Source organism: Pantherophis guttatus, chromosome 9, assembly GCF_059756535.1.
Source record: "Pantherophis guttatus breed Tessera chromosome 9, ASM5975653v1, whole genome shotgun sequence".
NCBI classification, from domain to species: Eukaryota; Metazoa; Chordata; class Lepidosauria; order Squamata; family Colubridae; genus Pantherophis; species Pantherophis guttatus.
Window position 1 is genome coordinate 26,755,638 of NC_142071.1, and position 71,867 is coordinate 26,827,504.

Genomic DNA, 71,867 nt, shown 5'->3' on the forward strand with positions numbered 1-71,867 from the left:
AAACTACTCAAAATTTCTGCTACCGGTTCTCCAGAACCTGTCAGAACCTGCTGGATTTCACCTCTGCTTATTATCAGGGGATGTCTTATTTTCGGGGAAACATGGGACTTGATCCTTGGTCCCCTTTCTGAACCTTGTGAAGTGGGGGTGGGGAGGGATTCTTATCACACTGGAGTGACTGGATGGCCTACATTGAAATGTTCCATGGAGTCAGCATGTTCATAAATAGCAAGTGTGAGACTCCACAGATCTGGAAGCACGTGGCCCATTAATGCACAGCACACTGTTCTTCTCCACTGAATTGTGTCGGAGATATAGATAGATACAGATTAACAGCGTTGGAAGGGACTTTGTAGGTCAGTCTTGGCGAACCTTTTCGGCACCGAGTGCTGAAGTGGGAGCGCATGTGCGTGCAGGGGAGCACTGGAGATCAGAAGAGCAGCTCCCCGGCATGCATGTGTGCACTAGGAAGTTGAGCTTTTGGTTTCCGGCATGCACATGGACGCCGGTCATCTGGTCTTCCGGTTTCTGGCATGCATGCATGTGCAAAAACCAGCTGGCCGGTGAGCATGTGTGTGCCAGAAACTGGAAGCTCAGCTTCCCAGTGCGTGCATGAGCACCAGGGAGCTGTTCTTCTGGTTTCCAGCACTCCCACGTGTGCGAAGACAAGCTAGCCGGCGTGCATGTGCACACCGGAACCCGGAAGAGCAGGGCTGCCATGCCTGGCAGAATGGCTCTGTGCGCCACTTCCAGCACGCATGTCATATGTTTGCCATCACTGTTGTAGGTCATCTAGTCCAACCCCCCACCCAAGCAGGAGACCCTACACCATTTCTGACCGATGGCAGTCCAGTCTCTTCTTGAAAGCCTCCAGTGATGAAGCTCCCACACCTTCCAAAGGCAACTTCTGTTCCATGGGTTGATTGTTCTCACTGTCAGGAAATTTCTTCTTATTTCCAGGTTGAATCTCTCCTTGATCAGTTTCCATCCATTATTCCTTGTCTGATCTTCAGGTACCTTGGAAAATAGTTTGACCCCTTCTTGGTGAGAATTAAGCCTAGTGGAATACTTGATGCAGCCTGACCTGCTCTAACCCATCTCGTCCTTTCAAAACATGTTACTCAAAGTTTCTGCTACTGTTTATGCACTCTTGTATGCCAGCTCCTCTGCACGGGAGTCAGAAACAGGTTGCGTGAAAGAACTCAGTGAAGTTTTATATGATCAGTGCCCGCAATTTGATCTCTTGCCTATGGATTTGTCTATGGAGATTCTCATTCGTCCAGGTCATTGTTGCCCGGGAATTAGCCAGAGTTGATTTTGCTTTCGTTCCGTGCCGAAATGATGTACTCAATAAAGTTTTGCATTAAGAGATCGGATCATCTCAACAATCCTAGCTTGGTCGGGACCTTGACAGTAACTCAGTCAAGGGCGTTTCCTGTCACAAAGGCACCCTGGAACCAGGCCAGGGAACAATGAAAAAGTGTCTTCAGCTGCCAAAGTGTCCAACAAAAATTAACAAACTTCTCTAGAAGTCTGTGGTTAGGGTTGGAAATCGATTGATCTCCCACACCAGCCAAGGGAGGGATCAGACTTGGTCAATGAACTGGAATCCCAAAGGTGCTTTTTCAAAAGGCAACTGGACTTCATTTTTCCTTGAAGACATTTTGCTTCTCATCCAAGAGAGAACGTTTCTTGGATGAGGAGCAAAATGCCTTCAAAGGAAAAATGAAGTCCAGTTGCCTTTTGAAAAAGCACCTTTGGAGCTTTGTGTACAATTAGAAAAGGAGATACTAATGGTGGTGTCAATAGTAAAAGGCCTTTGTAGGCCAACGAATTAGGGTTCCACCAAAAACTCTACCGTGCAGTCTAAGGAAAGCAACCTTTACAAGACCATTTGATCAGCATTCAATATGATATAACTGTTCTACTGTCAACTTGCCTATTTCAGTTTAGGATAATCATGAGTATATGGGTAGTCCTTGACTTACAGACACAATTCTGTTGCTAAGTGAGTTGATTGTTAAGTAAGTGGCAAGCAGTTTAACGACCTTTTTTGCCACGCTTGTTAAGCCAAGCACTAATTGCTAAGTCAACCATGCAATCATTAAGCCAAATTCAGCTTCTCCCATTGACCTTGCTTATCGGAAGCCTGCTCAGAAGATCACAAATGGCGATCACAAATGGGGATCAGAATGCTGCAATCATCATAAATACATGCCACTTGCCCGGCACCCAAATTTTGATCATGGGACCATGAAGATGCTGTAACCTTCATCAGTGTGAGATCCAGTTGTAAATCAGGCTTTTCAGTGTCCTTGTAAGTTCAAACAGTCACTAAACAAACAGTTGTAAGTCAAAGACGATTTGTAATCTAATACAAGGGAAGGTGACCTGGGGCACTGCAAATGTTCATCCTTTGCCTGACAACTTGGCTTCACCTCATTACCGTGCTTCACGCCCTTTAGATAATGCAATTCTCCTTGTTAAGTTGATGCCATCGATAACTGTAGTTCATCTTGAAAAAGGCATGCAGAGATGGTGCAGAAACTTCAACCAAAGAAAGAAAGAAAGAAAGAAAGAAAGAAAGAAAGAAAGAAAGAAAGAGGAAGGAAGGAAGGAAAAGAAAAAATAAAGGAAGGAAGGAAGAAGAAAGAAAGGAGGGAGGGAGAAAGAGAAAGAAAGAAAGAAAGAAAGAAAGAAAGAAAGAAAGAAAGAAAGAAAGAAAGAAAGAAAGAAAAAGAAAAAGAAAAAGAAAAAGAAAAAGAAAAAGAAAAAGGAAGGAAGGAGGAAGGAATGGAAGAAGGAAAGGAAAGGAAAAGAAGGAAGGAAGGAAGGAAGGAAGGAAGGAAGGAAGGAAGGAAGGAAGGAAGAAGAAAGAAAGAAAAAAAGAAAGAAAGAAAGAGGAAGGAAGGAAGGAAAAGAAAAAATAAAGGAAGGAAGGAAGAAGAAAGAAAGAATGGAGGGAGGGGAAAAGAGAGAGAGAGAGAAAGAAAGAAAGAAAGAAAGAAAGAAAGAAAGAAAGAAAGAAAGAAAGAAAGAAAGAGGGAGGAAAAGAAAGAAAGAGAAAAAGAAAGGAAGGAAGGAAGGAAGAAGGAATGGAAGAAGGAAAGGAAAGGAGAAAGGAAAGGAAGGGAAGGGAAGGGAAGGAAGGAAAGGAAGAAAGAAAGGAAGAAAGAAAGAAAGGAAGGAAGGAAGGAAGGAAGGAAGGAAGGAAGGAAGGAAGGAAGGAAGGAAGGAAGAAAAAGATTCCCCTGTATATATTCCCCAGGAAGGGGAAATCTCTATCAAACTTTCAAGAGATGTTAATGTATCTTGAGATAACAGATTTCCAGTACTGTAGTCTTTGTGGCCTTGATCTGACCAATCAAATCAAGCTAAGAGTTGAAGAGGAAACACACATGTCTTTGTAGAGATGCTTCATAGCACCTCAAATCTTCTTTTAGCATTTCCAGTGGATATCATGGAAAGAACCTTCTGCATATATATGCACAGAAGCTTCTTCAGGTCTTCAGGTGACTAGAAGTGAGGAACAAGTTTTCAGAGTAAAGCAATGCAGCTATCATTCATTCATTCATTCATTCAATCAATCAATCAATCAATTAATCAATGATTCAATCATTCAATCAATCAATCAATCAATCAATCAATCAATCAATCAATCATTCAATCATTCAATCATTCATTCATTCATTCATTCTGTGGGGTCCTTGATGCTCTCTGAGGTTGGTTGTTTTCTTGTAGACGTTTCATTACCAAACTAGTGCTAGAATCACAGGATGTAAGCTGTTCTGAATAAAACTGCCTTTTGCAATTAACTGATAGGGATTTTGTCATTGCCAATGGTGTTCACATGGTGTTCCAGATGTTTTGGGATTGCCCCCAAGGCACTTATTATTATTGGTACTACCACTGCTTTCTTTTGCCAAAGTCGTTCTATTATTATTATTTACTTTATTCATTAAATATGAAACTCAGTCAACTGAACATTCAAAAATGCATCACAAATACCATTGACTGGTGCTGATGGTTGATACGGGTTGCTGCCAGCGTCCTAGGGATCAACCAAGTACCTTCTTAAGATGTATGAAGTTCCAAGTAACGCAGTTTTTTGCAGTTCTGCTGGTGTCATTGCAGGAAGCTGCAATTTGTTGATGTATCTTTTAAAATTCTTGGACATGGTACCAAGTGCCCCGATGTAATACACTTACTGTATTTTTCAGAGTATAAGACGTACCTTTCCCCCCCCCTAAAAGAGGGTGAAAATTTGGGTGCGTCTTATACATCGAATGTAGCCCTGCCCAGCGCCTGAAACAGAGGTTTCAGAAGCTGAAAAAAGCCTCTTAAAGGGAGCTTTCAGAGGCTGAAAAAAGCCTCTGAAATGGAAGTTTCCGAAGCTGAAAAAAGCCTCTTAAAGGGAAATTTCAGGGCTGAAAAAAAAGCAAGGCACAGAGCTCACAACTAACAAACCCGTTGCTAAAGTTCACCTCTGGAAAACAGCTGATTGGGGGTATTCCAGGAGACCATCCACCCGTCAATCAGCTTTTTTCTTATTTTCCTCTCCAAAAACTAAGGTGCGTCTTATACTCTGGTGCATCTTATAGTCCGAAAAATCCGGTAATTGTTTTATGGCTGTTTTATAGGGACTAGTTTTATGGCTGTGAACCACCCAGGCTCATTTAAAGTGGCCGAACCCTCTCCAATCTCTTAAATCAAGAATTAAAACACAATTTTCTGCTCTGAGTACCATGCCCAGAGATCTTTCAACTAGATCCCGGGAATGTCACACACTCCTTTCTCCACCCCTCCCTCCAATTTCCCCCCCCCTTCTTTGGAAGAAAAGAGGCTGCATGGAACGTGAGCCAAGAACTTGCTGTCTCCAGGTGCAAAGCGGGAAATGTTGCCCTTATTGCTGCAATCGGAAATACCAATTGAGAGACCAGCCCAGGCTGGCCTCATTTCAGAGAGAAAACTATGCCGGCACGTTTTTTTCAAGGCATCTCTGATTTATTGCTAAGCATGGGGGGGAGGGAGGGGTCTGTTGTGCGTGGGGCGTTCCAAAGTGAGGAGCTGGCCCAGATCTGTGGGTATTCCACCACATTCATTGTCCATCCTTTCATTTGTTCATTAAATTTATATTTTCATTTTCATTTTTTTTTTCATTTTATTAGATTTATATACCGCCCTACTCCTGAAGGACTCAGGGTGGTGAACAGCTAGAAAGATAGAACACACAAACTACAAAATTTAAAAGACAATATAAAAACCCATTAAATAATTTGGCCCAAAACAATTTAAAATGCCACTCATATCACCGTTGAGCGACTCCGGGAAGCAAGCTCATCAAAACAAACAATGTGTAAAATATTAAAATGTGAAAACGTAAGAGCACTAAAGGTTAACAAAAACTTGATAAAACTGGCTTTATTTTTAATCCTGGGGCCTGTTGCAAACTCAGAGGGCTGGCCCAGACCACAATATTTTTTTAATTTTTTTTATTATATATTTTATTTTATTTTTTATTTTACTTTTTTATTTTATTTTATTCTATTCTATTCTATTCTATTCTATTTTTTATTCTATTCTATTCTATTCTATTCTATTCTACCTTACTTTACTTTACTTTACTTTACTTTACTAATGTTATGTTATGTTATGTTATGTTATGCTATTATTTTATTTTATTATTTTATTTTATTTTATTTATTTTATTTATTTATTTTATTATTTTATTATTTTATTATTTTATTTTATTTTATTATTTTATTTTATTATTTTATTTTATTTTATTTATTTATTTTATTATTTCATTTTATTATTGTTTTATTTCAATTGATGTGCCACCCATCTCACCATTCTGCAGCTTCTGAATACTCTTCAAGGGTAGCCCCGTGTAAAGTGGATTGCAGTAGTCCAGATACGGGATGACCAAGGCATGTGTAACCAAGCTCAGGGTCAGTCACATTCCCATCTTTTCTCTCTGCCCAGAGAAAACTTCAGCTCAGAATCAGGAAAGTTGCAGTGGGAACTCTACTTAGAAAACTGGTCCAATGGACCTTCAATGGCGTGCCGCTTTTTTCCCAACGACAAAGTCAACAAGTTTTCCCACCATCATTCGCGGTTCCCCCATGGGGCAAAGCTTTCGACTTTCTTCTTTTGAGAAACAGTTCTCTTTGAAATTGCTTAGCGCAATGAGGGATTAGATCTGGATGAGCTGTCCAAGGTTGTCACTTACTCTGAAAGAAGAGTGCTGTTGACTTCTTTTGAGTACTTGAAGGCCGACCCTTTCTTGGTGTGGCCTGTTGAGGTGGCCTTCCAAAACTGGGCACCTTGGCACCAAATGCTTGGAGTCATCTTAAGCTTCTTAAAGATGAGATGGGCACCTTAGGTGTCTGTGAGGCTTAAAATCCTCATCTAGGAAAATCTCAGCCAAGGAGGACAAAAATGGTGACTGCATCTATACTTCGGTGTGTCTGTGTATGCTAGAAGGATGCGCACAGTCACTCACGCCCTTGTCACCTCCTGACTGGACTACTGCAATGCTCTCTACATGGGGCTCCCCTTGAAAAGCACCCAGAGGCTCCAACTGGTCCAGAATGCAGTCGCACGGGTGGTTATGGGCGCAACTCGTTGTGCCCACATGACACCCCTCCTGCGTGAGCTGCACTGGCTCCCAGGGGTCTTCCGGGTACGATTCAAGGTGTTGGTTACCACCTTTAAAGCGCTCCATGGCATTGAACCTGGATATCTTCGAGACCATCTTCTGCCACCAGTAGCCTCCCACCGGCCAGTCTGCTCCCACAGAGAGGGTCTCCTCAGGGTGCCATCGGCCAAATTATGTCAGCTGACGACACCCAGGGAAGGGCCTTCTCTGTGGGAGCCCCTGCCCTTTGGAATGAACTGCCCCCAGAAGTTCATAAAATCATTGCTCTCCATGTATTTCGCTGTGCCCTCAAAACCTTGTTGTTCCACCAGACTGGGCTATCAAGATAAAGATTTTAATTGGTTTTTAAAAATGGGATTTTAAATTTGGGGTTTTAAATTGAGCCTATTATTTAATAATTTTAATTATTTTTAAATTTTGTATGTCTTTGTGCTTTTAATCAGGCGGTACACCGCCCTGAGTCCTTCAGGAGAAGGGCAGTATAGAAATAAAATTAATAAATAAATAAATAAGGAGCAACCCAGATTGGACAGCCATTTGTTCAGGATGAGGTCTTTTCCCATGGGCAAGGGGTTGGACTAGAAGACCTCTAAAGTCCCTTCCAGCCCTGTGATTGGGTGATTCAGTCTTGTTGTCAACTGTTTCTAGTATCTTTATGACTTTCGTGTCATTGGAAACCATTGGAGTTCTGGTCCTTTGATCAAAAAACGATTCCAATTTTTGGAAAGTCCTCGTCATTTTTGTCACTGCTACGTTCTCCATCTTATTTGCCTGAAACAGAAGGTCTATTTGGTGATCCCTCACCTCTGGTGAATTCAACTCCTATATCCTCTGTCCCCATTTTCAAAAAAAGAATTGCCTTGACCCACTTCTGGTGTATAATAATTTGTTGGCTCAAGTCATTGTTGCTTCTTCTTTCCTTGAATTAAAAAAAATATCCCAATGATTTCCTTTCTCAATTATGTGTTTAGCAAGAGGAAAAGGATCCAGATGTAAATATCATTTGAACATCCTCCAATGGATGATGGGAACTCAGTAACTCTTGAACTAGCAGATGCTGAGACTGAGGGCCACACCTTAAATTTATCCCAACTGGTAGCTTCAAACAAGGTCATGGAGGCATTAACCAATTAGGCTGTTTATATCAATATTGTCCCAGACTGATCTGTGTTCTTTCAATGTTTTTTTTCCCCCTATCTCTTTATCAGCGATGATGGACACATCTGGAATTTGGGCAGCATCTCATGGAAACTATGACAAAAAAAGAGGCAGAAGCAGGGATGGGCTGTTGGGAGTTCGCAGGATTCGGGAGAACCTCTAGCTAAGATTCTGTGCAGTTCGGAGAACCCCCAAATCCCACTCCTGACTGGCCCTGCCTATCCCACCCCGCCCCTCCCAGGAGTCCCCACGCGGCCCATTATGGATGCAGGTAAGTGCAGGGTGAGCGTGGAGGCTCGGGGAGGGTGAAAAATGGCCTACAAAAAGTCCGAGAAGGCTGGAAACAGACTCTTTTCCAGCCCCCAGTGGGCCTCCAGAGCCTGGGGAGGCCGTTTTCACCCTACCAGAGGCTTGAGGAAAGCCTCTAGAGCCTGGGGAGGGCAAAAGCACCCCCCCTCCACCATGGTGCAGGAGGCCGACTAGGCCACGCCCACCATGGCCACGCTACTCAGCAACCGGGCAGATGACCCCTTGCTAAAATTTTTGAAGCCCACCTCTGGGCAGAAGAGCTTCTTGAAAATGGCATCCATGATTGACATGAATGTTCAACCATGGCGATTTTAAGCCTTATGGGCTTCAATACCCAGAATTCCCTATCTAGCCATCCTGACTGGAGAATTCTGGAAGTTGAAGTCCACAGGTCTTCAACTTTCCAAGGTTTGGACAATTCCTGAGTGAGGCAAATTTACGCTCTCTACATGGGGCTCCCCTTGAGGAGCACTCGGAGGCTCCAACTGGCGCAGAGTGTGGCCGCGCGGGTGGTGACGGGAGCGACGTGGCGCTGCCATGTAACGCCTCTCCTGCACGAGCTGCACTGGCTCCCAGTGGTCTTCCGAGTGCGCTTCAAGGTTTTGGTTACCACCTTTAGAGCGCTCCATGGCTTAGGACCTGGTTATCTATGGGACCGCCTGCTACCACAAGCAGCCTCCCACCGACCAGTACTCTCCCATAAAGAGGGGCTCCTCCGGGTGCCATCGGCCAAACAATGTTGACTGGCGGCCCCCAGGGGGAGAGCCTTCTCTGTGGGGGCACCTACGATCTGGAACAAGCTCCCCCCCCGAGATACAGAGGATCCCGGATCTGCGTACCTTCTGTCGCGTGCTCAATACTTTCTTATTTCATCAAGCTGGCCTGATCTAAGTCTTTCCCCTTTTTAAATGGAAATTTTAAATTTGGTTTTAAATTATTGGGGTTTTAAATTTGTTCAGCCAAATTATTTAATTCGTTTTTATTCTATTTTAAATTTTGTATTTATATGTTTTATTCTATGGCTGTTCACCGCCCTGAGTCCTTCGGGAGTAGGGCGGTATACAAATTCAATAAAATAAATAAATAAATAAATAAAAGGTGCTCTTTTAAAATGGAGGAGCTAATTTTGGCCATCCCGAATATGGAGGATTCCCCCAAGAACTTTTGATTGTATGGGTTATCCATGTAGTCCTCAATTTACAACAGTTTATTTAATGGCCATTCAAAGTTACCAAGGCATTGAGGGGAAAAGTGGCTTTATGACCATTTTTCACATTCTTTGTCGCATCCCCATAATCACGTGATCAAAATTCAGAGGCGTGGCAATTGGTTCACACTTATGACCATTACTGTGTTCCAAGGTCCTTTTGCGACAAGTGAAGTCCATGAGGAAGCCAGATTCACTTAACAACCGAGTTAGTAACTTATCAACTGCAGTGATTCACTTAACAAATGGGGCAAGGAAGGTCATAAAATGGGGCAAAACTCACTAAACTAAATGTCTCACTTAACAACAGAAATGTTGGGCTCACTTGTGTCATAAGCCACGGGTTACCTCTATTCTCTGCATTAAAAGTTAAAATCGATGCACAGAATATTTACTGAATCATGCAGAAATAATAATATGTTAATAGGATAGATATTAATGTAAATAAACTATTCTTCGTGAAAAATTGTATTTTTAGCAATGATAAGGAGTGTTCTGGCCTAGGCTTCCTGAGTCAGTAAAACACACGAGTAGTCCCAAAAACCTGTTTTATTCACAGCAACAGCTGTGAATTCTGTTCATTCACAGATGAGTCCCAAATAGTTGCAAAGAGTCCTCCAGGATAAGGTTGATAATCACCCACCTTTATCTCCCTTGACACGCTGCCAAAGACCTAATTGGCAAAGCCACACGGAGTCCAGAATCAAACAGAGCTTCAGACTTTAAACTGCACAGAATTAACAACGTTGCTTCCTGCAAAGACCCACGTGCCTTTGCTCCTCTTTTAAGTCTTATGGGAGGGGCCAATCATCTCCAAGCCTTACTCCTGAGTCGTCCCTCTTGTTTTAGCTGTTCTTGCTGTCTGCTCTGCGCATGCACGCACTGGGAACAGGCTCCCCCTGTTCCTCTGCCTCGCTGAGGTCCGACTCTGGAGGCTCCAGAGGCAGCACATATCTCCCAGATGGCCCTTTCTCTGCCTCCGATGCAAAGCCCCCATCCGAACCTTCCCCAGACTCCAGGACTGGCCCATGTTCCTCTCCAGCCTCCTCACTGTCCGACTCTGCTGCCAGCTCCGCAGGCTGCTGGTGGACCACAACAAGGAGAAGTGGGACATTGTTTGACATTTTTGCAAATATCTTCAATATCTGGCAAATCATTTTAATTCCACAGGTTCCTGAGAAGGCATTGGGAGACACCCCCCCCCCAAAGGTCCTTGGAAGATACATTAGATATGCTAGGTTCCTCCTTACCTGGACTTTCCCTAAAGGAAGTAGAAAATATTGGATATCTTGCTACAAATCTTTAAGAGGTCATGAGGCAGGTAAAACATTGATAAGATCTGCCACCAAATTATCTAAAAATAGATGGTGGAACCTTAGTGTATCTCAGCTTGAAAGAAATTCTATGGGGATTTTGAGGGAAGCTAAGCAAGCTTTGAGGGACACGGTGCCTCAGTGGCTAAGATGTTGAGCTTGTCGATCGAAAGGTCAGCAGTTCAGCGGTTCGAATCCCTAGTGCCGCGTAATGGGGTGAGCTCCTGTTACTTGTCCCAGCTTCTGCCAATCTAGCAGTTCAAAAGCACGTAAAAAATGCAAGTAGAAAAATAGGGACCACCTTTGGTGGGAAGGGAACAGCGTTCTGTGCACCTTTGGCATTGAGTCATGCCGGCCACATGACCACGGAGATGTCTTCGGACAGCGCTGGCTCTTCGGCTTAGAAACGGAGATGAGCAGTGCCCCTTAGAGCCGGGAACGACTAGCACATATGTGCAAGGAGAACATTTACCTTTACCCTAAGCAAGTTTTCTTCTGAACGAGTCAAAAAAATTCAACGTAAAAATGGATGACTCTTCAGCTTTCGTAGGCCAGTGTGAGTTGAACAAAGGACACATTCATTTGTCTGAATAGTTGCTCGACATAAAATTCACCAAACCAGGACACCAGGACTCAAGTGGTTGCTAATTTGCTAGCTCTATTTTAGGGATGGAATCATCAACAAACAACAGACCAACAAACAAACAAACCTTGTCAAAGTCACGGAGGTCAGGTTTTCTACCGTAGCCTCCTCCTACCATCTACTCATTCATAGATGGTGAGAGGTGAAAACTAGGTCCCAAGACCACAGAATCCTTCTCATGCCAACAGCAGAGAATTCTTGCCCTCATCAAAGCCTTCGTTCTGAACTACTGACCTAAATACCGATTGTCAGGCTCTGTTCTTTCCAGAATCTGCAGCCACCAATCATGAGTCACTCAGAATCTCCATCCTGTTTATACTTTGCTTGGTGTCAATTCTAAATTCCATTGGCCTGCTATAAGTCAATCTGGCCCGTTCTCATATCTAAAAGCAAATGAGAATCAACAACCTGGGTGATTTCGGTCAAGGAAACAACTCTTGCGATATCAGCAGCGAGTGATTCACTCCTCAGAGTTCATCAAGTTGCTCAACTGTAGCCAAAGACAATGTTTGAGATGTTTTAGATGGCCAACCGCATTGTTTGAAGATGTGTCTCCCTCGGTCTATTTGGATTGCATTTATGGAGCCCTCACCTTCTTTTTAAGGCAACGGGACCATACTTTCCCCAAAATGGAACATTTTGGGAAAGCAGAACCAAGACCAGGAAAAGAGCTAATGGACAGACTGGCTAACATTCCATAAATTTAAAAGGTAAAGGTAAAGGTTCTCCTCGCACATATGTGCTAGTCGTTCCCGACTCTAGGGGGCGGTGCTCATCTCTGTTTCAAAGCCAAAGAGCCAGCGCTGTCTGAAGACGTCTCCGTGGTCATGTGGCCGGCATGACTCAACGCCAAAGGCGCACGGAACGCTGTTCCCTTCCCACCAAAGGTGGTCCCTATTTTTCTACTTGCATTTTTTACGTGCTTCCGAACTGCTAGGTTGGCAGAAACTGGGACAAGTAACGGGAGCTCACCCCATCACGCGGCACTAGGGATTCGAACCGCTGAACTGCCGACCTTTCGATTGACAAGCTCAGGTATATATAATTAGCTAGGTTAAGAAGGTTGCTTTCTATTTATCAACCTTTAGTATCTAAAGGGTTAGGGTTTTTATTTGAAATAATTTAAATTTTATGTCACTTAAAATGCCTTATTTCGATTGTGATGCTTCTGACACAAATAAACAAACAAACAATTTTGTAGTAAGTTTACCTTACTTACTATAATAATAACTATAGTTTTAGATGCTAGCATCGAAGTAAAAACATAGTACCAAGGCCATTAAGGTCATAGAAAGAATTTCAAAGTCGACAATAATTGCAAATTTTTAAAAAAACTATGTAAGTTATATACTATTTTATGAAACTATGTATTTACTGCTAAAATGATTAAATGTCTGTGTATTTACTGCTAAAATGATTAAATGCCATGGCTAAGAGTATATAATCTCACTAAAACTACTAAAATCTATAGGTATTTCAAGATAAATGTTAATGGGGTGATTGTAGCACTGTGGTGGAGAAAATTAGGTAGAGTATAAAACAGATTTTAAGATTAAATGGTCATTACTTTAATCTTCAAGCCGAGAGCCAATTTCATCTAGTGGTTAAGTCATCAGGACAGAAAGCAGGAAATTGTGAGTTCACCAGGAGACTGTGAATTCTAGTTTTTTTTCTTAGGCGTGAAAGCCAGCTGGGTGACTTTGAGCCAATTGCCAGGGAGATGGCGAGTTCTAGTCCTGCCTTATGCATGAAAACTATCTGAGTGACTTTGGGCCAATAACCAGGAGACAATGAATTCTAGTCCCACTTTAGGCATGAAAACTGGCTGGGTGGTTTGAGGGTGACTTTAGATCATTCTCTTTCAGCCCAGCCAACCTCACAGGTTTATTGTTGGGGGGAGAAAATAGGAGGAGGAAGGTACATCGGATATGTTTGTTGCCTTGACTTATTTGTAAAAATAATAAAGATAAGATGCGAACGAATGAACAAATAGCATTCGTGGTTTGGTTTCCTAGCCTGGCCTATTGAAAGATTAATTTTTGCCAAAGGATGACTTCGTCAAAAAGAGAGTCCTTTCTTTTCCCTTGTTCCTTTCAACTTGTTGTTGTTGTTGTTAGTTGCGAAGTTGTGTCTGACCCCATGGACAATGTTCCTCCAGGCCTTCCTGTCCTCTGCCATCCCCCAGAGACCATTTAAGCTCACACCAACTGCTTCAGTGACTCCATCCAGCCACTTCGTTCTCTGCCATCCCCTTCTTCTTTTGCCCTCCATCGTTCCCATCATTAGGCTCTTCTCCAGGGAGTCCTTCCTTCTCGTTAGGTGGCCAAAGTATTTTGAGTTTCATCTTCAGGATCTGGCCTTCTAAAGAGCAGTCAGGGTTGATCTCCTCTAGGACTGGCCGGTTTGATGGCCTTGCAGTCCAAGGGACTCGCAGGAGTCTTCTCCAGCACCAGAGTTCAAAGGCCTCAATTCTTTGGCCTTCTCAGCCTTCCTTATGGTCCAACTTTCACAGCCATCCATTGCAACTGGGAAAACCATAGCCTTGACTATACGCACTTTTGTTGGCAGGGTGATGTTTGAGGAAGTTGCATAACATTCTCAGAGACTCTTCCCATCCTGCTTACAATCTTTTTGGACTGTTGCCTTCTGGCAGAAGATACAGAACAAATAAAAGCACGTTTTCTGAATAGTTTTTATCCCAGAGCTATAATTGCACTCAACAATGAACTAAAGGGCCACCATCGGTGACCTGTTGGACAGCATTACTTGGTCTGCTGTGTGGATGTTTGGGTGGTTTAGGGGTGGAGAATTGTGGTGGGTGGAAGTGTGTTTGGGGATTGTTATGTGTGTTGGACCTGGTCTTTGGGTGTTAAGTGAATTTTGTTGTATGGGTACACTGTGTATACACGTACAATGACAATAAAGTTGTTATTATTATTACTACTACTACTACTACTACTACTACTACTACTACTACTACTACAAAACACATCCTCAAAATTTAGCTCATGGTCCTTGTTTGCTCTTTAAACCCTGCCCAGCTGTCAAAGCCACAAAACCTGGTTCAAAATTATTCAGACCCCAATCCTAAGCACCTTTCTGCACCACGAGACCTCACTGTTTTGGCCTGGAAGACTGGATTTATATATCCATTGGGTGGAAATTGCCAAGCCCTGGTTTAGTTAATGATACTGAAATCTTTGCTATGCAAAACAGGTACTTTCCCACTGAGTATTTTCCCAGAACAAGGAGGTGGTTTAAGTTAAGTACGGACATAATTGAAGATAAAAAAAGGAGAAGGATGGAACTATGGATGAAGATCTTCTTCGTCTTCCTAGCGGATTCCCGCAGATCAGAGGTGGTATTCAGCAGGTTCTGACCAGTTCTGGAGAACCGGTAGCAGAAATTTTCAGTAGTTTGGAGAACCGGTAAATACCAACTCTGACTGGCCCCGCCCCCATCTATTCTCTGCCTCCCGAGTCCCAGCCAATCGGGAGGAAATGGGAATTTTGCAGTAACCTTCCCCTGGGGTGGGGTGGGAATTGAGATTTTACAGTATCCTTCCCCTGCCACACCCACCAAGTCACGCCCACCAAGCCATGCCCACAGAACTGGTGGTAAAAAAATTTGAATCCCACCACTGCCACATATGCAGGGTCCACTTTTCAGATCATTGAAGGCCACTTTGCATAGTCAGCTGCATTTCCAGGGTGCAGGCATATGGCTTTCATATCTTTGTTGATGGTATCTTGCCACTTCTGTTTTGGATGCCCGCGAGATCGCCGGCCACTGACTTCTCGTTGGTAGGCAGTCTTGGCCACGGTGGAAGGTGCTGCTCTCAGGACATGTCCATACTAGCGGAGCCGGCCTTCCCTCATCTTCTCTATAATTGGTGCCACACCAAAATATTCTCGAATGGTGTCATTTGTGATGTAGTCAAGAAGGAAGATGCCCGATATCCAATGGAGCATTCGCATTTCCATGGCATGGAGATAGCTTTCGGTCCCTGTGGTTGCTGCCCAGCATTCAGTGCCATCCATAGGAACTACGGATGAAGATGAAGAATGGAAAAGCTGCTTTCTGATAGAAAGTCAAGAAATATCATGGGAGGACCATAAAAGAACAGATGAGAAGCAGGTTGTGTACGCAGAAAGTGAAGGACGGGGAGCTAGATACATCTCAAAGGAACATGACTGATGTCCATAAGAAGTAGAAGTAGAAGTAGAAGTAGAAGTAGAATAGAATAGAATAGAATAGAATAGAATAGAATAGAATAGAATAGAATAGAATAGAATAGAATAGAATAGAATAGAATAGAATAGAATAGAATAGAATAGAATTCTTTATTGGCCAAGTGTGATTGGACACACAAGGAATTCGTCTTTAGTGCATATGCTCTCAATGTACATAAAAAGACAAGATACATTCGTCAAGAATCATAAGGTACAACACTTAATGATAGTCATAGGGTACAAATAAGCAATCGAATCATACTGGGAAACAACCAATATCAATATAAATCATAAGGATACAAACAACAAAGTTACAGTCATGCAGTCATAAGTGGGAGGAGATGGGTGGTGGGAACGATGAGAAGATTAGTAGTAATGCAGATTTAGTGAATAATTTGACAGTGTTGAGGGAATTATTTGTTTAGCAGAGTGATGGCGTTCGGGAAAAAAACTGTTCTTGTGTCTAGTTGTTTTGGTGTGCAGTGCTCCATAGCGTCGTAGAAAAGAGAATTCAAGGTTAGGGTCCTCAACAGTTAATTTACAAATGTCCTGTGTGAATTCCTCGTGAAAAGAGGAGAGTGGAAGTATCTGAGATAGGAAGGACAAAGTTATATATTTAAGAGTTTTTAAAAAAGGCTAAGGAGTCCCTGCAGATTTGACTCCACTAGTAGTTGCTGACTAAAAGGGAGCGTTACTCATCTCTGTTTCAAGGCTGTTGAACCGGCATGATGTCACAGAGCACTGTTACCTTCCCACCAAAGTGGTACCTATTTATCTACTCGCATTTGCATGGCTTTCGAACTGCTAGGTTGACAGGAGCTGAGGCAAGAGCTCACTGCATCTTGTGGTGCTCAGGTTTCAAACCTGGGCTGCTAGCATTCCAGCCAGTTGAATTAATAATAAATAAATAAATAAACAAGCCCAGTGTTTTAACCACTGAGCACTTGTATTTAAGAGTGATAATTCCCAACTTTTGGAGTTTCTCCCAAAGGTGCTTTTTCAAGAGGAAACTAGACTTTGTGGGTGTTTGTTTGTTTGTTTCTTTGTTTCTTTGTTTGTTTTTGAAGACGTTTCACTTCTCGTCCAAGAAACTTCTTCAGAAGCATCTTGGATGAGAAGCAAAATGTCTTCAAAGAAAAACCAGAAAGTCCAGTTGCCTCTTGAAAAAGCACCTTTGGGGCAACCTTGAGCTGGATGACTGAGAATCTCCATAAACATTTTGGAATTTCTGATTCCTCTAAATATCTTAAGAACAGCGTAAAAGTGTAGTTCATACAAACTTGCTAAATGTATCTGGAAGAGAGAGGGGCCGGATGCCTCAGCGCTGGCATAGAGAGGCGACATAAGCTCTGAACTTTTGCCTGCTAAATCCCTTTGAAGCCCGGTCGTCGTGGAAATGAGGAGGGGGGAGACATTCCTGTGAAATGACGAGACAAGAAGTTTGGAAAGTGACTTGGAAGATAGCCAATGAGAAGCAGAGAATTGGGGATCGGAAAGGGAGGGATTGGGGGGCAAAAGGTCAGTCTTGTCCGCATCGAGTCATGATCCGGTTGCTGTGCTCGAATAAAGAAAAGATTTCTTTAAAGATTAGCAGTTTGGAAATTCATTTATTTTGAGATAGCATCGAAGTCTGACAGTATCATTATTTTAAATGTTGAATAATTCCATTTTCACGCCCTCTACCTTCAATCTGAGATTCCGCCCTCCCCCCCCAATATTCCTTTCAAAGGAGGCAATTTGGGTGGAATTCTCATTCATGGAGGATGAGATCCTTTCATTACAGAGTCATCAGAAGCAGGGGTGGGCTTCAAAAGGGGTTCTATGCCTGGTTGCTGGGTGGGTGTAGCCTTCTAGTCGGCCTCCTTCACCACAGTGTGTGGGGGGGATTTTTGCCCTCCCTGGGCTCCGGAGGCTTTCCTCGAGCCTCCGAGAGGGCGAAAATGGTGTCCCCAGGCTCTGGAGGCCCTCTGCAGGCCGGAAACAGGCCTACTGGAAGTTCGGGCCTGTTTCTAGCCTTTCTGAACTTCCGGTAGGCCCGTTTTTCGCCCTCCCCGAGCTCCGGGCATGTCCTTTTTTTTTTTAATTTGATTTATATGCTGCCCTTCTCTGGTGTTCTGTCCCCAACCCCACGCACACACACCAACAGACATTCAAGAGTTAAAGACCAAACCAGCCGGCAAAATCCTTTTCCTTATGATAACGGAACTTGGCAACAACCTAGTGGCTGCCTGCCAAGAGTTTATTATTTACAAAGAGGAGAGATAACTTCTCCCCACTTCTGATACATCAAAGGAAAGCAGCTCAATAATTACGGAATTAAATCAAGTCCAGAGATACTCCAGCAAAGTCTTAAAGCAAAAGTCCGGCAATGCAGAATGGCGTGGAAGCTTTCAGCTTTGTTCATCACAAGGTTTGACTGGCCACCACGCTCCCTTTTATACCCTGTGGGGTGTGGTCCAGTGACTCAGCCTAATCTCGGGCATGCCCTTTCTTCTGTTGTGCGCACTTATCTCTGCGACGCTGGCGTGGGTCCAGCCAAGACTCATTACCCTCATCACTGTCCATCTGTGGCTGTGTGGACGTGCTTGGCCCCGGCCCTATCTCTTGCCCTTCAGCGGACACCGAAGGCATTGCCAGAGAGGAGGGTCCTAGAGAGGGAGGCCTTGCCAACTCCTCCCCTTAACTCTCGGAGTCCTCTCCTGACGATGACACAGGCTCCGGTAACGGAGCCACAACATCTGGAGACTCAGGGCAGCTTACAGTGCGTTAAGCAATACCTGCACTTACCTGCATCCAAAACTGGCAGTGTGGGAACTCCTGGGAGGGGCGGAGCTGGGTGGGCAGGGCCAGCCAGGAGTGGGATTTGAGGGTTCTCCGAACTGCAAAGAATCTTAGCTATCAGCTGGGCTAAAAAAGAAGAAATAAAAGGTAGGAATAACACGGGGGCGAGCAGGAGGACCCAGCTCCCGGACAAAGAGAACCGGTTCGGTGACATCATATCGTCACCGCTACTGGGTCAGCCGAACTGGGTCGAACCCGGAGGAACCCACCACCGGTGTGGGGTGGTGCACTGAGGGAGCTCAACCAATCTCATTGTACATATGTTGTGCACTGACAATAAAAATTTGAGAATTGAGATGGCGGGACACTGACAATTGGATAGAAAAACAGGTGCCCTTTTTCAAACAAGCAAAAAATATCTTTTTAAAAAAATCACAAGTCCTTGCAATATTGTTTTTAAACCTTCATTTAAGCTCCCATGAGATTAACCTTCGTTTTGTTTTGTTTTTTTAATTTGATTTATATGCCGCCCTTCTCCTGAGACTCAGGGCGGCTTACAATGCACTAAGCAATAAGCAATAGCCTTCATCCTTTTGTACATTTATACAAAGTCAGCTTATTGCCCCCACAACTGGGTCCTCAATTTATCTACCTTAGAAAGGATGGAAGGCTGAGTCAATCTTGAGCCTGGCGAGATTCGAACCTGCAGTAATTGCAGGCAGCTGGTCTTAATAACAGGGTGCTTTAGACCACTGTACTACCAAGGCTTTTTTGCCAAGAAATGCTTGATTTGGTCATCAGTGGTCATAAAACCCTGGTCAGAGTGGGGAGACTGGGAGGGCAGGGGGAAGGGGGCATCATAATTTTTTGAGATTTTTTGCTGCAAGACCAGAAAGTGTTTATCCCAACGTTGCATATTTCATGACGTTCTCTTTATTTATGTTGACGCAAAATCCCTGAATATTGTTGTTTTTTTAAACTCCGGGTGTGAAAACTTCTGCACTATTCTCTGGGTTGCTCTGTGCTGCCCCCATGTGGCCCCACCATGAATTTCAGGTTACACTTAAAACCTTTTGAGGTTGTCTTAGAGCAGACAAGGAATCAATCCTTAGGGATTCAAAAGCTTCACCTGTTATTTCGTTTCCTTCCTGTCTCTGCAAAAGGAGGGATTTTGCTTCAGTTTAGAAATGGAGTATTTGCAGTTAGGGAGAGTTCGTGAGAAGTTTGCTTGGAAGATCATCTTTTTATCTTCTTTTTAATCTTCTTTTTGCTTTTTATCCTATCAGTTTATTATCTTCCCTTTTGTTCCATTGGTCTCTTGCTGTTTCTATTATCATCCCTTGACCTTTATTTATTGTTTTATTCTGTTTTGGATTTTTCCTGTATCTGCAATTGCAATTCTATTCAAAAACTTACTAAAAAAATATAGACGTCATGACCCTGGAGAACTCAAACTATCTATCTATCTATCTATCTATCTATCTATCTATCTATCTATCTATCATCCATCATCCATCCATATCTATCTATCTAGCTAGCTAGCTAGCTAGCTAGCTATCATCTGTCTACCCTCTATCTATCTATCTATCTATCATCCATCTAGCTATCTTTCTATCTATCTATCTATCTATCTATCTATCTATCTATCTATCTATCGGTTCAATTTATATACCACCCTTTTCTGGAGACTCAGGGCAGCTTACAATGCGTTAAGCAATAGAATTTTCCTTCCTTCCTTCCTTCCTTCCTTCCTTCCTTCCTTCCTTCCTTCCTTCCTTCCTTTCTTCCTCCCTTCCTTCTTTCCGCAATCAATCCCCCTCCCCCCCCCGCAGGACATGCGGAAGTCAGCACGGAAAAAGATACTCTTCTTCTTGCATTTTGCAAGCTTTTTCGTGCCCTTTCAGCTGATGTGATCAGGACAATTCGTTCTGACAAGATTGTGGGGACCCCGAGGCCTCTGCCATCGCCTCTTTCCCCTCCGTCTGTTACAGGCAGATCATCAGCATCATCCTTATTTGACTTAGACCACCTCATTTCCTTGGTTGGATACAAAAGAGCCAGGTCCCCTTTTTAAATTGAATTATATTTGTTTGTTTGTTTGTTTACTTATTATTTATTTATTTATTATGTCAGCACTTCAAACTACATTCATTCCAGTGCAATTTATTTGAGACGACAACGAAACCTGACATATTATTTATTTGTTTGTTTGTTTGTTTGTTTGTTTATTGTTTGTTTGTTTGTTTATTGCCTACTTTGCCCCGGCTGGGTTGGTTCCTATAGCAACTTTGCACACAGAGCGGTTTCCGTTTCTAGCATTTGCAATTTCTATTGCAACATTTTTTTTTCCAGCCGTGGCTTTCTTCACTCCGGGCATGGAGAGAGAGAGAGAGAGAGAGAGAGAGAGAGAGAGAGAGAGGGAGGGAGGGAGGGAGGGAGAGAGAGAGAGAGAGAGAGAGAGAGAGAGAGAGAGAGAGAGAGAAGAGAAGAGAAGAGAAGAGAAGAGAAGAGAAGAGAAGAGAAGAGAAGAGAAGAGAAGAGAAGAGAAGAGAAGAGAAGAGAAGAGAAGAGAGAGGCAGATTTGTTAGCATCTGTGCCAACGTGGGGAGGGGAAAGTCTCGGGTGCTTCCAGAAGATATTGATCGATTTATTATTTTATTTATAGAATGTGCATAGCCGGCCCGCTTGATTATTGCAACTCTGGGTAGCAGTAAATGAAAAGAAAAATGAAAACAAAGCAACGTAACGATCCCAGTTAAAAATCTAACAAACATTAAGAGATGATTGAATGCACAGCTTCCTCGCTTCCGCTAGATGGAAATTCTGATTATCCCAAAATCAACACTAGGATTTTTTTTTTTTTAATATGCCTTTTATAGAAACTACTAACTGTCTGGTTCTGCAACCCAACAAGACAGACACAGACTTCAGAAGATAATTAGAACTGCAGAAAAAACAATTACTACCAACTTGCCTTCCATTGAAGACCTGTATACTGCACAGTATTTTGTTTTTTAAATTTGATTTATATGCCGCCCTTCTCCGGAGATTCAGGGCGGCTTACAATGTGTTAAGCAATAGCCTTCATCCTTTTGTATATTTATACAAAGTCAGCTTATTGCCCCCACAAACTGGGTCCTCAATTTACCTACCGTAGAAAGGATGGAAGGCTGAGTCAACCTTGAGCCTGGCAATATTCGAACTTACTTTAATTGCAGACAGCTAGTATTAATTATAGTGCTCTGTCTGTTGAGCTATCCGGGCTCCTTGAAGTTGAAACAATTTATGTCCAGGATGTGAGGGGTCTGTAGATATTTTCCCAGCCCTCTTTTTGACTCATGCAGTATTCAGGTCCTCAATGGAAGGCAGGTTGGTAGCCACTGTTTTTTCTGCAGTTCTAATTATCAGTTGAAGTCTGTGTCTGTCTTGTCTGTTATGGACAGTTATGGAGGCTTTTTTGATGATGTTTTTGATGTTAGTTGTCCATTTTAAGTCTTGAGATAGGATAGAACCTAGAAACTTGAAGGACTCTAATGTTGATACTGGTAGTGCAGCAGACTAAACTGCTGCTGTTAAAGTAGCACTTAGCAGCCAGCTGCCTGCAATTACTGCGAGTTCAATTCTCACCAGGCTCAAGGTTGACTCAGCCTTCCATCCTTTCGAGGTAGGTAAAATGAGGACCCGGTTTGTGGGGGCAATAAGCTGACTTTGTATAAAATAGAAGACGGCTTGTGGGGGCCAAAAAGCCCTACTAAGCAGGTATATACAAAAGTACGAAGGCTATTGCTTAATGCATTGTAAGCCACCCTGAGTCTCCGGAGAAGGGCGGCATATAAATTGAACTAATAAAATAAATAAAAAATAAAATACTGTGTTATCTAATATCAGCTGATTTCCCAGGATGTATCAAAGTCTTTCACACAGGAGAAAAAGTGATTGATTGATTGATTGATTGATTGATTGATTGATTGATTGATTGATTGATTTAGAAAATGCACATGGCTGCCCAACTCGCTCACAATGTCTCAGGGCAGCTTGCTGAAATAAAACTCTAAATACAAAAGCCAATAAACGCCCAATCTTGGGCGATCACAGTAAGATCAGCCACTTGATGGAGTCCATATCACGCTGGGATCCCCAGGCCCGCTGGCAAAACTATGCTTTCAGTGCTGTGCGAAAGAGTGTAAAAGTTGGGGCCAATCTTATCTTATCTCTGCAGGGATGTTGTTCCACAGGGAGGGAGCCACCACGGAGAAGGCTTTTCTTCTTGGCCCCACCAGATGGGCCTCCTTAAGGCAGGGGGTATCAAACTCAAGGCCTGTGGGCCAGATCCAGACCACAGGGTGCTTAAATATGGGTCACGGGGCCGGCCTGGAAATAGCAAAGTGGCTCTGGCAGCCAAAATGGGATGCAGGGCAGGGGTGAAATATAAAATTTGTTACTACCAGTTCTGTGGGCATGGTATGGGGGGGGATGTAATGTGATTGGGTGGGCATGGCCAATTATTTTTTTTTTTAACTTTTGAAAGCATTTTTTCTAATGCTTTGAAAAGCCTCTGCCGATCAGGCAACTCAGCTGGGATCGGCAGAGACTTTTGAAAGCATTTTTTCTACAACCTCTTCGGCCAAAGAGGTTGTAGAAGAAAAAAAATGCCTTTAAAAGCCTCTGGCGATCCCAGCTGAGTTGCCTGATTGTCAGAGGCCTTTAAAAGCATTTTTTTCTGCAATCTCATAAAGTTGTAGAAAAAATGCTTTTAAAACTAAAAGCCTTTTTTAAACGTCAAATGTAATAACGGATGCTAGAATGTGATTTACAGTGGAATTCCAGGCTTAAAAATGTTATTATTAGCTGTTTTTAAAAATCGAGTGTTTTTGCTACCCGAGGAAGAAAATGCGTGATGCCGCAGTCAGAAAAAATGCTGCCCAGGAGCAAATTTTTTTTAAAACTCAAAAACTTTTAAAAACCTTTTAAAAACCTTTTTTTAATGTCAAATATAAAAACGGATGCTAGGATGTGATTTGGGCTGGAATTCCATGCTTAAAAATGTTATTATTACCTGTTTTTAAAAATCGAGTGTTTTTGCTGCCGGAGGAAGAAAACGCATGATGCCGCGGTCATAAAAAAAGCTGCCCAGGAGCAAAAAAAATTTTGTTTTCTCAAATGTAAAAACGGATGCTAGAATGAGATTCGGGGTGGAATTCCATGCTTAAAAATGTTATTATTAGCTGTTTTTAAAAATCGGGTGTTTTTGCTGCCCGAGGAAGAAAAGGCGTGATGCCGCGGTCAGAAAAAAAGCTGCCCAGGAGCAAAAAAATTTCTTTTTCTCAAATGTAAAAACGGATGCAGATTTGTGGACTTCAACTCCCAGAATCCCCCATTCAGTTGACTGGGGAATTCTGGGAATTGAAGTCCACACAGCTTCAAGTGACCAATTTTGAAAAAAAACACACTGCTTTAGAACGATGAGCTGTACATCCTCTGGCCCTAACCACCTCTGACATTAAAACCAGATGTCGCCACATCAGTAACAGTGATGAAAACAGATTTTGGTCCAGGGTGTGAACATTTGAGAGTTTTCCACCCTCCTCGAACACATTTCTTTCCTTCTGACCCTTCAGACTTGAGTTGCCGTTTGAGCGTTACTGATAGTTTCCTAGTCAGCCTCTGAGTAATTCCTCTCTTTGTGGTTTATCGCTCTTAAATAATACCAACCTCTAATTTTTCCTTTAGCTGTTTTTCCCCCACCAGTCGCTTCCATCCTACTCGCCCACTGGTAAGAGTTTCAGATTTTTTGGGGGGTGGCTTTTCCTCCTCCCCAAAAGCACATCTTTCCTCGTTCTCCATCTTCGGTTCAGCTTCACCTTTTCCCTTTCTCTCTTTCCGTGAAGGTCAAGTTTACTCCGAGACAGATTTGGTCACCTCGTCGCTGCCTCTGATGGAGGAAGGAGCACTTTATTCGGGGTGGTTGACTCAGCCTTTCTCTCAGAGAAAGAGAGCAGAGCTGAGTAGAGCTACTACCGGTAGATGCAGGCTACAAGCTTCTGGGCAGGTAGTAGCTTTGGCAACCAAGACTGTGATACTTTGCTCCTTCTCCTTCTCCTCTTCTCCTTCTCAGAATAACAGAATAAACTTCTCCTCCTCCTCCTCCTCCACCTCCTCCTCTTCCTCCTCCTCCCTTGTATTTCCCTCAACACCAAGTGAAGACAGCCCGGATTTCCAATAACAATAAAAACCCATTGGGTCTTAATCGATGCATTCTATGTAAATGTATATCGATATATTTACCCACACGCAAACAAAAAAAGGCTTTTGGTATCTTCCTTACTGTCCTGAAAACTACATATCAAAAATTCAAAGTAAAAGTAAAAGTAGAAGAAGAAGAAGAAGGAGAAGGTGCCCATTTCATGCAATCTTTTCCAGGATTGTAAAATGGCCAGAGACCTTATTCTTCCCCCCCACTCCCCCACCCCAAAGTACTAGATTAGCATTTCTGGCCCCGTCAGTCCAGGCGGACAAGCCCAATCTTGGTGGCAGCTGGAAGGTGTGTGGGGGGGGGGGTGTCGAGATATGAGCTTGCAGATAAGAGCCCAACTCCAGAGAGGCCCTTACCAAGCCGAACCCTGCTTGAAAGAAAGAGAAGCTTTCAGTAAAAGCTTGGCCAAGGCTATTGCTTCATTTCCGAAAAAAAACCTGTTGACATTCCAAGCATTCATTCTCTTGAATTTTTATTTTTTTAAAAAAAAAAAAAATCGTGTGTACAATACAGCAGTCTGGGTAGGAGCTGTGTTTGCAGAAGCCCAGGGCCAAGCAGAGGAGAAGTCGTAAAGAAAAGAAAGGCTTAAGATCCTTCCCACCCTCTCACTCTTTTTTGGGGCGGGGGGAAGGGGGCGGAGGGCTTGGATTTCAGCCCAGAGGGACACACAATTGACGCTTTGGTTGCAGGGAGAATTTTGAGCGGCGGGAAAGGAAGACCTGACTGTCGTTTGTCGGAGAAAGCAAGATGGCGTTGGAGAGGTGGATTGGCAACTGTTGGATCCGTCCTGGGGAACTGAATCCGACTGAGCCCATGTGTCTGGGCACCCATAACCCTGTTCAAGAGAAGAGCATCAGAGTTGATTAGGGGGCTGGAGGCAGGGGTGAAATGCTCCCAGTTCGGACCAGATCACCCGATCCGGTAGTGATGGCGGCGGGTAGTTCGGAGAACCGGTAGCAAAAATCCCTGCCTTCCCCTCCACCATGCCCAGCTGAGCTGCATGATCATCAGAGGCTTTTTTTTTTTTAATTTTTAAAAGCATTTTTTTTCTACAACCTCTTTGGCCGAAAAAATGCTTTTAAAAGTAAAAGAAAAAAAAAAGCCTCTGACGATCAGGCAACTCAGCTGGGATCATCAGAGCCTTTTAAAAGCATTTTTTTCGACAACCTCTTCGCCGAGGAAGTTGTAGAAAAAAATGGTTTTAAAAGCCTCTGACGACCCCAGCTGAGTTGCCTGATCGTCAGAGGCTTTTAAAACCATTTTTTTTTTTTACAACCCCTTCGGCGAATAAAGAAGAAAAGTGAAAGACATAGAAAAAAACCAGATAGATATACAAAAAGTTATCACCATAGAAAAAATGAGATATACAAAAATTATCACCATGTCTGTTAATACTTAGTTGGGTAACCTTCAACATGAATGACGGCCTTACAACGTCTTCCCATGGAGTGAACCAAGTCTTTGAGTTCTGCAGCTGTTCTAATGAGAAACCAAGATTGAAGGATGGCTTCTATTAACTGGGTTTTATTGCTGGGTCGCTTCTGACTAACAAGTTTCTTTAGTCGGTTCCATAGGGTGAAGGTCTGGGCTATTCCCAGGCCATTCCAGCAGTGGAATAAGATTATCTTGAAACTCCCCCCCCCCAAAAAAAAAACATGGTGTTATTAGCCATCAAACCTCAAAAATACACTTTTCCCAAAATGTTTCCACAATTTTGGCCGCTACTGTATTACCTACCATTACAGGTTATCCCATCCAGCTTTTGCCTGAGGTTCAACCATGACCTGTTTTTAAAGATTTGCAGCCTTTCACATTATTTTGCAAATAATTCCTGTCGAAGACAAGTCACCAGTCTTGCCTTTAACTCCTGGGTAATTATCAGCGATAATCAGAGCAATTAAAAAAAAACAACAACAAACCACTAGACTTTAAAGTGTATAAATATTTACTGTATTCCACTGGACTCAAAAAGTCCAGCGGTTTTAAGTGGGAGAGAAGTGACTTAGGAAAGCAAAAAAAAAATTTTGGGGGTGGTGGTGAGAAATACCCTTACAGGTTCTCTTTACCTAAGGTCACATTTCATTTATTTATTTATTTATTAATCAAATTTCTATACCGCCCTACCCCCGAAGGACTCAGGGCGGTGAACAGCCAAGATAAAATACAGATAATACAAATATTAAAAAAATCCCTTAAAATTATTAAATATTTCGGCCGAAACACAGATTAAAACACCCAATTTATAAAATCACAAATTAAAAAATTTAAAAAATTTAAAAGAGGGGAGTTAGGCCAGGCCAGCTTGCTGAAATAGAAAAGTTTTGAGAGCACGGCGAAACGTGCGCAGGTCCGGGATCCTCCGTATCTCTGGGGGGAGCTCGTTCCAGATGGTAGGTGCCCCCACAGAGAAGGCTCTCCCCCTGGGGGCCGCCAGTCGACACTGTTTGGCCGACGGCACCCTGAGGAGCCCCTCTCTATGGGAGCGTACTGGTCGGTGAGAGGCTATTGGTAGCAGAAGGCGGTCTCGTAGATACCCCGGTCCGATGCCATGGAGCGCTCTAAAGGTGGTAACCAAAACCTTGAAGCGCACCCGGAAGACCACCGGGAGCCAGTGCAGCTCGCGCAGGAGGGGGGTCACATGGGAGCGCCACGTCGCTCCCATAACCACCCGCGCGGCCGCATCATAAGAGATCAATTTCAAAAGATAGAAACGAAATCTCCCGTGGGCAAGGATTTCTTCATTTTTTGGAAAAGTTTGTCTTGCAAATCTGCCCGTTGACATTTGCAGTTAAAGGTTGACCTTGAGGTCTCAGGAATCTGGGGGCTACCCCTGACCTTGTTTAATATACAGGTTGTCTGTGGATGACAGGTATTCCACCCCCACCCCCCAGAGATTGTCTTTTGTCTCTCAAGCACACCCATCCATGTACACACACATTTTTCAGGCTAATTTTCTGGAGCCGAAGCATGGAGCAATCGCTCGTCTGTTAAAACACATCTGTGTCTGCTTCTGATTATCTTCCTGGCTTTTTTTTTTTTTTTTTTAATTTGATTTATATGCCGCCCTTCTCCGAAGACTCAGGGCGGCTTACAATGTGCTCAGCAATTTATATCTTTTGCTTTTCCCCTTCAAACAGAAGGATTGGGGTCATTTCTGAAGCTATCGTTGACCTTCAGAGTATGTCCTGGGGCATTTCTTGTTCTGCAGACAACCAGAAAGAATGACCGGGAGGGCTGCAATGAGCTGTGCCCCCCATGAAACAAATGGGGCTGGTTGAGCCTCGGTCTGCTCTCCCCAGTCTCAATCACAATAGAGCTGGAAGGGAAGGGACCTTGGAGGTCTTCTAGTCCAACCCCCTGCTCAAGTAGAAGACCCTATATCGAGTAGAAGACCCGATATCGTTCCAAACAAATGGCACTCCAGTCTCTTCTTAAAAGCCTCCAGTGATGAAGCACCCACAATTCTGGAAGCAAGCTGTCCCACTGTTTAATTGTCCTCACTGGTAGGAAGTTTCTCCTTAGTTCCAGGTTGCTTCTCTCCTTGATTAGTTTCCACCCATTGCTTCTTGTCCTGCCTTCAGATGCTTTGGTAAATAAGTTGACTCCTCTTTGTGGGAACCACTCAAATACTGGAATACATCTTTAAACCTCTCAAATACTGGAATACATCTTTAAACCTCTCAAATACTGGAATACATCACCTTTAAACCTCTCAAATATTGGAATACATCACCTTTAAACCTCTCAAATACTGGAATAATCTCCTTAATGGTGTTTGTAAACCGGGGATCAAATCTCCACAAATAAGGACTCCCATTAAAGTTATGGCACGCATGTTGGTGAGCAGGATAGCTGGAGATGAAAGGAGCAAACATTTTCATTTCGCAATGCTTCACAATTTTAGTTTCACGTCCTTCAAGATAACGATGTAGGAATGGGACATCAGGCCCAGGTCTAGAGACCCTGTGACTCAAAGGACCACAAATTCAAGGTGATATTCATTAAAAATGAAAACGGATGAGGTCCTGTCCTTCTCCATCCAAATCTGTTCAAATTCAAGGGGCGAGGGAAACAGGAAGGATGAGATGGAAGAATCTGGAAGCAGCACAAAAGGGTACGTGAGGCTCTATTGGGATCCAGTGGTCGTGACTGGCAGGAGAAGGAGAAGGAGAAGGAGAAGGAGAAGGAGAAGGAGAAGGAGAAGGAGAAGGAGAAGGAGAAGGAGAAGGAGAAGGAGAAGGAGAAGGAGAAAAGGAGTGACTGGCAGAAGAAGGATGACTTCAGCAACAGAGTGGTCAATGCCTGGAATGCACTACCTGACTCTATTGTTACATCCTCAACCCCCCCATAACTTTAACCTAAAACTATTGTTGATCTCACCCCATTCCTAAGAGGTCTGTAAGGGGGGTGCATAAGCGCACCAGCACGCCTTCCATCCCTGTCCTACTGTCCCCATTTATTTGTACCCATTTCCTATGTTCATATCAGGGGTGAAATCCAGTAGGTTCAGACAGGTTCTGGAGAACCGGTAGCGGAAATTTTGAGTAGTTCAGAGAAGCGGCAAATACCGTCTCTGGCTGGCCCCAGAGTGGGGTGGGAATGGAGATATTGCAATATCCTTCCCCCAGGAGTGGGGTGGGAATGGGGATTTTGCAATATCCTTCCCCGAGGAGTGGGGTGGGAATGGGGATTTTGCAATATCCTCCCCCCAGGAATGAGGAGGGAATGGGGATTCTGCAGTATCCTTCCTTTGCTACGCCCACCAAGCCACGCCCACCAAGCCACGCCCACAGAACCGGTAGTAAAAAAAAAAAAAGGATTTCACCACTGGTTCATATCCCTGTTTATACTTATTCCTGCTATCTCATCCATGTTTGACAAACTAACTAACTACATAAAATAAATAATAAAATAAGAGATGGTGCACCAGAAGTTCCTCAATTTTAACAATAATTGTTGTGAGGAGCTTTCATTGGTTACCCTCTAACGTTCTCTGTAGGTTTACACCATCCTGAATGTACTCACCAAAGCTGGAAGGGTGACCTATGCTTTACAACCAGTAGGAGCCATTGTGGAGGTCAACCTTCCCCGTGTAACCCCCAATATGACATCACGACATTCCTGATGGAATGGGGCTTTCCAAGATTTTCACCTGCTCTGAATTAGGAGTCAGACTGGGGTTGGGTGCAGGCCAAGAAAAGGCTCATAAAGATTATCTGTCTGTTAAGGTGTGGCCTTTAGGACAGCAGGCATCCATGGATCCAGGTGAGTTACAGGTGACCCAGCACCTGGGACTGCCAGATGGAGAGGGAAGAGCGGCTGGCTCCCAGCTGCTCCCTTGGGGAGCAAATATTAGGGAGAAGGGAATTCTTTTAAAAGAAAGGCAATTAATGCCTATTTCCCTCATTAGTATAGTTGAATATTCCCTTGGTTGATAGCAATATACTGTATATAGGGTATAGATAGAGATAGAGATAGAGATAGAGATAGAGATAGAGATAGAGATAGAGATAGAGATAGAGATAGAGATAGAGATAAATAGAGATAGAGATAGATAGATAGATAGAGAGAGAGAGAGAGAGAGAGAGAGAGAGAGAGAGAGAGAGAGAGAGAGAGAGAGATCAGTGGTGAAATCCAAATTTTTTTACTACCGGTTCTGTGGGCGTGGCTTGGTGGTTGTGGCATGGCTTGGTGGGCATGGCAGGGGAAGGATATTGCAAAATCTCCATTCCTACCCCACTCTGGGGCCAGCCAGAGGTGGTATTTGCCGGTTCTTCGAACTACTCAAAATTTCCGCTACCGGTTCTCCAGAACTTGTCAGAACCTGCTGGATTTCACCCGATAGATATAGATATAGATATAGATATAGATATAGATATAGATATAGATATAGATATAGATATAGATATAGATATAGATATAGATATAGATATAGATATAGATATGTAGGTCTTTGGTTATTCGGGTTTTCTCCTGCGTAAAATTGGAGGTGTCTTGGCAACGTTTCGACGAAGTCTCATTCGTCATCTTCAGGCTGGTGTTTTCGGCTTCGTGCTTCTAGGAGCAATGTGTGTGATCGCAGCTGTTTCTTCCTTTTAACTGCCAGTTAACACATCTTAAAGTTGCCAAGACTGAGAAACATTGGAGTAAATACTTCTTTACTCCTCTCTGAGGTGCTTTTCGTGGGAGAACAGGAACACATTTTTCCTGGAAGAAGGAACAAAGTGGCTTGTTACGACGAAGGCTTTGGTCCCCAAAGGATTTTGATGCCCTGGTAACTTTTCCCTAGATCCGTGATGGCGAACCTATGGCACGCATGCCACAGGTGGCACATGTAGCCATATCAGTGGGCACGCGAGCTCAGCTCCGGCACGCATGCGCGCGCTGGCCAGCTGATTTTCGGGCCTTCTGGGTTTGCCCTGCCTTTCACACCAGTGGAGTTTTCCTACTAAATTCGGCAGGCCAACTTTGCACATTGTACTCAGGCGTGAGTCCTCGGAGGTTGAGTTTACCAAATGGGCTGGGATCCGTGTGGCACGCTGAGGCACAAAGGGCCGGGAGACGGAACGACAACTGAAGCCCTGCCAAAGTGTGAATTCCATCCCCACCTTCCCAGCCAACCGTTGTGACCAATCCAGAGGAAGGGAAAAGAAGGGAGGTTCACACCCACACTCTGGATTCAAAAGAATTGAAAACAACTCTTGGTTTTTCAAAGGAACTTTTGAAATTCTCCTCCAGAGGAGAAGACAAACAAAGAAAAGAACTCTAACCGGAGTTCTCTGGCAGGAGAACAAATGTTGCAGTTGTGACCAAGGGCTGAATTACTTTCCCCCTTGGCGATGAGAGGAGCAATGGGGAACAAGAGGCAGGTTCTCCTGAGATCCTCCTTGGGGGTTGAACAGATCCACGGGAAACCGTGGGAAGGTTGCAGGAGAAACAAATGGCCATCTGCAACCTCCTCTTGGCCAGATCCACCCAGGAGAACTTCTCCAGCGCTCTGGTCTCTCTTTTTAAGAGAAGGTCGGAAGCAAATTCTTGTTCATCAAGTTGTGTGAGAATTGGAAGAAAGCCAAGGAAAGAACATTGAGGTGCCTAGGAGGGACAGAGTTTGTTAAGAGGGGGCTTCTGGTGAAGCCTTGAGGTTCTTGGATTCTACTGGCTGGAAGCTGAAGAAATGATGGAGGAAAATGGCACTTTTTTTGAGAGCCACCAAAGAATTTATTTGATGCGTAGTAGGAGATAACCAATCTGTTCATAAAAGAGAATCTCTGTACTCAGGGTTGATCCGTGGGGTCCTGGGTGCTCTCTGAGCTTGGTAGTTTCCATGACCCAACTACATAACACCATCAGTGCTAGAAGGGAGGAGGGGATTGCAGAGTGGAGGAGAAGGAGAAGAGGAGGAGGAGGAGGAGGAGAAGGAGGAGAGAAGGAGGAGGAGGAGAAGGAGAAGAGGTGGAGGAGAAGAAGAAGAGGAGGAGGAGGAGGAAGAGGAGGAGAAGGAGGAGAAGGAGAAGGAGAAAGAGAAGAGGAGGAGGAGAAGGAGAAGAGGAGGAGGAAAATGAGAAGGAGAAGGAGAAGAGGAGGAGGAGAAGAAGAGGAGGAGGAGAAGGAGAAGGAGAAGAGGGGGAGGAGGAGAAGGAGAAGGAGAAGGAGAAGGAGAAGAAGAGGAGGAGAAGGAGAAGAGGAGGAGGAGGAGGAGAAGGAGAAGAGGAGGAGGAGAAGAGGAGGAGGAGAAGAAGAGGAGGAGGAGGAGAGGAGAAGGAGGAGAAGAGGAGGAGAAGGAGAAGGAGAAGAGGAGGAGGAAAAGGAGAAGGAGAAGGAGAAGAGGAGGAGGAAAAGGAGAAGGAGAAGGAGAAGAGGAGGAGGAGAAAGAGAAGAGGAGAAGGAGGAGGAGAAAGAGAAGAAGAGGAGGAAGAGGAGGAGAACCGTGGAGTTCTTAATGCTGTCTGAGCTTGGTTATTTTCTTGCAGGCATTTCATGACCCATCTAGGTAACATCATCTGTGCTCATGTTGATGGTAGCACTGAAAATGCAACCAGGACCCCCCTAGCTGATCTACTGAGAATGGCTGGTTTAATATCTCAACTTGAGAAGAGTTTAAAAGGAGATGCTTACAGCTTCAGCCACTGTGGCCTGCTTGGCTCTTCTCTGCTGCAGAAGCTCCTTCACTGTCATCTTCACTCGGACGCCTTGGTAGATCTTCGCCTTCCCTGAAAGGAGAGCACGAGAAATGCCTTTTGGCAGAGAGAAGACACCCGGAAGGGCCCTGGCCAACAGGATGAGGTTTCAGAAGCAGCTGCAACCCTCTGCGTTCTTCCAAGAGCAACACGCAAAGCCAATTGTGGCTTCTTTAAAGCCAACTCTGGTTAGAAGAAGTGACAGCTTAGCACGCTGTGTGATGACAACAGCTCTGACATCTTCTGGCTTTGATCCACAGCTTAATAAACCACAGTTTCTTAAATAAACCACACTTGGCAAGGTTTGCCCATTGTATTAAACCAGTCTTTTTCAAACTTGTCAACTTTCAAGATGTGTTCCTTCAACTGACAGAATTCTCCAGCCAATGGAATTCCTTTCCTTTCCTTTCCTTTCCTTTCCTTTCCTTTCCTTTCCTTTCCTTTCCTTTCCTTTCCTTTCCTTTCCTTCCCTTCCCTTCCCTTCCCTTCCCTTCCCTTCCCCTCCCCTCCCCTCCCTCCTTTCCTTTCCTTTCCTTTCCTTTCCTTTCCTTTCCTTTTTTTTTCTCAAATGTAATAACCGATGCTAGAATGTGATTCGGGGTGGAATTCCATGTCTAAAAATATTATTATTAGCTGTTTTTAAAAATCGAGTGTTTTTGCTGCCCGAGGAAGAAAACGCGTGATGCCGCGGTCAGAAAAAAAGCTGCCCAGGAGCAAAAAAAATTTTTTTCTCAAATGTAATAACGGATGCTAGAATGTAATTCGGGGTGGAATTCCATGTCTAAAAATATTATTATTAGCTGTTTTTAAAAATCGAGTGTTTTTGCTGCCCGAGGAAGAAAACGCGTGATGCCGCGGTCAGAAAAAAAGCTGCCCAGGAGCAAAAAATTTTTTTTTCTCAAATGTAATAACGGATGCTAGAATGTGATTCGGGGTGGAATTCCATGTCTAAAAATATTATTATTAGCTGTTTTTAAAAATCGAGTGTTTTTGCTGCCCGAGGAAGAAAACGCGTGATGCCGCGGTCAGAAAAAAAGCTGCCCAGGAGCAAAAAAATTTTTTTTTCTCAAATGTAATAACGGATGCTAGAATGTGATTCAGGGTGGAATTCCATGTCTAAAAATATTATTGTTAGCTGTTTTTAAAAATCGAGTGTTTTTGCTGCCCGAGGAAGAAAACGCGTGATGCCGCGGTCAGAAAAAAAGCTGCCCAGGAGCAAAAAAAATTTTTTTTCTCAAATGTAATAATGGATGCTAGAATGTGATTCGGGGTGGAATTCCATGTCTAAAAATATTATTATTAGCTGTTTTTAAAAATCGAGTGTTTTTGCTGCCCGAGGAAGAAGACGCGTGATGCCGCGGTCAGAAAGAAAGCTGCAAAGGAGCAAAAAAAAATTTTTTCTCAAATGTAATAACGGATGCTAGAATGTGATTCGGGGTGGAATTCCATGTCTAAAAATATTATTATTAGCTGTTTTTAAAAATCGAGAGTTTTTGCTGCCCGAGGAAGAAAACGCGTGATGCCGCGGTCAGAAAAAAGCTTCCCAGCAGGAAAAAAAAATTTTTTTCTCAAATGTAATAACGGATGCTAGAATGTGATTCGGGGTGGAATTCCATGTCTAAAAATATTATTATTAGCTGTTTTTAAAAATCGAGTGTTTTTGCTGCCCGAGGAAGAAAACGCGTGATGCCGCGGTCAGAAAAAAAGCTGCCCAGGAGCAAAAAAAATTTTTTTTCTCAAATGTAATAACGGATGCTAGAATGTGATTCGGGGTGGAATTCCATGTCTAAAAATATTATTATTAGCTGTTTTTTAAAAATCGAGTGTTTTTGCTGCCCGAGGAAGAAAACGCGTGATGCCGCGGTCAGAAAAAAATCTGCCCAGGAGCAAAAAAAATTTTTTTCTCAAATGTAATAACAGATGGTAGAATGTGATTTGGGATGGAATTCCATGTCTAAAAATATTATTATTAGCTGTTTTTAAAAATCGAGTGTTTTTGCTGCCCGAGGAAGAAAACGCGTGATGCCGCGGTCAGAAAAAAAGCTGCCCAGGAGCAAAAAAAATTTTTTTTTCTCAAATGTAATAATGGATGCTAGAATGTGATTCGGGGTGGAATTCCATGTCTAAAAATATTATTATTAGCTGTTTTTAAAAATCGAGTGTTTTTGCTGCCGGAGGAAGAAAACGCGTGATGCCGCGGTCAGAAAAAAAGCTGCCCAGGAGCAAAAAAAATTTTTTTCTCAAATGTAATCACGGATGCTAGAATGTGATTCGGGGTGGAATTCCATGTCTAAAAATATTATTATAAGCTGTTTTTAAAAATCGAGAGTTTTTGCTGCCCGAGGAAGAAGACGCGTGATAACGCGGTCAGAAAAAAGCTGCCCAGGAGCAAAAAAATTTTTTTTTCTCAAATGTAATAACGGATGCTAGAATGTGATTCGGGGTGGAATTCCATGTCTAAAAATATTATTATTAGCTGTTTTTAAAAATCGAGTGTTTTTGCTGCCCGAGGAAGAAAACGCGTGATGCCGCGGTCAGAAAAAAAGCTGCCCAGGAGCAAAAAAAATTTTTTTCTCAAATGTAATCACGGATGCTAGAATGTGATTCGGGGTGGAATTCCATGTCTAAAAATATTATTATTAGCTGTTTTTAAAAATCGAGTGTTTTTGCTGCCCGAGGAAGAAGACGCGTGATGCCGCGGTCAGAAAAAAAGCTGCCCAGGAGCAAAAAAATTTTTTTTTCTCAAATGTAATAACGGATGCTAGAATGTGATTCGGGGTGGAATTCCATGTCTAAAAATATTATTATTAGCTGTTTTTAAAAATCGAGTGTTTTTGCTGCCCGAGGAAGAAAACGCGTGATGCCGCGGACAGAAAAAAAGCTGCCCAGGAGCAAAAAAAATTTTTTTTCTCAAATGTAATAATGGATGCTAGAATGTGATTCGGGGTGGAATTCCATGTCTAAAAATATTATTATTAGCTGTTTTTAAAAATCGAGTGTTTTTGCTGCCCGAGGAAGAAGACGCGTGATGCCGCGGTCAGAAAAAAAGCTGCAAAGGAGCAAAAAAAAATTTTTTCTCAAATGTAATAACGGATGCTAGAATGTGATTCGGGGTGGAATTCCATGTCTAAAAATATTATTATTAGCTGTTTTTAAAAATCGAGTGTTTTTGCTGCCCGAGGAAGAAAACGCGTGATGCCGCGGTCAGAAAAAAAGCTGCCCAGGAGCAAAAAAAATTTTTTTCTCAAATGTAATCACGGATGCTAGAATGTGATTCGGGGTGGAATTCCATGTCTAAAAATATTATTATTAGCTGTTTTTAAAAATCGAGTGTTTTTGCTGCCCGAGGAAGAAGACGCGTGATGCCGCGGTCAGAAAAAAAGCTGCCCAGGAGCAAAAAAATTTTTTTTTCTCAAATGTAATAACGGATGCTAGAATGTGATTCGGGGTGGAATTCCATGTCTAAAAATATTATTATTAGCTGTTTTTAAAAATCGAGTGTTTTTGCTGCCCGAGGAAGAAAACGCGTGATGCCGCGGACAGAAAAAAAGCTGCCCAGGAGCAAAAAAAATTTTTTTTCTCAAATGTAATAATGGATGCTAGAATGTGATTCGGGGTGGAATTCCATGTCTAAAAATATTATTATTAGCTGTTTTTAAAAATCGAGTGTTTTTGCTGCCCGAGGAAGAAGACGCGTGATGCCGCGGTCAGAAAAAAAGCTGCAAAGGAGCAAAAAAAATTTTTTTCTCAAATGTAATAACGGATGCTAGAATGTGATTCGGGGTGGAATTCCATGTCTAAAAATATTATTATTAGCTGTTTTTAAAAATCGAGTGTTTTTGCTGCCCGAGGAAGAAAACGCGTGATGCCGCGGTCAGAAAAAAAGCTGCCCAGGAGCAAAAAAAATTTTTTTCTCAAATGTAATCACGGATGCTAGAATGTGATTCGGGGTGGAATTCCATGTCTAAAAATATTATTATTAGCTGTTTTTAAAAATCGAGTGTTTTTGCTGCCCGAGGAAGAAGACGCGTGATGCCGCGGTCAGAAAAAAAGCTGCCCAGGAGCAAAAAAATTTTTTTTTCTCAAATGTAATAACGGATGCTAGAATGTGATTCGGGGTGGAATTCCATGTCTAAAAATATTATTATTAGCTGTTTTTAAAAATCGAGTGTTTTTGCTGCCCGAGGAAGAAGACGCGTGATGCCGCGGTCAGAAAAAAAGCTGCAAAGGAGCAAAAAAAAATTTTTTCTCAAATGTAATAACGGATGCTAGAATGTGATTCGGGGTGGAATTCCATGTCTAAAAATATTATTATTAGCTGTTTTTAAAAATCGAGAGTTTTTGCTGCCCGAGGAAGAAAACGCGTGATGCCGCGGTCAGAAAAAAGCTTCCCAGCAAGAAAAAAATTTTTTTTTCTCAAATGTAATAACGGATGCTAGAATGTGATTCGGGGTGGAATTCCATGTCTAAAAATATTATTATTAGCTGTTTTTAAAAATCGAGTGTTTTTGCTGCCCGAGGAAGAAAACGCGTGATGCCGCGGTCAGAAAAAAAGCTGCCCAGGAGCAAAAAAAATTTTTTTCTCAAATGTAATCACGGATGCTAGAATGTGATTCGGGGTGGAATTCCATGTCTAAAAATATTATTATTAGCTGTTTTTAAAAATCGAGTGTTTTTGCTGCCCGAGGAAGAAGACGCGTGATGCCGCGGTCAGAAAAAAAGCTGCCCAGGAGCAAAAAAATTTTTTTTTCTCAAATGTAATAACGGATGCTAGAATGTGATTCGGGGTGGAATTCCATGTCTAAAAATATTATTATTAGCTGTTTTTTAAAAATCGAATGTTTTTGCTGCCCGAGGAAGAAAACGCGTGATGCCGCGGTCAGAAAAAAATCTGCCCAGGAGCAAAAAAAATTTTTTTCTCAAATGTAATAACAGATGGTAGAATGTGATTTGGGATGGAATTCCATGTCTAAAAATATTATTATTAGCTGTTTTTAAAAATCGAGTGTTTTTGCTGCCCGAGGAAGAAAACGCGTGATGCCGCGGTCAGAAAAAAAGCTGCCCAGGAGCAAAAAAAATTTTTTTTTCTCAAATGTAATAATGGATGCTAGAATGTGATTCGGGGTGGAATTCCATGTCTAAAAATATTATTATTAGCTGTTTTTAAAAATCGAGTGTTTTTGCTGCCGGAGGAAGAAAACGCGTGATGCCGCGGTCAGAAAAAAAGCTGCCCAGGAGCAAAAAAAATTTTTTTCTCAAATGTAATCACGGATGCTAGAATGTGATTCGGGGTGGAATTCCATGTCGAAAAATATTATTATAAGCTGTTTTTAAAAATCGAGAGTTTTTGCTGCCCGAGGAAGAAGACGCGTGATGACGCGGTCAGAAAAAAGCTGCCCAGGAGCAAAAAAAATTTTTTTTCTCAAATGTAATAACGGATGCTAGAATGTGATTCGGGGTGGAATTCCATGTCTAAAAATATTATTATTAGCTGTTTTTAAAAATCGAGTGTTTTTGCTGCCCGAGGACGAAAACGCGTGATGCCGCGGTCAGAAAAAAAGCTGCCCAGGAGCAAAAAAATTTTTTTTCTCAAATGTAATAACGGATGCTAGAATGTGATTCGGGGTGGAATTCCATGTCTAAAAATATTATTATTAGCTGTTTTTAAAAATCGAGTGTTTTTGCTGCCCGAGGAAGAAGACGCGTGATGCCGCGGTCAGAAAAAAAGCTGCCCAGGAGCAAAAAAAATTTTTTTTCTCAAATGTAATAATGGATGCTAGAATGTGATTCGGGGTGGAATTCCATGTCTAAAAATATTATTATTAGCTGTTTTTAAAAATCGAGTGTTTTTGCTGCCGGAGGAAGAAAACGCGTGATGCCGCGGTCAGAAAAAAAGCTGCCCAGGAGCAAAAAAATTTTTTTTTCTCAAATGTAATAACGGATGCTAGAATGTGATTCGGGGTGGAATTCCATGTCTAAAAATATTATTATTAGCTGTTTTTAAAAATCGAGTGTTTTTGCTGCCCGAGGAAGAAAACGCATGATGCCGCGGTCAGAAAAAAAGCTGCCCAGGAGCAAAAAATTTTTTTTTCTCAAATGTAATAACGGATGCTAGAATGTGATTCGGGGTGGAATTCCATGTCTAAAAATATTATTATTAGCTGTTTTTTAAAAATCGAGTGTTTTTGCTGCCCAAGGAAGAAAACGCGTGATGCCGCGGTCAGAAAAAAATCTGCCCAGGAGCAAAAAAATTTTTTTTCTCAAATGTAATAACAGATGGTAGAAAGTGATTCGGGGTGGAATTCCATGTCTAAAAATATTATTATTAGCTGTTTTTAAAAATCGAGTGTTTTTGCTGCCGGAGGAAGAAAACGCGTGATGCCACGGTCAGAAAAAAAGCTGCCCAGGAGCAAAAAAAAATTTTTTCTCAAATGTAATCACGGATGCTAGAATGTGATTCGGGGTGGAATTCCATGTCTAAAAATATTATTATTAGCTGTTTTTAAAAATCGAGTGTTTTTGCTGCCCGAGGAAGAAAACGCATGATGCCGCGGTCAGAAAAAAAGCTGCCCAGGAGCAAAAAAATTTTTTTTCTCAAATGTAATAACGGATGCTAGAATGTGATTCGGGGTGGAATTCCATGTCTAAAAATATTATTATTAGCTGTTTTTTAAAAATCGAGTGTTTTTACTGCCCGAGGAAGAAAACGCGTGATGCCGCGGTCAGAAAAAAAGCTGCCCAGCAGCAAAAAAATTTTTTTTTTCTCAAATGTAATAATGGATGCTAGAATGTGATTCGGGGTGGAATTCCATGTCTAAAAATATTATTATTAGCTGTTTTTAAAAATCGAGTGTTTTTGCTGCCGGAGGAAGAAAACGCGTGATGCCGCGGTCAGAAAAAAAGCTGCCCAGGAGCAAAAAAAATTTTTTTCTCAAATGTAATCACGGATGCTAGAATGTGATTCGGGGTGGAATTCCATGTCTAAAAATATTATTATAAGCTGTTTTTAAAAATCGAGAGTTTTTGCTTCCCGAGGAAGAAGACGCGTGATGACGCGGTCAGAAAAAAGCTGCCCAGGAGCAAAAAAAATTTTTTTTCTCAAATGTAATAACGGATGCTAGAATGTGATTCGGGGTGGAATTCCATGTCTAAAAATATTATTATTAGCTGTTTTTAAAAATCGAGTGTTTTTGCTGCCGGAGGAAGAAAACGCGTGATGCCGCGGTCAGAAAAAAAGCTGCCCAGGAGCAAAAAAAATTTTTTTTCTCAAATGTAATAACGGATGCTAGAATGTGATTCGGGGTGGAATTCCATGTCTAAAAATATTATTATTAGCTGTTTTTAAAAATCGAGTGTTTTTGCTGCCCGAGGAAGAAAACGCATGATGCCGCGGTCAGAAAAAAAGCTGCCCAGGAGCAAAAAATTTTTTTTTCTCAAATGTAATAACGGATGCTAGAATGTGATTCGGGGTGGAATTCCATGTCTAAAAATATTATTATTAGCTGTTTTTTAAAAATCGAGTGTTTTTGCTGCCCAAGGAAGAAAACGCGTGATGCCGCGGTCAGAAAAAAATCTGCCCAGGAGCAAAAAATTTTTTTTTCTCAAATGTAATAACAGATGGTAGAATGTGATTCGGGGTGGAATTCCATGTCTAAAAATATTATTATTAGCTGTTTTTAAAAATCGAGTGTTTTTGCTGCCGGAGGAAGAAAACGCGTGATGCCACGGTCAGAAAAAAAGCTGCCCAGGAGCAAAAAAAAATTTTTTCTCAAATGTAATCACGGATGCTAGAATGTGATTCGGGGTGGAATTCCATGTCTAAAAATATTATTATTAGCCGTTTTTAAAAATCGAGAGTTTTTGCTGTCCGAGGAAGAAAACGCGTGATGACGCGGTCAGAAAAAAGCTTCCCAGCAGCAAAAAAATTTTTTTTTCTCAAATGTAATAACGGATGCTAGAATGTGATTCGGGGTGGAATTCCATGTCTAAAAATATTATTATTAGCTGTTTTTAAAAATCGAGTGTTTTTGCTGCCCGAGGACGAAAACGCGTGATGCCGCGGTCAGAAAAAAAGCTGCCCAGGAGCAAAAAATTTTTTTTTCTCAAACGTAATAACGGATGCTAGAATGTGATTCGGGGTAGAATTCCATGTCTAAAAATATTATTATTAGCTGTTTTTAAAAATCGAGTGTTTTTGCTGCCCGAGGAAGAAAACACATGATGCCGCGGTCAGAAAAAAAGCTGCCCAGGAGCAAAAAAATTTTTTTTCTCAAATGTAATAACGGATGCTAGAATGTGATTCGGGGTGGAATTCCATGTCTAAAAATATTATTATTAGCTGTTTTTTAAAAATCGAGTGTTTTTGCTGCCCGAGGAAGAAAACGCGTGATGCCGCGGTCAGAAAAAAATCTGCCCAGGAGCAAAAAAATTTTTTTTCTCAAATGTAATAATGGATGCTAGAATGTGATTCGGGGTGGAATTCCATGTCTAAAAATATTATTATTAGCTGTTTTTAAAAATCGAGTGTTTTTGCTGCCCGAGGACGAAAACGCGTGATGCCGCGGTCAGAAAAAAAGCTGCCCAGGAGCAAAAAAAATTTTTTTCTCAAATGTAATAACGGATGCTAGAATGTGATTCGGGGTGGAATTCCATGTCTAAAAATATTATTATTAGCTGTTTTTAAAAATCGAGTGTTTTTGCTGCCCGAGGAAGAAGACGCGTGATGCCGCGGTCAGAAAAAAAGCTGCCCAGGAGCAAAAAAAAATTTTTTTCTCAAATGTAATAATGGATGCTAGAATGTTATTCGGGGTGGAATTCCATGTCTAAAAATATTATTATTAGCTGTTTTTAAAAATCGAGTGTTTTTGCTGCCCGAGGACGAAAACGCGTGATGCCGCGGTCAGAAAAAAAGCTGCCCAGGAGCAAAAAAATTTTTTTTCTCAAATGTAATAACGGATGCTAGAATGTGATTCGGGGTGGAATTCCATGTCTAAAAATATTATTATTAGCTGTTTTTAAAAATCGAGTGTTTTTGCTGCCCGAGGAAGAAGACGCGTGATGCCGCGGTCAGAAAAAAAGCTGCCCAGGAGCAAAAAAAATTTTTTTTCTCAAATGTAATAATGGATGCTAGAATGTGATTCGGGGTGGAATTCCATGTCTAAAAATATTATTATTAGCTGTTTTTAAAAATCGAGTGTTTTTGCTGCCGGAGGAAGAAAACGCGTGATGCCGCGGTCAGAAAAAAAGCTGCCCAGGAGCAAAAAAATTTTTTTTTCTCAAATGTAATAACGGATGCTAGAATGTGATTCGGGGTGGAATTCCATGTCTAAAAATATTATTATTAGCTGTTTTTAAAAATCGAGTGTTTTTGCTGCCCGAGGAAGAAAACGCATGATGCCGCGGTCAGAAAAAAAGCTGCCCAGGAGCAAAAAATTTTTTTTTCTCAAATGTAATAACGGATGCTAGAATGTGATTCGGGGTGGAATTCCATGTCTAAAAATATTATTATTAGCTGTTTTTAAAAATCGAGTGTTTTTGCTGCCGGAGGAAGAAAACGCGTGATGCCACGGTCAGAAAAAAAGCTGCCCAGGAGCAAAAAAAAATTTTTTCTCAAATGTAATCACGGATGCTAGAATGTGATTCGGGGTGGAATTCCATGTCTAAAAATATTATTATTAGCTGTTTTTAAAAATCGAGTGTTTTTGCTGCCCGAGGAAGAAAACGCATGATGCCGCGGTCAGAAAAAAAGCTGCCCAGGAGCAAAAAAATTTTTTTTCTCAAATGTAATAACGGATGCTAGAATGTGATTCGGGGTGGAATTCCATGTCTAAAAATATTATTATTAGCTGTTTTTTAAAAATCGAGTGTTTTTGCTGCCCGAGGAAGAAAACGCGTGATGCCGCGGTCAGAAAAAAAGCTGCCCAGCAGCAAAAAAATTTTTTTTTTCTCAAATGTAATAATGGATGCTAGAATGTGATTCGGGGTGGAATTCCATGTCTAAAAATATTATTATTAGCTGTTTTTAAAAATCGAGTGTTTTTGCTGCCGGAGGAAGAAAACGCGTGATGCCGCGGTCAGAAAAAAAGCTGCCCAGGAGCAAAAAAATTTTTTTTCTCAAATGTAATCACGGATGCTAGAATGTGATTCGGGGTGGAATTCCATGTCTAAAAATATTATTATAAGCTGTTTTTAAAAATCGAGAGTTTTTGCTTCCCGAGGAAGAAGACGCGTGATGACGCGGTCAGAAAAAAGCTGCCCAGGAGCAAAAAAAATTTTTTTTCTCAAATGTAATAACGGATGCTAGAATGTGATTCGGGGTGGAATTCCATGTCTAAAAATATTATTATTAGCTGTTTTTAAAAATCGAGTGTTTTTGCTGCCCGAGGACGAAAACGCGTGATGCCGCGGTCAGAAAAAAAGCTGCCCAGGAGCAAAAAAATTTTTTTTCTCAAATGTAATAACGGATGCTAGAATGTGATTCGGGGTGGAATTCCATGTCTAAAAATATTATTATTAGCTGTTTTTAAAAATCGAGTGTTTTTGCTGCCCGAGGAAGAAGACGCGTGATGCCGCGGTCAGAAAAAAAGCTGCCCAGGAGCAAAAAAAATTTTTTTTCTCAAATGTAATAATGGATGCTAGAATGTGATTCGGGGTGGAATTCCATGTCTAAAAATATTATTATTAGCTGTTTTTAAAAATCGAGTGTTTTTGCTGCCGGAGGAAGAAAACGCGTGATGCCGCGGTCAGAAAAAAAGCTGCCCAGGAGCAAAAAATTTTTTTTTCTCAAATGTAATAACGGATGCTAGAATGTGATTCGGGGTGGAATTCCATGTCTAAAAATATTATTATTAGCTGTTTTTTAAAAATCGAGTGTTTTTGCTGCCCAAGGAAGAAAACGCGTGATGCCGCGGTCAGAAAAAAATCTGCCCAGGAGCAAAAAATTTTTTTTTCTCAAATGTAATAACAGATGGTAGAATGTGATTCGGGGTGGAATTCCATGTCTAAAAATATTATTATTAGCTGTTTTTAAAAATCGAGTGTTTTTGCTGCCGGAGGAAGAAAACGCGTGATGCCACGGTCAGAAAAAAAGCTGCCCAGGAGCAAAAAAAAATTTTTTCTCAAATGTAATCACGGATGCTAGAATGTGATTCGGGGTGGAATTCCATGTCTAAAAATATTATTATTAGCCGTTTTTAAAAATCGAGAGTTTTTGCTGTCCGAGGAAGAAAACGCGTGATGACGCGGTCAGAAAAAAGCTTCCCAGCAGCAAAAAAATTTTTTTTTCTCAAATGTAATAACGGATGCTAGAATGTGATTCGGGGTGGAATTCCATGTCTAAAAATATTATTATTAGCTGTTTTTAAAAATCGAGTGTTTTTGCTGCCCGAGGACGAAAACGCGTGATGCCGCGGTCAGAAAAAAAGCTGCCCAGGAGCAAAAAATTTTTTTTTCTCAAACGTAATAACGGATGCTAGAATGTGATTCGGGGTAGAATTCCATGTCTAAAAATATTATTATTAGCTGTTTTTAAAAATCGAGTGTTTTTGCTGCCCGAGGAAGAAAACACATGATGCCGCGGTCAGAAAAAAAGCTGCCCAGGAGCAAAAAAATTTTTTTTCTCAAATGTAATAACGGATGCTAGAATGTGATTCGGGGTGGAATTCCATGTCTAAAAATATTATTATTAGCTGTTTTTTAAAAATCGAGTGTTTTTGCTGCCCGAGGAAGAAAACGCGTGATGCCGCGGTCAGAAAAAAATCTGCCCAGGAGCAAAAAAATTTTTTTTCTCAAATGTAATAATGGATGCTAGAATGTGATTCGGGGTGGAATTCCATGTCTAAAAATATTATTATTAGCTGTTTTTAAAAATCGAGTGTTTTTGCTGCCCGAGGACGAAAACGCGTGATGCCGCGGTCAGAAAAAAAGCTGCCCAGGAGCAAAAAAAATTTTTTTCTCAAATGTAATAACGGATGCTAGAATGTGATTCGGGGTGGAATTCCATGTCTAAAAATATTATTATTAGCTGTTTTTAAAAATCGAGTGTTTTTGCTGCCCGAGGAAGAAGACGCGTGATGCCGCGGTCAGAAAAAAAGCTGCCCAGGAGCAAAAAAAAATTTTTTTCTCAAATGTAATAATGGATGCTAGAATGTTATTCGGGGTGGAATTCCATGTCTAAAAATATTATTATTAGCTGTTTTTAAAAATCGAGTGTTTTTGCTGCCCGAGGAAGAAAACGCGTGATGCCGCGGTCAGAAAAAAAGCTGCCCAGGAGCAAAAAAAATTTTTTTCTCAAATGTAATCACGGATGCTAGAATGTGATTCGGGGTGGAATTCCATGTCTAAAAATATTATTATTAGCTGTTTTTAAAAATCGAGTGTTTTTGCTGCCCGAGGAAGAAGACGCGTGATGCCGCGGTCAGAAAAAAAGCTGCCCAGGAGCAAAAAAATTTTTTTTTCTCAAATGTAATAACGGATGCTAGAATGTGATTCGGGGTGGAATTCCATGTCTAAAAATATTATTATTAGCTGTTTTTAAAAATCGAGTGTTTTTGCTGCCGGAGGAAGAAAACGCGTGATGCCGCGGTCAGAAAAAAAGCTGCCCAGGAGCAAAAAAAATTTTTTTTCTCAAATGTAATAACGGATGCTAGAATGTGATTCGGGGTGGAATTCCATGTCTAAAAATATTATTATTAGCTGTTTTTAAAAATCGAGTGTTTTTGCTGCCCGAGGAAGAAAACGCATGATGCCGCGGTCAGAAAAAAAGCTGCCCAGGAGCAAAAAATTTTTTTTTCTCAAATGGAATAACGGATGCTAGAATGTGATTCGGGGTGGAATTCCATGTCTAAAAATATTATTATTAGCTGTTTTTAAAAATCGAGTGTTTTTGCTGCCCGAGGAAGAAAACGCATGATGCCGCGGTCAGAAAAAAAGCTGCCCAGGAGCAAAAAATTTTTTTTTCTCAAATGGAATAACGGATGCTAGAATGTGATTCGGGGTGGAATTCCATGTCTAAAAATATTATTATTAGCTGTTTTTTAAAAATCGAGTGTTTTTGCTGCCCGAGGAAGAAAACGCGTGATGCCGCGGTCAGAAAAAAATCTGCCCAGGAGCAAAAAAATTTTTTTTCTCAAATGTAATAACAGATGGTAGAATGTGATTCGGGGTGGAATTCCATGTCTAAAAATATTATTATTAGCTGTTTTTAAAAATCGAGTGTTTTTGCTGCCCGAGGAAGAAAACGCGTGATGCCGCGGTCAGAAAAAAAGCTGCCCAGGAGCAAAAAAAATTTTTTTTTCTCAAACGTAATAATGGATGCTAGAATGTGATTCGGGGTGGAATTCCATGTCTAAAAATATTATTATTAGCTGTTTTTAAAAATCGAGTGTTTTTGCTGCCGGAGGAAGAAAACGCGTGATGCCGCGGTCAGAAAAAAAGCTGCCCAGGAGCAAAAAAATTTTTTTTCTCAAATGTAATCACGGATGCTAGAATGTGATTCGGGGTGGAATTCCATGTCTAAAAATATTATTATTAGCTGTTTTTAAAAATCGAGAGTTTTTGCTGCCCGAGGAAGAAAACGCGTGATGACGCGGTCAGAAAAAAAGCTGCACAGGAGCAAAAAATTTTTTTTTCTCAAATGTAATAACAGATGGTAGAATGTGATTCGGGGTGGAATTCCATGTCTAAAAATATTATTATTAGCTGTTTTTAAAAATCGAGTGTTTTTGCTGCCCGAGGAAGAAAACGCGTGATGCCGCGGTCAGAAAAAAAGCTGCCCAGGAGCAAAAAAAATTTTTTTTTCTCAAATGTAATAATGGATGCTAGAATGTGATTCGGGGTGGAATTCCATGTCTAAAAATATTATTATTAGCTGTTTTTAAAAATCGAGTGTTTTTGCTGCCGGAGGAAGAAAACGCGTGATGCCGCGGTCAGAAAAAAAGCTGCCCAGGAGCAAAAAAATTTTTTTTCTCAAATGTAATCACGGATGCTAGAATGTGATTCGGGGTGGAATTCCATGTCTAAAAATATTATTATTAGCTGTTTTTAAAAATCGAGAGTTTTTGCTGCCCGAGGAAGAAAACACATGATGCCGCGGTCAGAAAAAAAGCTGCCCAGGAGCAAAAAAATTTTTTTTCTCAAATGTAATAACGGATGCTAGAATGTGATTCGGGGTGGAATTCCATGTCTAAAAATATTATTATTAGCTGTTTTTAAAAATCGAGTGTTTTTGCTGCCCGAGGACGAAAACGCGTGATGCCGCGGTCAGAAAAAAAGCTGCCCAGGAGCAAAAAAAATTTTTTTCTCAAATGTAATAACGGATGCTAGAATGTGATTCGGGGTGGAATTCCATGTCTAAAAATATTATTATTAGCTGTTTTTAAAAATCGAGTGTTTTTGCTGCCCGAGGAAGAAGACGCGTGATGCCGCGGTCAGAAAAAAAGCTGCCCAGGAGCAAAAAAAATTTTTTTTCTCAAATGTAATAATGGATGCTAGAATGTGATTCGGGGTGGAATTCCATGTCTAAAAATATTATTATTAGCTGTTTTTAAAAATCGAGTGTTTTTGCTGCCCAAGGAAGAAGACGCGTGATGCCGCGGTCAGAAAAAAAGCTGCCCAGGAGCAAAAAAATTTTTTTTTCTCAAATGTAATAACGGATGCTAGAATGTGATTCGGGGTGGAATTCCATGTCTAAAAATATTATTATTAGCTGTTTTTAAAAATCGAGTGTTTTTGCTGCCGGAGGAAGAAAACGCGTGATGCCGCGGTCAGAAAAAAAGCTGCCCAGGAGCAAAAAAAATTTTTTTTCTCAAATGTAATAACGGATGCTAGAATGTGATTCGGTGTGGAATTCCATGTCTAAAAATATTATTATTAGCTGTTTTTAAAAATCGAGTGTTTTTGCTGCCCGAGGAAGAAAACGCATGATGCCGCGGTCAGAAAAAAAGCTGCCCAGGAGCAAAAAATTTTTTTTTCTCAAATGTAATCACGGATGCTAGAATGTGATTCGGGGTGGAATTCCATGTCTAAAAATATTATTATTAGCTGTTTTTTAAAAATCGAGTGTTTTTGCTGCCCGAGGAAGAAAACGCGTGATGCCGCGGTCAGAAAAAAATCTGCCCAGGAGCAAAAAAATTTTTTTTCTCAAATGTAATAACAGATGGTAGAATGTGATTCGGGGTGGAATTCCATGTCTAAAAATATTATTATTAGCTGTTTTTAAAAATCGAGTGTTTTTGCTGCCCGAGGAAGAAAACGCGTGATGCCGCGGTCAGAAAAAAAGCTGCCCAGGAGCAAAAAAAATTTTTTTTTCTCAAACGTAATAATGGATGCTAGAATGTGATTCGGGGTGGAATTCCATGTCTAAAAATATTATTATTAGCTGTTTTTAAAAATCGAGAGTTTTTGCTGCCCGAGGAAGAAAACGCGTGATGACGCGGTCAGAAAAAAAGCTGCACAGGAGCAAAAAATTTTTTTTTCTCAAATGTAATAACAGATGGTAGAATGTGATTCGGGGTGGAATTCCATGTCTAAAAATATTATTATTAGCTGTTTTTAAAAATCGAGTGTTTTTGCTGCCCGAGGAAGAAAACGCGTGATGCCGCGGTCAGAAAAAAAGCTGCCCAGGAGCAAAAAAAATTTTTTTTTCTCAAATGTAATAATGGATGCTAGAATGTGATTCGGGGTGGAATTCCATGTCTAAAAATATTATTATTAGCTGTTTTTAAAAATCGAGTGTTTTTGCTGCCGGAGGAAGAAAACGCGTGATGCCGCGGTCAGAAAAAAAGCTGCCCAGGAGCAAAAAAATTTTTTTTCTCAAATGTAATCACGGATGCTAGAATGTGATTCGGGGTGGAATTCCATGTCTAAAAATATTATTATTAGCTGTTTTTAAAAATCGAGAGTTTTTGCTGCCCGAGGAAGAAAACGCGTGATGACGCGGTCAGAAAAAAAGCTGCACAGGAGCAAAAAATTTTTTTTTCTCAAATGTAATAACAGATGGTAGAATGTGATTCGGGGTGGAATTCCATGTCTAAAAATATTATTATTAGCTGTTTTTAAAAATCGAGTGTTTTTGCTGCCCGAGGAAGAAAACGCGTGATGCCGCGGTCAGAAAAAAAGCTGCCCAGGAGCAAAAAAAATTTTTTTTTCTCAAATGTAATAATGGATGCTAGAATGTGATTCGGGGTGGAATTCCATGTCTAAAAATATTATTATTAGCTGTTTTTAAAAATCGAGTGTTTTTGCTGCCGGAGGAAGAAAACGCGTGATGCCGCGGTCAGAAAAAAAGCTGCCCAGGAGCAAAAAAAAATTTTTTCTCAAATGTAATCACGGATGCTAGAATGTGATTCGGGGTGGAATTCCATGTCTAAAAATATTATTATTAGCTGTTTTTAAAAATCGAGAGTTTTTGCTGCCCGAGGAAGAAAACGCGTGATGATGCGGTCAGAAAAAAGCTTCCCAGCAGCAAAAAAATTTTTTTTTCTCAAATGTAATAACGGATGCTAGAATGTGATTCGGGGTGGAATTCCATGTCTAAAAATATTATTATTAGCTGTTTTTAAAAATCGAGTGTTTTTGCTGCCCGAGGAAGAAAACGCGTGATGCCGCGGTCAGAAAAAATGCTGCCCAAGGGCAAAAAAATTTTTTTTTCTCAAATGTAATCACGGATGCTAGAATGTGATTCGGGGTGGAATTCCATGTCTGAAAATATTATTATTAGCTGTTTTTAAAAATCGAGTGTTTTTGCTGCCCGAGGAAGAAAACGCGTAATGCCGCGGTCAGAAAAAAAGCTGCCCAGGGGCAAAAAAAAATTTTTTTCTCAAATGTAATCACGGATGCTAGAATGTGATTCGGGGGGGAATTCCATGTCTAAAAATATTATTATTAGCTGCTTTTAAAAATCGAGTGTTTTTGTTGCCCTTGGAAGAAAAAACGCGTGATGCCGCGGTCAGAAAAAAAGCTGCCCAGGAGCAAAAAATTTTTTTTTTGTCAAATGTAATAACGGATGCTAGAATGTGATTCGGGGTGGAATTCCATGTCTAAAAATATTCTTATTAGCTGTTTTTAAAAATCGAGTGTTATTGCTGCCCGAGGAAGAAAACGCGTGATGCCGCGGTCAGAAAAAAAGCTGCCCAGGAGCAAAAAAAATTCTTTTCTCAAATGTAATCACGGATGCTAGAATGTGATTCGGGGTGGAATTCCATGTCTAAAAATATTATTATTAGCTGTTTTTAAAAATCGAGTGTTTTTGCTGCCCGAGGAAGAAAACGCGTGATGCCGCGGTCAGAAAAAAAGCTGCCCAGGAGCAAAAAATTTTTTTCTCAAATGTAATCACGGATGCTAGAATGTGATTCGGGGGGGAATTCCATGTCTAAAAATATTATTATTAGCTGCTTTTAAAAATTGAGTGTTTTTGTTGCCCTTGGAAGAAAAAACGCGTGATGCCGCGGTCAGAAAAAAAGCTGCCCAGGAGCAAAAAAATTTTTTTTTGTCAAATGTAATAACGGATGCTAGAATGTGATTCGGGGTGGAATTCCATGTCTAAAAATATTCTTATTAGCTGTTTTTAAAAATCGAGTGTTATTGCTGCCCGAGGAAGAAAACGCGTGATGCCGCGGTCAGAAAAAAAGCTGCCCAGGAGCAAAAAAAATTCTTTTCTCAAATGTAATCACGGATGCTAGAATGTGATTCGGGGTGGAATTCCATGTCTAAAAATATTATTATTAGCTGTTTTTAAAAATCGAGTGTTTTTGCTGCCCGAGGAAGAAAACGCGTGATGCCGCGGTCAGAAAAAAAGCTGCCCAGGAGCAAAAAATTTTCTTTTCTCAAATGTAATCACGGATGCTAGAATGTGATTCGGGGTGGAATTCCATGTCTAAAAATATTATTATTAGCTGTTTTTAAAAATTGAGTGTTTTTGCTGCCCGAGGAAGAAAACGCGTGATGCCGCGGTCAGAAAAAAAGCTGCCCAGGAGCAAAAAAATTTTTTTTCTCAAATGTAATAACGGATACTAGAATGTGATTCGGGGTGGAATTCCATGTCTAAAAATATTATTATTAGCTGTTTTTAAAAATCGAGTGTTTTTGCTGCCCGAGGAAGAAAACGCGTGATGTCGCGGTCAGAAAAAAAGCTGCCCAGGAGCAAAAAATTTTCTTTTCTCAAATGTAATCACGGATGCTAGAATGTGATTCGGGGTGGAATTCCATGTCTAAAAATATTATTATTAGCTGTTTTTAAAAATCGAGTGTTTTTCCTGCCCTTGGAAGAAAAAACGCGTGATGCCGCGGTCAGAAAAAAAGCTGCCCAGGAGCAAAAAAATTTTTTTTCTCAAATGTAATAACGGATACTAGAATGTGATTCGGGGTGGAATTCCATGTCTAAAAATATTATTATTAGCTGTTTTTAAAAATCGAGTGTTTTTGCTGCCCGAGGAAGAAAACGCGTGATGCCGCGGTCAGAAAAAAAGCTGCCCAGGAGCAAAAAATTTTCGTTTCTCAAATGTAATCACGGATGCCAGAATGTGATTCGGGGTGGAATTCCATGTCTAAAAATATTATTATTAGCTGTTTTTAAAAATCGAGTGTTTTTGCTGCCCGAGGAAGAAAACGCGTGATGCCGCGGTCAGAAAAAAAGCTGCCCAGGGGCAAAAAAAAATTTTTTTCTCAAATGTAATAACGGATGCTAGAATGTGATTCGGGGGGGAATTCCATGTCTAAAAATATTATTATTAGCTGCTTTTAAAAATCGAGTGTTTTTGTTGCCCTTGGAAGAAAAAACGCGTGATGCCGCGGTCAGAAAAAAAGCTGCCCAGGAGCAAAAAATTTTCTTTTCTCAAATGTAATCACGGATGCTAGAATGTGATTCGGGGTGGAATTCCATGTCTAAAAATATTATTATTAGCTGTTTTTAAAAATTGAGTGTTTTTGCTGCCCGAGGAAGAAAACGCGTGATGCCGCGGTCAGAAAAAAAGCTGCCCAGGAGCAAAAAATTTTTTTTCTCAAATGTAATAACGGATACTAGAATGTGATTCGGGGTGGAATTCCATGTCTAAAAATATTATTATTAGCTGTTTTTAAAAATCGAGTGTTTTTGCTGCCCGAGGAAGAAAACGCGTGATGCCGCGGTCAGAAAAAAAGCTGCCCAGGAGCAAAAAATTTTCTTTTCTCAAATGTAATCACGGATGCCAGAATGTGATTCGGGGTGGAATTCCATGTCTAAAAATATTATTATTAGCTGTTTTTAAAAATCGAGTGTTTTTGCTGCCCGAGGAAGAAAACGCGTGATGCCGCGGTCAGAAAAAAAGCTGCCCAGGGGCAAAAAAAAATTTTTTTCTCAAATGTAATAACGGATGCTAGAATGTGATTCGGGGGGGAATTCCATGTCTAAAAATATTATTATTAGCTGCTTTTAAAAATCGAGTGTTTTTGTTGCCCTTGGAAGAAAAAACGCGTGATGCCGCGGTCAGAAAAAAAGCTGCCCAGGAGCAAAAAATTTTTTTTTTGTCAAATGTAATAACGGATGCTAGAATGTGATTCGGGGTGGAATTCCATGTCTAAAAATATTCTTATTAGCTGTTTTTAAAAATCGAGTGTTATTGCTGCCCGAGGAAGAAAACGCGTGATGCCGCGGTCAGAAAAAAAGCTGCCCCGGAGCAAAAAAAATTCTTTTCTCAAATGTAATCACGGATGCTAGAATGTGATTCGGGGTGGAATTCCATGTCTAAAAATATTATTATTAGCTGTTTTTAAAAATCGAGTGTTTTTGCTGCCCGAGGAAGAAAACGCGTGATGCCGCGGTCAGAAAAAAAGCTGCCCAGGAGCAAAAAATTTTCTTTTCTCAAATGTAATCACGGATGCTAGAATGTGATTCGGGGTGGAATTCCATGTCTAAAAATATTATTATTAGCTGTTTTTAAAAATTGAGTGTTTTTGCTGCCCGAGGAAGAAAACGCGTGATGCCGCGGTCAGAAAAAAAGCTGCCCAGGAGCAAAAAAATTTTTTTTCTCAAATGTAATAACGGATACTAGAATGTGATTCGGGGTGGAATTCCATGTCTAAAAATATTATTATTAGCTGTTTTTAAAAATCGAGTGTTTTTGCTGCCCTTGGAAGAAAAAACGCGTGATGCCGCGGTCAGAAAAAAAACTGCCCAGGAGCAAAAAAAATTTTTTTTCTCAAATGTAATAACGGATGCTAGAATGTGATTCGGGGTGGAATTCCATGTCTGAAAATATTATTATTAGCTGTTTTTAAAAATCGAGTGTTTTTGCTGCCCGAGGAAGAAAACGCGTGATGACGCGGTCAGAAAAAATGCTGCCCAAGGGCAAAAATATTTTTTTTTCTCAAATGTAATCACGGATGCTAGAATGTGATTCGGGGTGGAATTCCATGTCTGAAAATATTATTATTAGCTGTTTTTAAAAATCGAGTGTTTTTGCTGCCCGAGGAAGAAAACGCGTGATGCCGCGGTCAGAAAAAAAGCTGCCCAGGGGCAAAAAAAAATTTTTTTCTCAAATGTAATAACGGATGCTAGAATGTGATTCGGGGGGGAATTCCATGTCTAAAAATATTATTATTAGCTGCTTTTAAAAATCGAGTGTTTTTGTTGCCCTTGGAAGAAAAAACGCGTGATGCCGCGGTCAGAAAAAAAGCTGCCCAGGAGCAAAAAATTTTTTTTTTGTCAAATGTAATAACGGATGCTAGAATGTGATTCGGGGTGGAATTCCATGTCTAAAAATATTCTTATTAGCTGTTTTTAAAAATCGAGTGTTATTGCTGCCCTAGGAAGAAAACGCGTGATGCCGCGGTCAGAAAAAAAGCTGCCCAGGAGCAAAAAAAATTCTTTTCTCAAATGTAATCACGGATGCTAGAATGTGATTCGGGGTGGAATTCCATGTCTAAAAATATTATTATTAGCTGTTTTTAAAAATCGAGTGTTTTTGCTGCCCGAGGAAGAAAACGCGTGATGCCGCGGTCAGAAAAAAAGCTGCCCAGGAGCAAAAAATTTTCTTTTCTCAAATGTAATCACGGATGCTAGAATGTGATTCGGGGTGGAATTCCATGTCTAAAAATATTATTATTAGCTGTTTTTAAAAATTGAGTGTTTTTGCTGCCCGAGGAAGAAAACGCGTGATGCCGCGGTCAGAAAAAAAGCTGCCCAGGAGCAAAAAATTTTTTTTCTCAAATGTAATAACGGATACTAGAATGTGATTCGGGGTGGAATTCCATGTCTAAAAATATTATTATTAGCTGTTTTTAAAAATCGAGTGTTTTTGCTGCCCGAGGAAGAAAACGCGTGATGCCGCGGTCAGAAAAAAAGCTGCCCAGGAGCAAAAAATTTTCTTTTCTCAAATGTAATCACGGATGCCAGAATGTGATTCGGGGTGGAATTCCATGTCTAAAAATATTATTATTAGCTGTTTTTAAAAATCGAGTGTTTTTGCTGCCCGAGGAAGAAAACGCGTGATGCCGCGGTCAGAAAAAAAGCTGCCCAGGAGCAAAAAATTTTCTTTTCTCAAATGTAATCACGGATGCTAGAATGTGATTCGGGGTGGAATTCCATGTCTAAAAATATTATTATTAGCTGTTTTTAAAAATCGAGTGTTTTTGCTGCCCTTGGAAGAAAAAACGCGTGATGCCGCGGTCAGAAAAAAAGCTGCCCAGGAGCAAAAAAATTTTTTTTCTCAAATGTAATAACGGATACTAGAATGTGATTCGGGGTGGAATTCCATGTCTAAAAATATTATTATTAGCTGTTTTTAAAAATCGAGTGTTTTTGCTGCCCGAGGAAGAAAACGCGTGATGCCGCGGTCAGAAAAAAAGCTGCCCAGGGGCAAAAAAAAATTTTTTTCTCAAATGTAATAACGGATGCTAGAATGTGATTCGGGGTGGAATTCCATGACTAAAAATATTATTATTAGCTGTTTTTAAAAATCGAGTGTTTTTGCTGCCCGAGGAAGAAAACGCGTGATGCCGTAGTCAGAAAAAAAGCTGCCCAGGAGCAAAAAATTTTCTTTTCTCAAATGTAATCCCGGATGCAAGAATGTGATTCGGGGTGGAATTCCATGTCTAAAAATATTATTATTAGCTGTTTTTAAAAATTGAGTGTTTTTGCTGCCCGAGGAAGAAAACGCGTGATGCCGCGGTCAGAAAAAAAGCTGCCCAGGAGCAAAAAAATTTTTTTTCTCAAATGTAATAACGGATACTAGAATGTGATTCGGGGTGGAATTCCATGTCTAAAAATATTATTATTAGCTGTTTTTAAAAATCGAGTGTTTTTGCTGCCCGAGGAAGAAAACGCGTGATGCCGCGGTCAGAAAAAAAGCTGCCCAGGCGCAAAAAATTTTCTTTTCTCAAATGTAATCACGGATGCTAGAATGTGATTCGGGGTGGAATTCCATGTCTAAAAATATTATTATTAGCTGTTTTTAAAAATCGAGTGTTTTTGCTGCCCGAGGAAGAAAACGCGTGATGCCGCGGTCAGAAAAAAAGCTGCCCAGGAGCAAAAAATTTTCTTTTCTCAAATGTAATCACGGATGCTAGAATGTGATTCGGGGTGGAATTCCATGTCTGAAAATATTATTATTAGCTGTTTTTAAAAATCGAGTGTTTTTGTTGCCCTTGGAAGAAAAAACGCGTGATGCCGCGGTCAGAAAAAAAGCTGCCCAGGGGCAAAAAAAAATTTTTTTCTCAAATGTAATAACGGATGCTAGAATGTGATTCGGGGGGGAATTCCATGTCTAAAAATATTATTATTAGCTGCTTTTAAAAATCGAGTGTTTTTGTTGCCCGAGGAAGAAAACGCGTGATGCCGCGGTCAGAAAAAAAGCTGCCCAGGAGCAAAAAATTTTCTTTTCTCAAATGTAATCACGGATGCCAGAATGTGATTCGGGGTGGAATTCCATGTCTAAAAATATTATTATTAGCTGTTTTTAAAAATCGAGTGTTTTTGCTGCCCGAGGAAGAAAACGCGTGATGCCGCGGTCAGAAAAAAAGCTGCCCAGGGGCAAAAAAAAATTTTTTTCTCAAATGTAATAACGGATGCTAGAATGTGATTCGGGGGGGAATTCCATGTCTAAAAATATTATTATTAGCTGCTTTTAAAAATCGAGTGTTTTTGTTGCCCTTGGAAGAAAAAACGCGTGATGCCGCGGTCAGAAAAAAAGCTGCCCAGGAGCAAAAAATTTTTTTTTTGTCAAATGTAATAACGGATGCTAGAATGTGATTCGGGGTGGAATTCCATGTCTAAAAATATTCTTATTAGCTGTTTTTAAAAATCGAGTGTTATTGCTGCCCGAGGAAGAAAACGCGTGATGCCGCGGTCAGAAAAAAAGCTGCCCCGGAGCAAAAAAAATTCTTTTCTCAAATGTAATCACGGATGCTAGAATGTGATTCGGGGTGGAATTCCATGTCTAAAAATATTATTATTAGCTGTTTTTAAAAATCGAGTGTTTTTGCTGCCCGAGGAAGAAAACGCGTGATGCCGCGGTCAGAAAAAAAGCTGCCCAGGAGCAAAAAATTTTCTTTTCTCAAATGTAATCACGGATGCTAGAATGTGATTCGGGGTGGAATTCCATGTCTAAAAATATTATTATTAGCTGTTTTTAAAAATTGAGTGTTTTTGCTGCCCGAGGAAGAAAACGCGTGATGCCGCGGTCAGAAAAAAAGCTGCCCAGGAGCAAAAAATTTTTTTTTCTCAAATGTAATAACGGATACTAGAATGTGATTCGGGGTGGAATTCCATGTCTAAAAATATTATTATTAGCTGTTTTTAAAAATCGAGTGTTTTTGCTGCCCTTGGAAGAAAAAACGCGTGATGCCGCGGTCAGAAAAAAAGCTGCCCAGGAGCAAAAAAAATTTTTTTTCTCAAATGTAATAACGGATGCTAGAATGTGATTCGGGGTGGAATTCCATGTCTGAAAATATTATTATTAGCTGTTTTTAAAAATCGAGTGTTTTTGCTGCCCGAGGAAGAAAACGCGTGATGCCGCGGTCAGAAAAAATGCTGCCCAAGGGCAAAAATATTTTTTTTTCTCAAATGTAATCACGGATGCTAGAATGTGATTCGGGGTGGAATTCCATGTCTGAAAATATTATTATTAGCTGTTTTTAAAAATCGAGTGTTTTTGCTGCCCGAGGAAGAAAACGTGTGATGCCGCGGTCAGAAAAAAAGCTGCCCAGGGGCAAAAAAAAATTTTTTTCTCAAATGTAATAACGGATGCTAGAATGTGATTCGGGGGGGAATTCCATGTCTAAAAATATTATTATTAGCTGCTTTTAAAAATCGAGTGTTTTTGTTGCCCTTGGAAGAAAAAACGCGTGATGCCGCGGTCAGAAAAAAAGCTGCCCAGGAGCAAAAAATTTTTTTTTTGTCAAATGTAATAACGGATGCTAGAATGTGATTCGGGGTGGAATTCCATGTCTAAAAATATTCTTATTAGCTGTTTTTAAAAATCGAGTGTTATTGCTGCCCTAGGAAGAAAACGCGTGATGCCGCGGTCAGAAAAAAAGCTGCCCAGGAGCAAAAAAAATTCTTTTCTCAAATGTAATCACGGATGCTAGAATGTGATTCGGGGTGGAATTCCATGTCTAAAAATATTATTATTAGCTGTTTTTAAAAATCGAGTGTTTTTGCTGCCCGAGGAAGAAAACGCGTGATGCCGCGGTCAGAAAAAAAGCTGCCCAGGAGCAAAAAATTTTCTTTTCTCAAATGTAATCACGGATGCTAGAATGTGATTCGGGGTGGAATTCCATGTCTAAAAATATTATTATTAGCTGTTTTTAAAAATTGAGTGTTTTTGCTGCCCGAGGAAGAAAACGCGTGATGCCGCGGTCAGAAAAAAAGCTGCCCAGGAGCAAAAAAATTTTTTTCTCAAATGTAATAACGGATACTAGAATGTGATTCGGGGTGGAATTCCATGTCTAAAAATATTATTATTAGCTGTTTTTAAAAATCGAGTGTTTTTGCTGCCCGAGGAAGAAAACGCGTGATGCCGCGGTCAGAAAAAAAGCTGCCCAGGAGCAAAAAATTTTCTTTTCTCAAATGTAATCACGGATGCCAGAATGTGATTCGGGGTGGAATTCCATGTCTAAAAATATTATTATTAGCTGTTTTTAAAAATCGAGTGTTTTTGCTGCCCGAGGAAGAAAACGCGTGATGCCGCGGTCAGAAAAAAAGCTGCCCAGGAGCAAAAAATTTTCTTTTCTCAAATGTAATCACGGATGCTAGAATGTGATTCGGGGTGGAATTCCATGTCTAAAAATATTATTATTAGCTGTTTTTAAAAATCGAGTGTTTTTGCTGCCCTTGGAAGAAAAAACGCGTGATGCCGCGGTCAGAAAAAAAGCTGCCCAGGAGCAAAAAAATTTTTTTTCTCAAATGTAATAACGGATACTAGAATGTGATTCGGGGTGGAATTCCATGTCTAAAAATATTATTATTAGCTGTTTTTAAAAATCGAGTGTTTTTGCTGCCCGAGGAAGAAAACGCGTGATGCCGCGGTCAGAAAAAAAGCTGCCCAGGGGCAAAAAAAAATTTTTTTCTCAAATGTAATAACGGATGCTAGAATGTGATTCGGGGTGGAATTCCATGACTAAAAATATTATTATTAGCTGTTTTTAAAAATCGAGTGTTTTTGCTGCCCGAGGAAGAAAACGCGTGATGCCGTAGTCAGAAAAAAAGCTGCCCAGGAGCAAAAAATTTTCTTTTCTCAAATGTAATCCCGGATGCAAGAATGTGATTCGGGGTGGAATTCCATGTCTAAAAATATTATTATTAGCTGTTTTTAAAAATTGAGTGTTTTTGCTGCCCGAGGAAGAAAACGCGTGATGCCGCGGTCAGAAAAAAAGCTGCCCAGGAGCAAAAAAATTTTTTTTCTCAAATGTAATAACGGATACTAGAATGTGATTCGGGGTGGAATTCCATGTCTAAAAATATTATTATTAGCTGTTTTTAAAAATCGAGTGTTTTTGCTGCCCGAGGAAGAAAACGCGTGATGCCGCGGTCAGAAAAAAAGCTGCCCAGGCGCAAAAAATTTTCTTTTCTCAAATGTAATCACGGATGCTAGAATGTGATTCGGGGTGGAATTCCATGTCTAAAAATATTATTATTAGCTGTTTTTAAAAATCGAGTGTTTTTGCTGCCCGAGGAAGAAAACGCGTGATGCCGCGGTCAGAAAAAAAGCTGCCCAGGAGCAAAAAATTTTCTTTTCTCAAATGTAATCACGGATGCTAGAATGTGATTCGGGGTGGAATTCCATGTCTGAAAATATTATTATTAGCTGTTTTTAAAAATCGAGTGTTTTTGTTGCCCTTGGAAGAAAAAACGCGTGATGCCGCGGTCAGAAAAAAAGCTGCCCAGGGGCAAAAAAAATTTTTTTTCTCAAATGTAATAACGGATGCTAGAATGTGATTCGGGGGGGAATTCCATGTCTAAAAATATTATTATTAGCTGCTTTTAAAAATCGAGTGTTTTTGTTGCCCTTGGAAGAAAAAACGCGTGATGCCGCGGTCAGAAAAAAAGCTGCCCAGGAGCAAAAAAATTTTTTTTTGTCAAATGTAATAACGGATGCTAGAATGTGATTCAGGGTGGAATTCCATGTCTAAAAATATTCTTATTAGCTGTTTTTAAAAATCGAGTGTTATTGCTGCCCTAGGAAGAAAACGCGTGATGCCGCGGTCAGAAAAAAAGCTGCCCAGGAGCAAAAAAAATTCTTTTCTCAAATGTAATCACGGATGCTAGAATGTGATTCGGGGTGGAATTCCATGTCTAAAAATATTATTATTAGCTGTTTTTAAAAATCGAGTGTTTTTGCTGCCCGAGGAAGAAAACGCGTGATGCCGCGGTCAGAAAAAAAGCTGCCCAGGAGCAAAAAATTTTCTTTTCTCAAATGTAATCACGGATGCTAGAATGTGATTCGGGGTGGAATTCCATGTCTAAAAATATTATTATTAGCTGTTTTTAAAAATTGAGTGTTTTTGCTGCCCGAGGAAGAAAACGCGTGATGCCGCGGTCAGAAAAAAAGCTGCCCAGGAGCAAAAAATTTTTTTTCTCAAATGTAATAACGGATACTAGAATGTGATTCGGGGTGGAATTCCATGTCTAAAAATATTATTATTAGCTGTTTTTAAAAATCGAGTGTTTTTGCTGCCCGAGGAAGAAAACGCGTGATGCCGCGGTCAGAAAAAAAGCTGCCCAGGAGCAAAAAATTTTCTTTTCTCAAATGTAATCACGGATGCCAGAATGTGATTCGGGGTGGAATTCCATGTCTAAAAATATTATTATTAGCTGTTTTTAAAAATCGAGTGTTTTTGCTGCCCGAGGAAGAAAACGCGTGATGCCGCGGTCAGAAAAAAAGCTGCCCAGGAGCAAAAAATTTTCTTTTCTCAAATGTAATCACGGATGCTAGAATGTGATTCGGGGTGGAATTCCATGTCTAAAAATATTATTATTAGCTGTTTTTAAAAATCGAGTGTTTTTGCTGCCCTTGGAAGAAAAAACGCGTGATGCCGCGGTCAGAAAAAAAGCTGCCCAGGAGCAAAAAAATTTTTTTTCTCAAATGTAATAACGGATACTAGAATGTGATTCGGGGTGGAATTCCATGTCTAAAAATATTATTATTAGCTGTTTTTAAAAATCGAGTGTTTTTGCTGCCCGAGGAAGAAAACGCGTGATGCCGCGGTCAGAAAAAAAGCTGCCCAGGGGCAAAAAAAATTTTTTTTCTCAAATGTAATAACGGATGCTAGAATGTGATTCGGGGTGGAATTCCATGACTAAAAATATTATTATTAGCTGTTTTTAAAAATCGAGTGTTTTTGCTGCCCGAGGAAGAAAACGCGTGATGCCGTAGTCAGAAAAAAAGCTGCCCAGGAGCAAAAAATTTTCTTTTCTCAAATGTAATCCCGGATGCAAGAATGTGATTCGGGGTGGAATTCCATGTCTAAAAATATTATTATTAGCTGTTTTTAAAAATTGAGTGTTTTTGCTGCCCGAGGAAGAAAACGCGTGATGCCGCGGTCAGAAAAAAAGCTGCCCAGGAGCAAAAAAATTTTTTTTCTCAAATGTAATAACGGATACTAGAATGTGATTCGGGGTGGAATTCCATGTCTAAAAATATTATTATTAGCTGTTTTTAAAAATCGAGTGTTTTTGCTGCCCGAGGAAGAAAACGCGTGATGCCACGGTCAGAAAAAAAGCTGCCCAGGAGCAAAAAATTTTCTTTTCTCAAATGTAATCACGGATGCTAGAATGTGATTCGGGGTGGAATTCCATGTCTAAAAATATTATTATTAGCTGTTTTTAAAAATCGAGTGTTTTTGCTGCCCGAGGAAGAAAACGCGTGATGCCGCGGTCAGAAAAAAAGCTGCCCAGGAGCAAAAAATTTTCTTTTCTCAAATGTAATCACGGATGCTAGAATGTGATTCGGGGTGGACTTCCATGTCTGAAAATATTATTATTAGCTGTTTTTAAAAATCGAGTGTTTTTGTTGCCCTTGGAAGAAAAAATGCGTGATTCCGCGGTCAGAAAAAAAGCTGCCCAGGAGCAAAAAAAAATTTTTTTCTCAAATGTAATCACGGATGCTAGAATGTGATTCGGGGTGGAATTCCATGTGTGAAAATATTATTATTAGCTGTTTTTAAAAATCGAGTGTTTTTGCTGCCCGAGGAAGAAAACGCGTGATGCCGCGGTCAGAAAAAAAGCTGCCCAGGGGCAAAAAAAAATTTTTTTCTCAAATGTAATAACGGATGCTAGAATGTGATTCGGGGTGGAATTCCATGTCTAAAAATATTATTATTAGCTGTTTTTAAAAATCGAGTGTTTTTGCTGCCCGAGGAAGAAAACGCGTGATGCCACGGTCAGAAAAAAAGCTGCCCAGGGGCAAAAAAAATTTTTTTTCTCAAATATAATCACGGATGCTAGAATGTGATTCGGGGTGGAATTCCATGTCTAAAAATATTATTATTAGCTGTTTTTAAAAATCGAGTGTTTTTGTGGCCCGAGGAAGAAAACGCGTGATGCCGCGGTCAGAAAAAAAGCTGCCCAGGAGCAAAAAATTTTCTTTTCTCAAATGTAATCACGGATGCTAGAATGTGATTCGGGGTGGAATTCCATGTCTGAAAATATTATTATTAGCTGTTTTTAAAAATCGAGTGTTTTTGTTGCCCTTGGAAGAAAAAATGCGTGATTCCGCGGTCAGAAAAAAAGCTGCCCAGGAGCAAAAAAAATTTTTTTTCTCAAATGTAATCACGGATGCTAGAATGTGATTCGGGGTGGAATTCCATGTGTGAAAATATTATTATTAGCTGTTTTTAAAAATCGAGTGTTTTTGCTCCCCGAGGAAGAAAACGCGTGATGCCGCGGTCAGAAAAAAAGCTGCCCAGGACCAAAAAAAGTTTTTTTTCTCAAATGTAATAACGGATGCTAGAATGTGATTCGGGGTGGAATTCCATGTCTAAAAATATTATTATTAGCTGCTTTAAAAAATCGAGTGTTTTTGTTGCCCTTGGAAGAAAAAACGTGTGATGCCGCGGTCAGAAAAAAAGCTGCCCAGGAGCAAAAAAAAATTTTTTTTTTCAAATGTAATAACGGATGCTAGAATGTGATTCGGGGTGGAATTCCATGTCTAAAAATATTATTATTAGCTGTTTTTAAAAATCGAGTGTTTTTGCTGCCCGAGGAAGAAAACGCGTGATACCGCGGTCAGAAAAAAAGCTGCCCAGGAGCAAAAAATTTTCTTTTCTCAAATGTAATCACGGATGCTAGAATGTGATTCCGGGTGGAATTCCATGTCTAAAAATATTATTATTAGCTGTTTTTAAAAATTGAGTGTTTTTGTTGCCCTTGGAAGAAAAAAGGCGTGATGCCGCGGTCAGAAAAAAAGCTGCCCAGGAGCAAAAAAATTTTTTTTTCTCAAATGTAATCACGGATGCTAGAATGTGATTCGGGGTGGAATTCCATGTCTGAAAATATTATTATTAGCTGTTTTTAAAAATCGAGTGTTTTTGCTGCCCGAGGAAGAAAACGCGTGATGCCGCGGTCAGAAAAAAAGCTGCCCAGGAGCAAAAAAATTTTTTTTTCTCAAATGTAATCACGGATGCTAGAATGTGATTCGGGGTGGAATTCCATGTCTAAAAATATTATTATTAGCTGTTTTTAAAAATCGAGTGTTTTTGCTGCCCGAGGAAGAAAACGCGTGATGCCGCGGTCAGAAAAAAAGCTGCCCAGGAGCAAAAAAATTTTTTTTTCTCAAATGTAATAACGGATGCTAGAATGTGATTCGGGGTGGAATTCCATGTCTAAAAATATTCTTATTAGCTGTTTTTAAAAATCGAGTGTTTTTGCTGCCCGAGGAAGAAAACGCGTGATGCCGCAGTCAGAAAAAAAGCTGCCCAGGAGCAAAAAATTTTCTTTTCTCAAATGTAATCACGGATGCTAGAATGTGATTCGGGGTGGAATTCCATGTCTGAAAATATTATTATTAGCTGTTTTTAAAAATCGAGTGTTTTTGTTGCCCTTGGAAGAAAAAATGCATGATGCCGCGGTCAGAAAAAAAGCTGCCCAGGAGCAAAAAAATTTTTTTTTCTCAAATGTAATCACGGATGCTAGAATGTGATTCGGGGTGGAATTCCATGTCTGAAAATATTATTATTAGCTGTTTTTAAAAATCGAGTGTTTTTGCTGCCCGAGGAAGAAAACGCGTGATGCCGTGGTCAGAAAAAAAGCTGCCCAGGAGCAAAAAAATTTTTTTTTCTCAAATGTAATAACGGATGCTAGAATGTGATTCGGGGTGGAATTCCATGTCTAAAAATATTATTATTAGCTGCTTTTAAAAATCGAGTGTTTTTGTTGCCCTTGGAAGAAAAAACGCGTGATGCCGCGGTCAGAAAAAAAGCTGCCCAGGAGCAAAAAAAATTTTTTTTTTCAAATGTAATAACGGATGCTAGAATGTGATTCGGGGTGGAATTCCATGTCTAAAAATATTCTTATTAGCTGTTTTTAAAAATCGAGTGTTTTTGCTGCCCGAGGAAGAAAACGCGTGATGCCGTGGTCAGAAAAAAAGCTGCCCAGGAGCAAAAAATTTTCTTTTCTCAAATGTAATCACGGATGCTAGAATGTGATTCGGGGTGGAATTCCATGTCTAAAAATATTATTATTAGCTGTTTTTAAAAATCGAGTGTTTTTGCTGCCCGAGGAAGAAAACGCGTGATGCCGCGGTCAGAAAAAAAGCTGCCCAGGAGCAAAAAATTTTCTTTTCTCAAATGTAATCACGGATGCTAGAATGTGATTCGGGGTGGAATTCCATGTCTAAAAATATTCTTATTAGCTGTTTTTAAAAATCGAGTGTTTTTGCTGCCCGAGGAAGAAAACGCGTGATGCCGCAGTCAGAAAAAAAGCTGCCCAGGAGCAAAAAATTTTCTTTTCTCAAATGTAATCACGGATGCTAGAATGTGATTCGGGGTGGAATTCCATGTCTGAAAATATTATTATTAGCTGTTTTTAAAAATCGAGTGTTTTTGCTGCCCGAGGAAGAAAACGCGTGATGCCGCGGTCAGAAAAAAAGCTGCCCAGGAGCAAAAAAAATTTTTTTTTTCAAATGTAATAACGGATGCTAGAATGTGATTCGGGGTGGAATTCCATGTCTAAAAATATTCTTATTAGCTGTTTTTAAAAATCGAGTGTTTTTGCTGCCCGAGGAAGAAAACGCGTGATGCCGTGGTCAGAAAAAAAGCTGCCCAGGAGCAAAAAATTTTCTTTTCTCAAATGTAATCACGGATGCTAGAATGTGATTCGGGGTGGAATTCCATGTCTAAAAATATTATTATTAGCTGTTTTTAAAAATCGAGTGTTTTTGCTGCCCGAGGAAGAAAACGCGTGATGCCGCGGTCAGAAAAAAAGCTGCCCAGGAGCAAAAAATTTTCTTTTCTCAAATGTAATCACGGATGCTAGAATGTGATTCGGGGTGGAATTCCATGTCTAAAAATATTATTATTAGCTGTTTTTAAAAATCGAGTGTTTTTGCTGCCCGAGGAAGAAAACGCGTGATGCCGCGGTCAGAAAAAAAGCTGCCCAGGAGCAAAAAATTTTCTTTTCTCAAATGTAATCATGGATGCTAGAATGTGATTCGGGGTGGAATTCCATGTCTAAAAATATTATTATTAGCTGTTTTTAAAAATCGAGTGTTTTTGCTGCCCGAGGAAGAAAACGCGTGATGCCGCGGTCAGAAAAAAAGCTGCCCAGGAGCAAAAAATTTTCTTTTCTCAAATGTAATCACGGATGCTAGAATGTGATTCGGGGTGGAATTCCATGTGTGAAAATATTATTATTAGCTGTTTTTAAAAATCGAGTGTTTTTGCTGCCCGAGGAAGAAAACGCGTGATGCCGCGGTCAGAAAAAAAGCTGCCCAGGGGCAAAAAAAAATTTTTTTCTCAAATGTAATAACGGATGCTAGAATGTGATTCGGGGTGGAATTCCATGTCTAAAAATATTATTATTAGCTGTTTTTAAAAATCGAGTGTTTTTGCTGCCCGAGGAAGAAAACGCGTGATGCCACGGTCAGAAAAAAAGCTGCCCAGGGGCAAAAAAAAATTTTTTTCTCAAATGTAATCACGGATGCTAGAATGTGATTCGGGGTGGAATTCCATGTCTAAAAATATTATTATTAGCTGTTTTTAAAAATCGAGTGTTTTTGTGGCCCGAGGAAGAAAACGCGTGATGCCGCGGTCAGAAAAAAAGCTGCCCAGGAGCAAAAAATTTTCTTTTCTCAAATGTAATCACGGATGCTAGAATGTGATTCGGGGTGGAATTCCATGTCTGAAAATATTATTATTAGCTGTTTTTAAAAATCGAGTGTTTTTGTTGCCCTTGGAAGAAAAAATGCGTGATTCCGCGGTCAGAAAAAAAGCTGCCCAGGAGCAAAAAAAATTTTTTTTCTCAAATGTAATCACGGATGCTAGAATGTGATTCGGGGTGGAATTCCATGTGTGAAAATATTATTATTAGCTGTTTTTAAAAATCGAGTGTTTTTGCTCCCCGAGGAAGAAAACGCGTGATGCCGCGGTCAGAAAAAAAGCTGCCCAGGACCAAAAAAAGTTTTTTTTCTCAAATGTAATAACGGATGCTAGAATGTGATTCGGGGTGGAATTCCATGTCTAAAAATATTATTATTAGCTGCTTTAAAAAATCGAGTGTTTTTGTTGCCCTTGGAAGAAAAAACGTGTGATGCCGCGGTCAGAAAAAAAGCTGCCCAGGAGCAAAAAAAATTTTTTTTTTCAAATGTAATAACGGATGCTAGAATGTGATTCGGGGTGGAATTCCATGTCTAAAAATATTATTATTAGCTGTTTTTAAAAATCGAGTGTTTTTGCTGCCCGAGGAAGAAAACGCGTGATGCCGCGGTCAGAAAAAAAGCTGCCCAGGAGCAAAAAATTTTCTTTTCTCAAATGTAATCACGGATGCTAGAATGTGATTCCGGGTGGAATTCCATGTCTAAAAATATTATTATTAGCTGTTTTTAAAAATTGAGTGTTTTTGTTGCCCTTGGAAGAAAAAAGGCGTGATGCCGCGGTCAGAAAAAAAGCTGCCCAGGAGCAAAAAAATTTTTTTTTCTCAAATGTAATCACGGATGCTAGAATGTGATTCGGGGTGGAATTCCATGTCTGAAAATATTATTATTAGCTGTTTTTAAAAATCGAGTGTTTTTGCTGCCCGAGGAAGAAAACGCGTGATGCCGCGGTCAGAAAAAAAGCTGCCCAGGAGCAAAAAAAAATTTTTTTCTCAAATGTAATCACGGATGCTAGAATGTGATTCGGGGTGGAATTCCATGTCTAAAAATATTATTATTAGCTGTTTTTAAAAATCGAGTGTTTTTGCTGCCCGAGGAAGAAAACGCGTGATGCCGCGGTCAGAAAAAAAGCTGCCCAGGAGCAAAAAAATTTTTTTTTCTCAAATGTAATAACGGATGCTAGAATGTGATTCGGGGTGGAATTCCATGTCTAAAAATATTATTATTAGCTGCTTTAAAAAATCGAGTGTTTTTGTTGCCCTTGGAAGAAAAAACGCGTGATGCCGCGGTCAGAAAAAAAGCTGCCCAGGAGCAAAAAAAATTTTTTTTTTCAAATGTAATAACGGATGCTAGAATGTGATTCGGGGTGGAATTCCATGTCTAAAAATATTCTTATTAGCTGTTTTTAAAAATCGAGTGTTTTTGCTGCCCGAGGAAGAAAACGCGTGATGCCGCAGTCAGAAAAAAAGCTGCCCAGGAGCAAAAAATTTTCTTTTCTCAAATGTAATCACGGATGCTAGAATGTGATTCGGGGTGGAATTCCATGTCTGAAAATATTATTATTAGCTGTTTTTAAAAATCGAGTGTTTTTGTTGCCCTTGGAAGAAAAAATGCATGATGCCGCGGTCAGAAAAAAAGCTGCCCAGGAGCAAAAAAATTTTTTTTTCTCAAATGTAATCACGGATGCTAGAATGTGATTCGGGGTGGAATTCCATGTCTGAAAATATTATTATTAGCTGTTTTTAAAAATCGAGTGTTTTTGCTGCCCGAGGAAGAAAACGCGTGATGCCGTGGTCAGAAAAAAAGCTGCCCAGGAGCAAAAAAATTTTTTTTTCTCAAATGTAATAACGGATGCTAGAATGTGATTCGGGGTGGAATTCCATGTCTAAAAATATTATTATTAGCTGCTTTTAAAAATCGAGTGTTTTTGTTGCCCTTGGAAGAAAAAACGCGTGATGCCGCGGTCAGAAAAAAAGCTGCCCAGGAGCAAAAAAAATTTTTTTTTTCAAATGTAATAACGGATGCTAGAATGTGATTCGGGGTGGAATTCCATGTCTAAAAATATTCTTATTAGCTGTTTTTAAAAATCGAGTGTTTTTGCTGCCCGAGGAAGAAAACGCGTGATGCCGTGGTCAGAAAAAAAGCTGCCCAGGAGCAAAAAATTTTCTTTTCTCAAATGTAATCACGGATGCTAGAATGTGATTCGGGGTGGAATTCCATGTCTAAAAATATTATTATTAGCTGTTTTTAAAAATCGAGTGTTTTTGCTGCCCGAGGAAGAAAACGCGTGATGCCGCGGTCAGAAAAAAAGCTGCCCAGGAGCAAAAAATTTTCTTTTCTCAAATGTAATCACGGATGCTAGAATGTGATTCGGGGTGGAATTCCATGTCTAAAAATATTCTTATTAGCTGTTTTTAAAAATCGAGTGTTTTTGCTGCCCGAGGAAGAAAACGCGTGATGCCGCAGTCAGAAAAAAAGCTGCCCAGGAGCAAAAAATTTTCTTTTCTCAAATGTAATCACGGATGCTAGAATGTGATTCGGGGTGGAATTCCATGTCTGAAAATATTATTATTAGCTGTTTTTAAAAATCGAGTGTTTTTGCTGCCCGAGGAAGAAAACGCGTGATGCCGCGGTCAGAAAAAAAGCTGCCCAGGAGCAAAAAAAATTTTTTTTTTCAAATGTAATAACGGATGCTAGAATGTGATTCGGGGTGGAATTCCATGTCTAAAAATATTCTTATTAGCTGTTTTTAAAAATCGAGTGTTTTTGCTGCCCGAGGAAGAAAACGCGTGATGCCGTGGTCAGAAAAAAAGCTGCCCAGGAGCAAAAAATTTTCTTTTCTCAAATGTAATCACGGATGCTAGAATGTGATTCGGGGTGGAATTCCATGTCTAAAAATATTATTATTAGCTGTTTTTAAAAATCGAGTGTTTTTGCTGCCCGAGGAAGAAAACGCGTGATGCCGCGGTCAGAAAAAAAGCTGCCCAGGAGCAAAAAATTTTCTTTTCTCAAATGTAATCACGGATGCTAGAATGTGATTCGGGGTGGAATTCCATGTCTAAAAATATTATTATTAGCTGTTTTTAAAAATCGAGTGTTTTTGCTGCCCGAGGAAGAAAACGCGTGATGCCGCGGTCAGAAAAAAAGCTGCCCAGGAGCAAAAAATTTTCTTTTCTCAAATGTAATCATGGATGCTAGAATGTGATTCGGGGTGGAATTCCATGTCTAAAAATATTATTATTAGCTGTTTTTAAAAATCGAGTGTTTTTGCTGCCCGAGGAAGAAAACGCGTGATGCCGCGGTCAGAAAAAAAGCTGCCCAGGAGCAAAAAATTTTCTTTTCTCAAATGTAATCACGGATGCTAGAATGTGATTCGGGGTGGAATTCCATGTCTAAAAATATTATTATTAGCTGTTTTTAAAAATCGAGTGTTTTTGCTGCCCGAGGAAGAAAACGCGTGATGCCGCGGTCAGAAAAAAAGCTGCCCAGGAGCAAAAAAATTTTTTTTCTCAAATGTAATCACGGATGCTAGAATGTGATTCGGGGTGGAATTCCATGTCTGAAAATATTATTATTAGCTGTTTTTAAAAATCGAGTGTTTTTGCTGCCCGAGGAAGAAAACGCGTGATGCCGCGGTCAGAAAAAAAGCTGCCCAGGAGCAAAAAAAATTTTTTTTCTCAAATGTAATCACGGATGCTAGAATGTGATTCGGGGTGGAATTCCATGTCTAAAAATATTATTATTAGCTGTTTTTAAAAATCGAGTGTTTTTGCTGCCCGAGGAAGAAAACGCGTGATGCCGCGGTCAGAAAAAAAGCTGCCCAGGAGCAAAAAATTTTCTTTTCTCAAATGTAATCACGGATGCTAGAATGTGATTCGGGGTGGAATTCCATGTCTGAAAATATTATTATTAGCTGTTTTTAAAAATCGAGTGTTTTTGTTGCCCTTGGAAGAAAAAATGCGTGATTCCGCGGTCAGAAAAAAAGCTGCCCAGGAGCAAAAAAAATTTTTTTTCTCAAATGTAATCACGGATGCTAGAATGTGATTCGGGGTGGAATTCCATGTGTGAAAATATTATTATTAGCTGTTTTTAAAAATCGAGTGTTTTTGCTGCCCGAGGAAGAAAACGCGTGATGCCGCGGTCAGAAAAAAAGCTGCCCAGGACCAAAAAAAATTTTTTTTCTCAAATGTAATAACGGATGCTAGAATGTGATTCGGGGTGGAATTCCATGTCTAAAAATATTATTATTAGCTGTTTTTAAAAATCGAGTGTTTTTGCTGCCCGAGGAAGAAAACGCGTGATGCCACGGTCAGAAAAAAAGCTGCCCAGGGGCAAAAAAAATTTTTTTTCTCAAATGTAATCACGGATGCTAGAATGTGATTCGGGGTGGAATTCCATGTCTAAAAATATTATTATTAGCTGTTTTTAAAAATCGAGTGTTTTTGTGGCCCGAGGAAGAAAACGCGTGATGCCGCGGTCAGAAAAAAAGCTGCCCAGGAGCAAAAAATTTTCTTTTCTCAAATGTAATCACGGATGCTAGAATGTGATTCGGGGTGGAATTCCATGTCTGAAAATATTATTATTAGCTGTTTTTAAAAATCGTGTGTTTTTGTTGCCCTTGGAAGAAAAAACGTGTGATGCCGCGGTCAGAAAAAAAGCTGCCCAGGAGCAAAAAATTTTTTTTTTTTCAAATGTAATAACGGATGCTAGAATGTGATTCGGGGTGGAATTCCATGTCTAAAAATATTATTATTAGCTGTTTTTAAAAATCGAGTGTTTTTGCTGCCCGAGGAAGAAAACGCGTGATGCCGCGGTCAGAAAAAAAGCTGCCCAGGAGCAAAAAATTTTCTTTTCTCAAATGTAATCACGGATGCTAGAATGTGATTCCGGGTGGAATTCCATGTCTAAAAATATTATTATTAGCTGTTTTTAAAAATCGAGTGTTTTTGTTGCCCTTGGAAGAAAAAAGGCGTGATGCCGCGGTCAGAAAAAAAGCTGCCCAGGAGCAAAAAAAATTTTTTTTCTCAAATGTAATCACGGATGCTAGAATGTGATTCGGGGTGGAATTCCATGTCTGAAAATATTATTATTAGCTGTTTTTAAAAATCGAGTGTTTTTGCTGCCCGAGGAAGAAAACGCGTGATGCCGCGGTCAGAAAAAAAGCTGCCCAGGAGCAAAAAAAATTTTTTTTCTCAAATGTAATCACGGATGCTAGAATGTGATTCGGGGTGGAATTCCATGTCTAAAAATATTGTTATTAGCTGTTTTTAAAAATCGAGTGTTTTTGCTGCCCGAGGAAGAAAACGCGTGATGCCGCGGTCAGAAAAAAAGCTGCCCAGGAGCAAAAAAATTTTTTTTCCTCAAATGTAATAACGGATGCTAGAATGTGATTCGGGGTGGAATTCCATGTCTAAAAATATTATTATTAGCTGCTTTAAAAAATCGAGTGTTTTTGTTGCCCTTGGAAGAAAAAACGCGTGATGCCGCGGTCAGAAAAAAAGCTGCCCAGGAGCAAAAAAAATTTTTTTTTTCAAATGTAATAACGGATGCTAGAATGTGATTCGGGGTGGAATTCCATGTCTAAAAATATTCTTATTAGCTGTTTTTAAAAATCGAGTGTTTTTGCTGCCCGAGGAAGAAAACGCGTGATGCCGCAGTCAGAAAAAAAGCTGCCCAGGAGCAAAAAATTTTCTTTTCTCAAATGTAATCACGGATGCTAGAATGTGATTCGGGGTGGAATTCCATGTCTGAAAATATTATTATTAGCTGTTTTTAAAAATCGAGTGTTTTTGTTGCCCTTGGAAGAAAAAACGCGTGATGCCGCGGTCAGAAAAAAAGCTGCCCAGGAGCAAAAAATTTTTTTTTTCTCAAATGTAATCACGGATGCTAGAATGTGATTCGGGGTGGAATTCCATGTCTAAAAATATTATTATTAGCTGTTTTTAAAAATCGAGTGTTTTTGCTGCCCGAGGAAGAAAACGCGTGATGCCGCGGTCAGAAAAAAAGCTGCCCAGGAGCAAAAAATTTTCTTTTCTCAAATGTAATCACGGATGCTAGAATGTGATTCGGGGTGGAATTCCATGTCTAAAAATATTATTATTAGCTGTTTTTAAAAATCGAGTGTTTTTGCTGCCCGAGGAAGAAAACGCGTGATGCCGCGGTCAGAAAAAAAGCTGCCCAGGAGCAAAAAATTTTCTTTTCTCAAATGTAATCATGGATGCTAGAATGTGATTCGGGGTGGAATTCCATGTCTAAAAATATTATTATTAGCTGTTTTTAAAAATCGAGTGTTTTTGCTGCCCGAGGAAGAAAACGCGTGATGCCGCGGTCAGAAAAAAAGCTGCCCAGGAGCAAAA